Here is a 71,068-nt window from a genome sequence, read left to right as displayed (position 1 = left end):
TTCCGCTATTACAGAGGAATGAAATAGCCGTTTTTCCGACGAAGAGGATTCTTCGTAATTAGAAAGATTTGTCAGCTTCGGCAACGGCGTCGAAGGCAGATCATCAAGAAGAACAAAATCACGCTACTCCACCTTGGTCAGACCAACTGATCCCGTCATCGAAATCTCCGATCACGTTTACGACCTTCTCCACGGTCTCTCTCTCTCTCTCTCAGTCTTTGTTTGCTTGCTCAGAAAATTCTAAGTTTGTGTTTAGTTGAGGAGATAATATAGATATACACAGTAACAGACCAAAGAGTGGGAAAAAATACACGTGGATGGGCCATAAAGCTATTGGTTAGTTTTTAAGTTAAAATGTTTTGGATTTAAAAAAAAATTTAATTAAATTAAATGAGTTTCGGGTAGGGTATAGATATCCATGGATAATATACCCAGGTAAAATTCGGGTATGGATATTAATGGGTATTGATATTTGGGCATCCATGGGCAAACTTTTTGGGTAAGGTATGGGTATACCCGATCCATACCCTACCCATGGCCATCCCTAGACACGAACACTCCAACCGTGACTTCGAGGATCACCTTGATGCTTTCCACAACAACAGGTTTGTGTTGATTGTGCAACAGCTTAGGCTAGATCACTAGTCTTTAGATTTACTTTGGTTTGATGATAAATGAAGAACTTAGTTCAAAACCATAGGCATACATATGTAGCACTCTGCAACCTCTTTGTAATCGAATAATATGTTCTCCTATGTACTCTAAGCAATATGGCAAGGAATCCAAAGCCTTAAGTGGATCTATGGGTTTGAATTAAAACCACGTCTGTCACAACTTGATTGATTGGGACTCAATCAAGATGGCTTTCGTTAGGAAAAAAAACTTCTTTCTTCTTGAGTTGTTCTTGAAATAGAAACTTGGCCTTGATCTTCAAATACATGCTTTGACACTTCAAGACTCTTAACATGAGATACAGAAGGACTCTTTGACACAATTTGCCAACGCACTAACATTTATATGCCTAACATTAAGTTTAGTATATGTAAAAAAGTTCGTTGTGAAAAAAGCAAAGCTCACCCATTTGACCATTTTATTTTTAAGTGAGTTGTACTGCTCCATACCAAAAAGTATCTTATATAAGAGTTATAATAAATGCAATTAGTGACTTTCAAAAATGTAATAAATATATATCTAAATTATTTTAATACGATTAGCAACACATAAGTTTGTAAGGTTTATATAATAAAATTATAGTATCTATGATGATAAACCTCCTGGACTCCCCCACAATTTAACCATTAAACAAGAAGTATGACCAAAATGTGTGGCAAAACCATTAAGCGAATTACCGCAATGATCACAGAGCAGAACACTCCCCTCAGTATGGCCCGAATTACCTAAAGAAATGCCATTAGTATTGGCCTTGATTTCTCTGATGGGAGTAGTAGAACAAGAAATCTAGATAGGAATTTTGAATGGTGATAAAGCAGGGCTAGTGGAAGACCCTAGATGGGAAACTTCAGGACGTGATGAAAACTAAAATTGGTAATGTGTTGGGGAAACGAGTGCTTTGGTTTGAAATTGAGATTGATACAAGCCAACTAAAGGCTCCTAGCAGTGAATAGGAATAGGAAAAGCCAAAGAAGAGTGAAATGGCTAACCCAAGACTATGAGGTGAGACTCCTATGTCCTATGACACACCACTGGAAGATTTGAAGGGTAAAGTAGTCTGCAGAAGAATGCAAAGTCACAATTTGGTGCCAAATGTTTCAAGCCTAGAAAAACTTGCAAAGGAGATTAAATATGAGTTTCGGGAGGCCATATGGCAGGTGAAGATTAGGAGTCACAATAATAGAAAATGATTCATCTTGTAGGTGAACTATTGTATTTGCATTTTGCAAAAGAGGAGTTTTTGACAGAGCCTTAAACCACCCAAGGCAGAAATACAGGTAGGAGAGCAAAAGGTAAAACAGTGAATCAAAAAGTTTCAACAACCGAATGGACCCTTAGGCAAAGAGTGCCAAAGTAAACTCGAATAAAGGGATTCGAACACAAATTGCCCTTTCATGTGAGATAGCAGTACAATGCCACTGACCATAAAGTGATTAATAATTAGCTTTGTTCTCAATTAACCAGAAAAGATGGTTAAAAGCAAGAGGTCAATCTAGTCAATTTGCTTGTACGACAACAGGAATGCGACATCCTACACTCATTAAGATGAAATATAGAATCATTAACTATCAAGGACCAACATAAACTTAGAGACAACCCATTGGGGTTGGCCAAGTGGTTGGGCATTTGGTTTCAAAGTGGCTGTTTTGGGTTTGACTATGAGTTTTCTAATTCAAATCCAGGTACCAGCACTTTGAAAAAACTTCATAAGCCAGCAATTTACCCCGTTATGGGCCCACCCGTCGCGAACAATGATTAGTCTCTGATTGAAAGTTTTGAGGAAACACTGTGGGAAACCAAAAAAATAAATAAATAAATAAACTTAGAGACATTAAAAAAAAAAAAAAAAAAAAAACATAAACTTAGACTCTCCCTCTCTCTCTCATGTGAGGAGACTCTCCCTCTCTCTCTCATGTGAGGAAGAAAATATTGTGCATGGAGGAGGTGGGTGATAAAACAATGCCTTTTTGGAGGTGTAAAGAATCTAAAGATGTCCAATTTGGAACAGGAGTAAATACTAAAACTATAGTGTTTTTTTTGTGTGTGGATTTTTTTTTCTTCTTTTTTAAATGATGGATGTTGGGGATAACATCGCAACAAATTGGGTACAATGTTTCCAAGGGTTTTGTATTTGAATTAGCACTTTTTCGTGTACAAAGTACTTGGGGGTTTAGAAGGAAAAATGTTTGAACAGCAAAATTAGCAGCATATTGTAATTATCTTTTGAAAAGAAATTTGGATATAATGTTCTAGGAAATAGTCATAGATGCTATGTTAATATAAAACTCATCACATTTTTTTTTTAAAGCTAAATGTATATAGCTCATCAAACTACCCAATAAATGATGCCGGATATTTGGTCACTCATACTTCAATTTTGGCATTTGGAATTGCATCAGAAATACAGTCTCTTCCACTTCCATATGTTTATGAGACTATTAGTAAGTAATATGATCAAGATTCTTGATTACTTCTCACTTATATAAATTAGGAACTTGCCAAAAAGCACTGCATGAATCTTAGCCGCAGGGCTGGGCTCAATAGCTGAGTCATCAAGCATTTCCATCAATCATGATCTTCTTAGAACATCTCCAGCAGTTTCTCTATATTTTTGTACTATTTAAACAGTGAACAATGACATTTACCTTTTATCTACCTACTTTTTCAAATATATCTTCCAACAGATTCTCTATCATTTTCTCTATCTCATTTAAATATTATTTTTTCATTCATTATTTATTCATTTTTTAACACACATATCCCCATACCCCATCCTTACTCCTTTCTTTGCTAATTTTTTATTTAGTTTTATTCTTTTACTAATATACAGTAGCCCATCAGACTTGATGAGCTACTGTTCATGAGCCAAAAAAAAATAAATCATGATTTAGAGAATCCACTGGAGACCATTTTTTTGGTCTCTTTCTCTACTAGAGAGATTATTTTCTTTTGCCTAAGCTATTGGAGATGCTCTTAGTTAGTGAAATTATCAATAGTGGCTTGGGGGTCACAAGCGTTAGCCGCAGGGCTAGGCTCAATAGCTGGGGTTGGCTCCACTGGCTTTCCAAGAAGCTCTTGGGAGTAGAGGCTAAGGGTGTTCGCGGTGCGGTGCGATTTTAGGCCATTTTTAGCACCACACTTTGCGGTGCGGTTTAGCTAACACCATAACTGCACCGCACCTCATTTTTATAGTCACATGTGTGGTGCGGTGTATAGTTTAGCCAAAATCATAACCACACCGCACCTTATTTTTGTGGTCACATGTACAGTGCGGTGTAAATTGAGATAGAATATCACATTCTATCATTGCTACCTTCCCAATCTGCCTTTTCCTCTCCTTCCTTCTAAGCAAAAAGCAAAGTTTATATATATATATATATATATATATATATATATATATATATATATATATATATATATATATACCCTGATTCAATATCAAACAAAAACAAAAGAAAACCCACAAAAATTAAACTTAAATATCTAACATAGGACCCATCAATAAATAAATAAATAAAATCTAACTTAAATATCTAACCTAGAAAGTTCCAAGTGACGGCAACCTAACAATCAATAAAAAAATAATATAATTAACAACTGGTGTAATGGTAGTGAATTGAACAAAGAAAAACTTTAACAATAGATTAACTTTAACAACTTGTCCTGAGTGAATAGTATAATCGGCCAATAGATTAACTTTAACAAAGAAAAACTTAAATTGAACACATGAATACCTCAATAGTAGAAGCAACTGGTGCAACAGCAGTGAGTAGTCTAGGGGGAAGTGTGGTGGCTAGGGTCTGACTTCTAAGGGCTGAGAGAGTGATAAGATTTTTATTATTATTTTGTTTTTACTAACAGAAGTTACATAACAATGAGATACGGCTAGGGACTAGGGTATTAAATTATTAATGTGTTGATCTTTTGTCCTTATTATATATATTTAATATTAAATATATTAATATATGAATATATATATATATATATATATATATATATATATATATATATATATATATATATATATATATATATATATAAAGGGTGCAGTGCGGTGTGGTTTGTGCGGTTTTCATATTATAAAACTGCAAACCGCATTGCATCATGAGATTCGATGTGGTGCAGTGCATTGTTACTTGCGATGCGGTGCGATTATGCCATTTTGCGAGCGGTTTTGGTGCGGTTTTTGTGGTATGTAAGGTTTGTGTGGTTTGGTGAACATCCCTAGTTGGGGCAACTCTCCAATATCCTTCAAATAAAAGGTGTAGAAAAGTTTGAATGGGAACACAATTTGGTGCGGCTTAACCTGCCCATACACCCCCTCAAAGATCCTTGACCCACCAGTCACAGCCAAAAACGTGTCTTCATAGGTCAAATATGGTCCTTGCACTGATATGTGACCATAGTCCCCGAAGTAAAAGCTGTATATTGCCACCACCGCGCACCCTTAGCGTGATAGTCATTCCATAAGTATAGATGTTTGTAGGGTGTAAGGGGCAAGAGCTGAGATTCAAGTTTCCAAAAAGGAGTTTTATATACACATACACTTAGATTATGCTAAAGTAAAATTTTTATTTAATGGTGCAAACACAATAATAGAAATAACATAAAGAAAAATTAAATAATACTTCTGAATATTATTAATTTATAGAGAGAAAAAATACACAACATTATTTGGACTGAGATGCAGTGGGTAAATGACTCTTTATTTTCCATATTAAAAAGGTCATTTACTCACTAATGAATAAGGAAATTATTTTGAATGTATCTAGTCCACAAATTGCTACAATACATATTAGTCCATTATTCACCACAATTAAAAATAATAAAATAGTCTCTCTTTTTTTCCGTGTATGATTTGAACATTCCACTAATTCCTTATCTAGCTTCTATATTAACTCCCATAACATTGTATTTATGTGGTAATATAAATCCATTTTAATTAATTAATATTAAAATGTTCCAACACTATCTTTTCAATGTATGATTTGAACATTCCACTAATTCCTTATCTAGCTTCTATATTAACTCCCATAACATTGTATTTATGTGGTAATATTAATCCATTTTAATTAATTAATATTAAAATGTTCCAACACTATCTTATATTTAAAAAAATTATTAAAAAAAAAAAAACTTTGTTTTCTGTTTTGATTTCAATCAAAATGCATATGCCCGCTGTTATTCCCAACCGTTTCTGCAGGTCTCCAGTGTGTGAATATATATATTTTAGAACTTATTAGTACTTAAAATATAGTATAAAAGTATGCTTATGGGATAAATGGATGAGAAAAGAACATACTTTGTTGCTAAAAGGGACAAGATGTCCAAGAGAATTGACAGATTTCCGGCTTAATCTGAGATAGGCAGGGCTTCCACGATCACGTTCATTGATCTCAGACACATTTGGCTACAAAATCAAACAAAAGGGTCACTAAAAAAGAACTTGATGATGAACAAACAAAAAAGCCCTCTAATTGGTGGTACAATTAAAATATGTGAGAATATCAAAACATGTGAAAGATATATATATACTGGGTCTTTCAGAGCTTGAGCAAGCCTTTCTTTTACTTGGACAAGTATATATAAGATAAGTAGTGGAAAGAAAGTTGAGGATATTGGTGGAGGACCAAGGTTTTGTGATAGGCGAGTTTATATATAGAGGGAGACAATGTGGCTTGGGTATACGTGTGTTTTGTGAGTTGGTGCTACAATTGATGCAGAGGATAGATCATGTTTTGGCGTATAAGAATGGTCATAGAGCCTTCTTCATTGATTTTTCAGTTCAAAAAATAAAATAAAAAGTCTTCTTCATTGTAAACGTGAAAAATAGGATATTTTCTTGGTCATAAAGAACAAGAAAAATAAGCACGTACGTTGTTTGAACTTTGAAATTTGGAAGGGGTATGAAAAACGTTGAACTTTGTTTTGGACACAACTGCTATTGGTATTTACTACTACTATTTTGCAGTCCACTAGTAATTTGGGTTAATGATTTGGGATTAAGGGCCTGATTGATTTTGGTGGATTTGTGCAACCTCTAGAGTGTAAAATATATCTAATTGTTTAAAATACAAAAAAAATAAATAAATAAATAAAATATATAATAAAAAAAAAAAAGAAGATAAGAGTCGATTGTGTATCCAATCCTATCTAATCATAAATCTTGTCAAGTAAGATGTTATTGCCTATTGAGTATTGATTGTGTAAAACACGTCTAAATTAATTACTAAGAGTAAGATGGATGAGATTTTGGGATTATGATTTTGATCCTATTTTAGATTAAAAAAATTATAAAAAGCAAACAAACAAAAAATTGATCTCATTAGAAAATTTCTTAAGCTAAAGAAAATGCAATTATATTTGTTACTTGCCGCATCTCTCATGTGGAGAAATTGTCTATCACGTACTCAACCACTTCAGCAAATTGTGACAAATGGTGTGATTCTAAAAAAACTAATGTTGTAAATTCAGAAAAACTTAATAATTTAAGTGTCATTTGGAATATATTTAATTTAATTTAATTTAAGCGTCCATTTGCTTGTTGTAATTTAAATTTTGTAGTTTATTTGACTTATTTTACAATGTAAAATGTATTTTAACAAGAGGGAGGTTGAATAAGTTGTATCAAAAGAAAAGTAAATAAACCACATTTTTAAACCATGCCAAACACAAACTAAACTCTGAAAATTTTTTAGTTTTAAATAAGTTAATAGTACATAAACCACATTTTAAAGTTTTAAACCAAACCAAATACAAAATAAACATGTAGGATCGGATACCCATATATGTGAAAATGAGAGGATGGTTGTATACCATTTTTTACGTTATTAGAGACAACAATTTCAATTTATTTTTTTTCACCTTGTTGAAATAGTAAATTGTTATTGTTGCAACATTGCTTTCACTTGGACATGTACCTAAAAAATTTCTTTATAGTATATTAATTATAACATATCAATTGCGGGAAAAAAAAATTCTATTATTCAACTTTTTTTGGGTTTTGTTATTGAGCATCTAAAGACAATTATTGAGTTAGAATTCCTAATGTAGTCAAACCATTTTTTTCTAGGCATTCGAGCTATACTTTAAAAATTGAAAAAAAAAAATTTAATTTATCATTAACTTTTGTTAATTATGTTGCTTCCCAATATAAGTAAGATCCATTTTATTCTCCTTAACAAATACCTTAAGGCATCCACTCAATGGAAAATCACCAACTGCTCGTTACTTGACTCACTCATGTTGTTTAGGTCCTTGTATTGGTATACAATTAAACCACACAAAAGTTTGAAATGCAATATATAGATTTGAGGCCATAGTAGTAACCAATACTGTAAAACAAAACAATACATCACAAATTATTTATCCTACTTGTTTTCTTCAAAGTCATTGTGTTTACAAATCATCATAACGGCATAAAAAAAAAAACTCATGCACTTTGGTTCTTCTCCGTACAAGAAGCTAACTTTGGTTCTGGCAATGAAAAACCCCTGGCCTTGAGAACAAAACGTAGAATGGGTTTCCAATAGGACACAAAAAAGAAAAATGGATCGAGGACTCGATTAGGCTCCACAGGCTTATCGCCCAAAAGCTCTTCTGGCAACTCCTTGATTCCCCTCAAGTAAAATGTGTAGAAAATCTTGAAAGGGTACACAATTTGCTCCAACTTCACTTGCCCATACACACCTTCGAAGATCCCAGACCCACCAACCACAGCTAGATACGTGTCTTCATAGGTCAAATACGCTCCCCTCACAGCCATGTGACCATAGTCTCCAAAGTTAAAGCTGTACATTGCCTCATACCGATCACCTTTCTTTTCTGGTTTGTTTTCGATTAAAACTGTTAGTCCTTGTGTGACTCCCACCTGTTTTTTCAGGTCTCCTGTAAACAACTGTGTCACAAAAAACACCAAGCGTTAATTCAATGTAATAAAAAGTTATAATTGAACTCAATGATTAAAGAACTATTGGAGAAAATTACTTTGTTAGTGAAGGGGACGAGGTCACCAAGAGAGAAGACTTCCTTTTTGCTCAATCTAAGTATGGCTGGGCTTCCTCGATCAAGTTCGTTGATCTCATAAATATACAGTTTTTGAACATTGGCTGCAAAAACAAAACATAAAAACCAATGGGTCATACTACTACTAAACCACAAAAAAAAAAGAGTATAATTTTTGGGACAAAAAGTTGTCTGCAAGGGAACAAAAGTGAAATGATTAGTGGGTTTTTGAAGACTCTGATAGGTTGGCTTGGCTTTTGCCTTTTTGGGCTGTGACAAAAGTAACATTATTACACGCAACAATTTTGACAAAATTAGCTGCTAAGCATACGCATTACACCAATATAAATATGTTGCTCTAACATATTCAATTCCTCAAATCATTGCTTTACTAAGTTATTTTACTTCTATGGGTGGTTAATAATTTTTCCCCTTTTACTATGCAAAATTAAGATCTTTTCTCCATGGCAATTTTCCCCTTTTACTATGCAAAATTAAGATCTTTTTTCCATGGCAAGGAAAATTAGAATTGAATTTACAAGTGATTATATTAAACAGAAAACCGAACTATACAAATTACAAAGATACAAAGCCATAAATAAAAAATAAAGGGAGGACTCCCAAGTTGGCTGTAAAAGCAGATGGAAAAACTAAAACATAGACATAGGATCCAACCCAAAAAGTGTAATTTTGAGGTGTAAAAATTGGTGGGTGAGTGAGTAAATGTGAGAAGTACTTACTGGGCCTTGCGGAGTCTGATGGGTCAGCCTGGCTTTTGCAAGAGAATGATCTTTTGGGTAGTGAAAAGCTGGGGCTTTGCGGTGTGGTTGAGTGGAATTTAAGGGTCTGACTGAGAGATGGGTTTGAAAGCTTGAAGGAAAGCTGTGTGTTGTTTGCTGGTGAAGAAGTGGGGTGTGATCTTGGGTTGACTAGGTTTATAGGAGGAGAGATGGGTTTCAAAGCATAGCTTGAGAAAGCCATTGGAGAGAGAGAGTTTAGAGAGTTTTGCCTTTTGTTGGGAGTGTTTGGCTTGAAAGAAAGAGAAATTAGTGAAAGGCAGGTGCGAGTGCTGTTTCCTGTTTATATATAGGAAAGCAAATTGGCACTTGACTTGGTAGACCAGTGAGAATTTTAATCATGTGGTTTTATTATTTGTACGGCAGGACGGTGCATTATCAAAGATATGAATTTATGGCTAGTCAATGAATTATGTTTCCATGTGATTTCCACATGGAAAATTAGAAAGTTCTATACGAAGGACTTTCTTTTTCTTGTAACACCGGTTTGGGATTTGGACGGAAAATATTTGTAATACGAAATTAATTTTTGGGACAGCTTTACACGTCGTCTACTAGTACATAGGATAGGATAGGATAGGATAGGATAGTCGCTGCTTTTGTGGGTTAGTTGGGGCTGATTACAATTAATAAAAGGATGATTTTGACAGCCTCATGAGTCATGAGATGGACAATGAGTTGTAATGTTGATGGCAAAACAATATTTAATATTGATCGCAAAGCATTTATTTTTATTCTAAGTTGTAATGATGATGCAATACTTATCATTATGAACACACAACGGAAATAGGATGCAAAATCATAATGTTTATCTGCTTAATTCAGAAAAAGTAAATAAATGTTGATCTGCTTATATTGTCAAAGGATTTTGCTTTCCTTTCTAAAATATAGGCCAAAATAGGCAAATGCCTCTTTCAAACAAAAAATTTAATATTTTGTCCTCTTTTTCAAACTAACTAGGAAAATGTTCCTGTTTTGAAACTCGATTTTATAAAAATCGATTTTCAATTTAAAACTTAATTATTGGACAATCGAGTTATAGCAAGCTAAAAATTTTAAAAAAAAAATTGGAACTCGAGTTCCATGTAAAGTACTCGAGTACTTCACATGGTACTCAAGTTCCCAAAAAAAAAAAAATTCTAAATCCACGTTCATTATAACTCAATGTTCCAAAATTTGAGTTTTACATTTGGAACTCGATTTTTAGAAAATCGAGTTTCAAAAACAGGGCATTTTCCTAATTAGTTTGGGAAATATGGCAAAATGTTGAATTTTTTGTGTGAAAGAGGTAAATGCCCTTTTTGGCCCTAAAATATAAATATAGCAAAGACAATTATGAAGGAGGAGGTCCTAAAAGAAAAACAATAAAATAAATAAAGATAATCTCAAAAAATAATTTATGTAATATGTGCTTATGGAAAAAAAAAAAACTCAAATAAACATTTGGTTTCTCTTCCAACATAATTAACTAGTTACATATAAAACTTTTCTTCAAACCACTTTTTAAAAGAGTTCTTGTAACTCTTTAGAAATGACGGTTTAAATATATGAACATTTACATATACTTTTAATCACATTATCATTTAATAAGCATATAGCACATTCAAATGACTTAATAGGTCGTTTGATCAAAATACACTTGGATAATTATTTGTGTCGTCCATGTAATGGGTTGGAGGGGATCGGGAAAATGTTTACTTATAATTAAGTCATTTGTATAATTAAGTAATTTTTTCCAATGTGATTTATTGAAATCCACACAACTTAGTTCCCTAATCATCTTTAGAGATAGAAATTTGTAAACAATCACATGTTGTCATATCACTAATTATAGGTTGTATATTCGAAATGGCTAATTATATAAGTAACTAAATACCAAATATCTATCAACAAATAAGTAAAGAGAAATAGTGTCCAAGTTCCAATGTCCAAATTCCAAATCCATAATAAGTTAGCAACTAAAATACGAAATCGAAAGAAATATGAAAGGAAAAAGTACACAAATCCCTCTATGCTTTATCCATAAAACACAAATCCAGCCAGAAATTTTGAGTATAACATTTAATTCTTAATTGGCATTTTTTTTTTTTTATATATGTAAACTATTAATTGTGTTATATTTAATCCCCATAGGTTTTTGAGTAAAACATTAAAAAAATTAATAATAAAAAAAAAAACTCATTGTAGTTTTGTTTAATTTAAAATTATATAACTGCCTTTTCACATAAAAAGACAATATTGTAGGGAGATTTTGTGTTGTATACTCAAAATCCACAAGGGAACTAAGTATGATACATTTAATGGTTTATACATAAAACAATACCACAAGATAATCAAATGTTACATTCAAAATTTCAAGAGAGTTTCATATTTAATGGAGAAACTATGTAGCTTTTTGTACTATTCTTGTAAAACTTGATAAAACATTTTTGTTGCGGTGAAAGAAGGCTTGAAACATAGTCATCACCTAACTAGCATAATTATAGTACCACAACCTATTTCACACATTTTGTCACAATTATCCTATATGACATACTGTGATTGGTTGCTTATAACTTTCACATAGACTTATCATTTTTTTCTCCAACCTCCCACATAAAAGAGTTGTGACTAAGTTTATATAATAAGTTGTGGTCCTATAATTTTTGCCTAATTAAATCTCACATAGTCCTTTTTTTAAAGATTAATCTCCCTTAATACTAGTTCAATAAATCCTTAGCAAAGTATAATGGACAATCTCTCTTGTCAATGTTTTGCAATTAAATAAATTGATTCACAGTCTTTCTTTTTTTTTTCGAAAATACTAATTCAATGTCTAAACTCTAGAGTACCATCAAAGGATATAAACAATTAGGTTAGGTTTTGTAATCTTTTTTGTTTTTTTTTTTTATGTTTTCTAAAACATGTTTTTAAGAATTAAAATAAAATAACTTTCTTATGTTTTCAACGTCAAAAAGTATCTTCTTTTTTTAAGTGAAACTATAATGGCATACCAATTTCATAATGAAATTGATTTTTTAAAGTGAAATTTCACAATGAAACTGCTTTTAAATTTTTTTTTATTTAGTAAAATTCGCGAATTTTAAAAATATGATTATTTTGCAAAAATCCTCTCAATTCAAGTGTCCAATTTCTAATTTTGATAAATAAATATAAATATAACATTATGAATTAAACAAAAAAATTTAACACGCAGGTGTTAACTTAGAGAATTCACATTAAACCTCTCAAATGCTAAAAATCCTATTTTTTAGCATTTTTGAGATAAAATCACCGCTCCATTAAAACTTCTAAATCTTAAAATTTTAAGATTCAAGCTATAGTGCAATCTCATATTTGAGACCGCACTGTGGCTACAATTATAAAAAAAAAATTATATTTTATTCACTCAACTGCTCTATCTTTCTCTTTCCTCTCTCGCTTCTTTCTTCTCTCTTCTCTCTGTGCTGCATCGATGTGCTCCGCCCATGATTGTGCTGCGGCAATTGTGGGATGTCGATGGCTGTGGTCCGGTGATTGTGGTCATGGATTGTGGGTCTGATGGTTGTCGTCCAGTGGCGACGATGGAGGCTTCTTCTTTTTCTTTTTTTTTTTTTTTTTTTTCCTGCTTAGTTCTTCTTGGGTCCAATTAGGCTCCAATCGTGCGGGTCCAATTTGGTTTTGGGATTTTGGGTCTTGATTTGGTTGGGGTGGGTCTTGATTTGATTTATAGGTGCGAAGAAGGACGTCAAGTCGCACCATGGAAGAAGATGACGACGGGGTGGGAAGTGGTGTTTGTGTCTTGTGGGTTTTGGATCGGCGTGATGGTCTGCTGCTGGTGGCGATGGTGGAGGTTTCTTTTTTTCTGCTATGGTTGGTGGTGGTGAGTGGATGTGGTGGTTGTGGGTGGATGTGGAGGTTTCTTTCTGCTGTGATTTTTTTTTTTCTTTTTTTGTTAGTGGTGGTTGTGGTATGGGTGGTGGGTTTGTGATGGTTGTTGGCTGCTAGGTGAGGTGGCTATTAGCTGTTGGGTGTGGTGGCTGTTGGGTTTTGTTATACCAGTGGTGGTGGTGGTGGTGAGTGGATGTGGTATGTAGCACTGGCGGTGTTGTGAGAAAGAGAGAGATAGAAGAGAGAGACAGAGGAGAGAGGAAAAATAAAAAATTATTGAAAAATAATAAAGAAACAATATTTAAATGAAATGGTAAAAAAAATAGAAGTTTTGATATAAGTTGTATTGTAAAGTGGTGTGTTATATGTTATAAAATTGAGTTTTGAGATGGTCAATGCTAAATTTTTTAGAATTTTTTATGAGAATGCTCTTAACATGTCCATATTTTGAAGCTAGCAAAGTACTTTTGACAAATTTAGCAAAAATAAAAAATTGTAATATACTATTTTGATCTTTAAAGTCTAAACTTGACTGAATATTTGTTTTTTGTCCTTAAATTTTAAAAAGTTGTTTTTTCCCTCCCTAAACTGTGTAAACCAAAATTATATTATAAATAAATAAATAAAAGTTTCTTTTGACAACTTCTCATTTTCTTTTGTTGGCAGAGATGTCAATGTTTCATCTCATCTCTCTCAAGTCTCGGCTTATTAGTGAGCATTGGACAACCTTTTTTTTTTTTTTTTTTTAAAGGAGAATGGCTTGGATTGAAACCAGAAAAACAAATAGAGCAGTTCAACACAGCAGTGCAGAAACAGAGCATTACAAATATCAGATTGAAGAAGAGGGACAACAAAAGGAGGCAAAACTCCTTTCCATAGATGTTGGGATCCTGATCTTCTAGCGTGCTGGGCGAGCTCATGTGCTACTGTGTTAAAATTTCTGTTCACATGATTAAAAGAGCAAGATTCAAATGAAGCACTTGCCTGGATAATCTCCTAAATGAGGTGCCCGAAGCTGCTGCCAGTGGTGTTTTCTTGAATGGCTTGAATGGCATTGGAGGAGTCTGATTCAACAATAATCCGAGGCAGCTGGGGTTCTTGAGCTAAAAGCACACCCTGCTCCAAAGCCATGATCTCCGTAAGTTCAGCAAAAAAGCAAGCTTGGAGAGGTTTGCATAGGACAGCCACAACCTGACCATTATGGTCTCTAATGACAGCACCTATGCAAGAGAAATTTTCCAGCTCAGAAGATCCCCATCAACGTTTATTTTGTGGATTCCAAGGGGAGGAGGAGCCCAGCTGGTCGGGTGGGTTCTAATTTGGTTAAAATCCCATGTAGCAGCACAAGCAAAGTCCTCAGCATTAGCCTTAGCCGATTTCCACACCTGATCAGGGGAAAGTCCACTGCCTTCATGCACAAACCTGTTTTTGTTGGACCATATAGCCCATGCAATAGTAAAGAAAAGCTCTAAATCTTGGAGAGTTGCATGGGAAAGAATAAAAAAGACAGAGTCCAAGAAAGATTTTCTAATACCATGGATGCGCATTGGATTCTCAGGCCAAAGGTTCCAAACCGAAGAAGAAAATGCACAATACAAGAGGGCATGATCTAAGCATTCTACTTCATTTTTACACACAGGGCAGATATCATATTGAGATATCCCCCTGCTATTTATAACCTCCATTGTAGGCAGACCCTTAATGCATGCTCTCCAAGCAAAAATCTTAATTTTTGCTAGGATATTAAGGTGCCATAATTTCCTCCAAACCGGCTTGCAGGGGTCTCCATTTGAGCTTTCCTCTCTTGAGTTTGTTTCCTGAAGATTAAGGGCTATATGATAGGCACTTTTTACAGTAAAAACCCCTCGACTATGTCCAGTCCAGATTATTTTATCCTCAGGGAGGTTGTGGCTTTAAGGTATCTTCAGTATTGTATCTGGTTCAAAAGGGAGAAATGTAGCTCTTATTATGTTCACCCTCCACCACCTAGTCATAGGGTCAATGAGAGAAGAGACCATTGGGTATTGGGGGACATTATTTGGGGGGGGGGGGAAATGACATTGTAGGTCGATGGGGTTGGCATCCATTTGTCATCCCATATATGGATTAGTTTTCCATTCTCCACTCTCCACCTAGTTCCCAATCGAATAACTTCAAGAATACTATAAATACTTCTCCAAGAGTATGATGGAGAATTCCCAAGTTTTGCATTTAAAATATCACCCATAGGGAAATATCTCGATTTGAGAACTTTTGCCACTGGAGAGTTTGGATTTTGGAGGATTGGCCATAGTTGCTTTGCAAGCAATGCCTTATTAAAGGCTTACAAATTCCTGAAACCCATACCACCACAAGCTTTTTGCTTACATATTGTTTTCCAACTAATCCAACACATCTTTGTTTCTTGCTTCCTTTGACCCCACTAGAAGTTCCTCATCATACTTTCAATTTCGTCACATAAACTTTGGGGAAGGAGGAAGCAACCCATAGTGTAAGTTGGAATTGCTTGAGCTACCGCTTTAATAAGAAAGTTTTTCCCACCCATAGATAGGAGTTTTCTCTTCCACCCGGCAAGCTTCTACCCAATTCTCTCCTTTAAAATGGCAAATACTTGCCTCTTCGATCTCCCAATGAAGGATGTGAGGCCCAGATACCTTGAGTGTCTAGTATCTTGCATTGGGCCTAGAGTAGCCAAAATCTCATCATTGGTTTCTTGTGTTGTATTTGGGCTAAAGAAAATTGAGGACTTGTCGGTATTAATTTTTTGGCTTGAGGCTTCCTCATACTTTTGGAGAATATGCTTTAGCTCCTGGCTTTCACGAACACTAGCTTTGCAGAAAAAAATATTGTCATCCGCAAAGAGAAGGTGGGTGACTCTTGGGCAGCCTCTACAAATAGAGATACCTGTCAATAGTTGGTTTCTGATTGCCATGTGTATAAATGCAGAAAGCCCCTCAGTACAAATAAGGAAGAGAGTAGGGGAGAGGGGGTCCCCTTGTTGAAGCTCTCATGTAGGAATGATGTTCCCATAAGCGGCCCCATTTATGATGACTGAATATGAGACCAATGAAATGCACCTCATAACAAGGTTTATCCACTTTTGACTGAAACCCAATTTTTCCATAACCCCCTGTATGAAGCACCATTCAACCCTGTCAAAAGCCTTGCTCATATCAAGCTTGGCAGCCATATAGCCTTCTCCCCCTGCATTTTTGTGATTTTAAAAATGCATTAACTCAAGCGCCACGAGAACATTGTCAGTAATTAATTTGTCAAGAATGAAAGCGCTTTGGTTCTCTGAGATGATGTGAGGGAGGATAGCCTTAAATCTATTAGCAATAGTTTTTTATATGAGCTTATAAACTACATTGCACAGGCTAATGGGTCAGAAGTCAGCCATTTTTTGGGGATTACTTACTTTGGGGATAAGGGCAATGTTTGTTTTATTAAGGCATGCCATAGACATATTATTGTTAAGAACATTTAAAATCATATTGGTGATGCTACATTCCACAATGTTCCAATATTTTTGATAAAAAATAGCAGACATACCATTGGGGCCGGGCACTTTAGTGGGGCGAATCTGTTTGAGAGCAATGGCAACCTCCTCTAGTGAAATTTCTGTTTTAAGCTTTGGACAGCCTTTTGGGAATTGGACAGAGCCAGTGTTCATCTCTTTAGTAGCCCAAGCTTTGGAAATAGGCGGCCTTGGGCCCATTACTTATTATCTTTTACTGGCTCTATTTTGATAGTTCCATTATTCAGCAAAGAAGAGAAAAATGGTGCCACCTCGGGCTGTTCTGTTGGAGCTAAAGCCTAAACCGACACTTTTTGGTTTTTTCGTCTAACAAGTCGAAAATTCAAATTCCTCTTAAATGTTAAATTAAAAAAAGAAAAGAAAAAAAAGTAGTATTTCCATTGTCACATTTTTTTGTGTATTTCGATGTCAAAAATTCAAATTTTTATCTTAAAAGAGCAATTTCATAAAGTCATGTAAAAATTTATGTTTATTTCATAATAAAATTTAACTTTTTTTTTCTATTTTATACAATCATTTTATAAAAAAACTCATATTAAATTATCTATTCTAAAAATTATTTTAATAGAATATTCATTATTTACTTGCCATAACAACTTTTTAAAAATACTCTCACACACACATTAGTTGAAAAAGTGAATTGAGATATGAATTAAATATTTCTTTACATCAGGACTAATTTTTGTCTTAGGAGAATTAGGTAACCACTTAAAGCCTCCAAAAATATAGCCATATATAAGAGAAAAATGTGTTAAAGAAAAAAAATTGGGAAAGTAGAAAGGAGGCCAATGAATTTTCAAAATGTTAAAAACAAAGAAGATAAACTCTTTGTGACCTAGAACTAGAATCTCTCTCTCTCTCAACAAAAAATAATAATAAAACATAAAATCCAATTTTATTTTTGATAATATCATTGGATTTTTTTTTCTTAATCTTTTCCTATGATCCAAAAAAAAAAATAATTGTGTAAATTTTCACAAAGAATTGTAGCTGTGGAAAAAATAGCATATATAATTTTAGACAAACTAATATAATTTTTTAAATTGGTTGACCAAAAATTTTCATTTATGCCATTTTACCATGTAACTAAAAATAAAAAGAGGTTGTTGGAGGGACAAATGTGTTGCACCTCATCCAACACTAACACCTAACAAAACCCAAAAAAAAAAAAAAAAAAAAAAAACAATAAACACCTCAGGCCGATTTTAACGTACGTGTAGAGTGTTCAAATCGCAGGATACTAAAAAAAAAGAGACTGCTGGAAGACAACGCAGAATGACGTGTCTAAATCAGACTAAAAATGAAATGACGTGTCCCACCAAAACACCGTTTGTCCCGTGTACTTTTACTTGATTGGGTGAAGACGATTTACAAGTTGGTTTTCGTGCCATCAAATCCCGAGGCCGGTGATGTCAACACTGACCCTTTTCTTTAAACGTGGACAAATCTACACCGTTGGTACGTAGTAGCTAGGGACAACTGTGTCCACTAGTATAATATGTCCAGGGTTAGAGAATATATGAGGGTATTAATATGTGCTTCTGCAAACAAATATAATGATGTGTTTGTGGACCGTACCTGAGGCCTAATCACTAGTCATGGACTTCAGACTTTGGACTATTAACTCACCTTAATCATGCTTTTTTAAAAATTTGATTGATGCTTGTATGCACGTTGTTTTACACCGTTCAGTTTCAGTCTTGACAGTCTCTCAAGTGGTGGTTGGCAGCTCTTGCTTTGTCTCAATTATATTATTCTAGTACCCTTAATCATGTCTTCCATTTTCTATAGTTTATTTTTGGGTAAGATGGAAGACTGATTCTCTAAGAACATTTACATTTTATATCTTTAGATTATTTTATTTTGGCATTTTAAAAACTATTTTATCTATTATATTATACTATTTTATAATACTCTCAACATTTCAATTTTTATTTTACAATACAACACATTAAAATAATATAAATTATACAATAAAATAATAAACAAATTATTTATCCCTCTCCTTTCTCTCATTTCTATCCCTGCCTCTCTTTCTCTCTCTCTCAACAACCAAACAACCCAATCACCACATCATAACCATGCCCACCACGCCACCATTTTACTCTCTCTTCCTTTTCCTCTCTTTCTCCCTCTACCCCTAGCACTGGCCACAACAAGTTAAAAAAAAAAAAAAACATTGCCACCATGCCACCCAATAACACACTGCCACCGCACATATTCTAGCACCACCCACCGGACCATCAAATCAAAACCAAAACCACATTAAAAAAAAATGCCATTAATTCAAACCTAGAAGAACCCACACCTAGCACCCAAACCCAGAAGAACCCATGCCACCGAGAAACCCACCAATCCAAACCCACGCCATCACCTGACCCATGATACACCAATCAACCTATCCAAACCCATCACCTGACCCACAACTCCAAACCCACCACTTGACCCACAACCCACACAGCTCATTGATCCAAATACAACCCACCATGATCTCCGATCTCTACTGATCCACTCCGATCCAAAATGCAAAATTCACGCTGCTCGCCATGCTGTGACCACGAACCCAACACAACTCTGAAGAGAGATGCGAGATGAGAGAAAGAGTGAGGATTAGTGAGGGAGGAGCTCTGTGTGAGAGAGAGAGAGTAAATGAGAAACAGAATAAGACAGTAAGAGAAACAGAATAAGAGAGTAAGAGAAAGCAAAAAGTGGAAAAGAATAAAACATAATTTTTTGGTTTTACAATTGAGCTACAATCCAATTCTAAATTTAGAATCGCATTGTAGTACAATTGCAAATTTTTTTTCCAATTCCAAGATTTTACAAGACCGAGTAATGGGCCATTTTTGTACCTTGATGCTAAAATGTATCAACATATGGCATATAGGATATCGAATGTGAATGCTCTAAGTTTCTTCAGATTTCATTTTAGTCCTCTAACTTTGCTTTCGTTTACTTAAGTCCTTTAACTTTCAAGTTTATTCAATTAAGATTTTTCCATTAACTTTTGTTTTTATGTTGTGGTTAATTTTTCAATTTTATAAATTTTTTTTCAAATTTTTTACATTAAAAAAATTCAATTAATGATTGAAATATATTTTCCAGATTTTTTTTTTCAAAAAATTTTAACAAAAGTTAACGGAAATGCCTTAATTAAATAAATCTAAAACTTAGAGGACTGAAATGAATGAAAATAAAGTTAGATGATTGAATTGAAATCTAAAGAAAGTTAGAGGGTCAGTTTTACATTTTAACATTTATTTTTTTTAGAAAAAGTGTGGGACCATAAAAATTTTCACAACTTTTTTTTTAAGTAAACAGTAATACTTATTAGAACACGTAAGAAATTTTGTTCACAACTTATTGTCATAATTGTAACGTGGTAGAGTGTGATTAGTGAAGAAAAAAATGGTGGGTCTATCTATAAGTTATAGTTTTTATTTTTTTTAAGAGTAATATATGGTATCTACTCCTGATAATAGCTATTTATTATCAGACTAAGATACCAATCGGTTTTTGGTATCTCTTATATAAATTATAGTTAACAACTTACAATCTACCACATCATAATTGTAACAAAAAAAATTATGGAATAATCAGTGGTTATAGAACTACTCTATTTTTTAAGTAAAGATTGGAGAGTTGTTTTCTTTTCTTTTTGGTTTAATTACTTCGTCTTATTAACTATAATGTAGATGTAAAATTCATTTTTTTTAATTACATTGATAGTTGGGGGCAGTAGAGGGTTTAAACTTTAAATCCTAGATATATATGTTACAAACACAAAAATATTCAAACCGGTTGATTTACAAAATTCTCAGCAATTGCAATATTCTTTTAATATCAAAATCCAGTAAATATCAATCTTTAACAATAAGTAATAAATATTCAAAAATAAAACTATTAATAATAAACATTTTGCTCCAATACAATAAAAATTTATTGAAAATATTATTTTTGTCTTTATATTTTAGTAGCAATCAATTTTGTCTGAATCCATATTATTTTCAACTTAGAGCTTATTTGGCATCAGTTTCAGCTTTCAATTTTTATATATAGCTTTGTAAAACCTCATTTTTTTTCCCCCATATTTTCTCACTTTTTAAAATTTTTTCAAGGTACAAAAATAATTTAGCACACTTTAAAAAAAAAAAAAAGTTGTTCCCAATTTGACACTTAGGGTGAATTGTGTACTAATGATACAAAGTTAAGCGTTTATTACTATTAGTTAAAAGAGAAAACATCGCAAAGTTTTGAAGTTTAGGAAAGGCAATTAAACCTTCTTTTTGTTTCGTAAAGTAAAAAAAAAAAAAACACGCACAGTAGGTTATACACTAAACTCTTCACTGGAAAATATAACGAAGGCAGAAAAAAGTTCAAAAAAAAAAATTATATTGTACTGTTAAATTATTAGTAATTAGACGAATAAAAAATTAGCATACTAATCCTAGTCCTGTCATATTATATGGAAGTTGTTCTAGACCGTTCATTTCTGCAACTTGTTGGCAGTTGTTGCTCTGATTGATTATATTTTTTTAGTACCCTCATCAATCATGTCTTTCATTTTTAATATTTTGATCTTTGGGTAGAAACTAAACAACTATTTTTTTTTTTTCTGATTCTCAAAAAAAAAAAATTATGTTCTTGCCAAAAATAAATCTTGACCTATTTATTTCTTTTATTGGCAATTGATAGATTTTGCACCCACATAGTAGTCTGGATTTTTTCCTTGATAGATTTTAGTATATAGTCATTGATTACCTTAAATTAAATAAATTTCCGGAATTGAGCAACCTTAATTCTTTAAATTGATTTTTATTTCTGTAAAATTTTTAAAAATATAATGTATCCCTGTGACCTTGTCTAGGCCAAACTTTATTTTTTATATTAACATTTATTTCTTTAATTTGGTGTTGACATGGGACCCCTTTTAAAAAAAAAAATGAGGGGGCCAAGGGACACTACTATTAATCTATTATTATGGGTTACAATTTTTTTTAGGCTGAATTAAAAGGACAAGGAGAATCGGTAAGGTAACTGTGGGGTATAGCAATTTAATAAGATAGTAATGTCACATGTTATGTCTGCGGCCGAGGAGTCCAGTATAGTTCCGAGGAGACCATCTCCTCGAACAGTGAGGCCAGGGTGGGGAGTTTTGGTCACATCAATGGCACATCATTAGAGGAGGCCACATTGTGAGGGAAGAACTCCAGGGAGGGGGCCAAGCCTATCGTGTTTGCAGGGATGGAAGCTACCACCACATTAATTGCATCCCACCAAACCCTTTGGCCGCATTTTTGTGAAGAAGACCCCTGAGCAGTGCTGTCTTGGTTGCCGCAACTCATAGAAGACTTGGGAATGTGTCTGATGGGACAAGCACTCAAGTAGTGGCATGCATGATCAACAAATTGAGGACCAAGATTAGTGGAGAGAGACTATATAATGTAAGGGATCCTCCAAGCAAGGGGGATCTAGAAAATTCTGAAAGAAAACACTGTAGTAACCTAGAACAGAAATTGTGACCAGGTCTGAAGAAATATATTCAAGAACTACTCTCCTCAAACTTTGCCGAGGAGTGACTTTCTTCGCATACAATTTATTTTTTTTACTTTCCTACTATCCTTAATCCACTTTGCTCGTTGGTCCTTCTACTGAGGCCCAGCCTGTAAGCCCATCCTATACAAATTCATTGTGTTGGACTCTCTGGAGTTTAACTTTGTTGCTTTTTGAGCTTAGGATCCAAAGACCTGCCCTTACAGTATCCATAGTAGCAATTTTAACTGTTGAGTAATAAGCAATGCTTGATTGATTTAGGATCCGTTTGGATAGAACTTATTGCTGAAAATTGAAAACTAAAAACTGAAAACACTGTAACAAAATAATTTTTAAATGTGTGAATAGTATTGTGGGTCCCATTTTTTATTTTTTTTTTCTGAATAAAGTGTTTGTGGGTCCCACGAATAGTACATGAACAATATTAAACATTAATATATAATGCCATTTGTCAATTAAAAGCTGAAAATCCTTAAAAAAAAAAAAAAAAAGGTGAAAAGGAGCTTAAAAGGGTTTAAAAGTCAACATATGCGGTTACTGTTTATTTTACTGTAGCATGAACAGTAGCATTTGTCCCTGACGATTGCAGCAGCGGAGAGAGAAGAAAAAAAAAAAAAAAAAAGGAAGAAAACGTGAAAACGCTAAACACAGCAAATTTAATCCGTCTCCAAATGAACACTTAGTGACTTAGGGGCACATGCAATCTCTCATAGAATTGAGGGTTTTTTATTTTTATTTTTTTTACTGAGTCATATTATTGAGTTATAATTTGACTTCAACCCCATTTAGATAACTAGTATTTTCGGCCCTAGAAGAGATTTTGTGGATTTCATTTCGGTCTAGCTGGATCAGCCGTAAAATATCAGTAAGAAAAATGGAAAGACAAATCCCCTTGTTCCACTTCAAGCTAAATTCTAGTTCATTATGGATCATTTCAACCAATTCTTGTCGTTCATTTTGGTCAAATTTTGGTTTGCATCTCTTTAAAAAAAAAAAAGTGTTTTTATGTGATTCATATTTTTTTTAGAATAATATTATTATTTCATTGATTGAAAATAAAATATGAAAATTATATATTTATAATTGACTGGTATTGTAATATATCTCTCCAAAAGATAAGTCGAATTAATATCAATTTACAACTTCAAAAAAAAGAAAAAAAGAAAAAAGAAAAACCAATCTATAACTAATGATTATTGGCTGCTATTGGTGTGTATTGATGATGGTTTGAATATATGCAGACATTGGTGTTGAGTCAAAGTATCCAGCTAAACAAATTAATAAGCACGTGCTTTTTCATTCTTCTAAGTTCTAACTTCTAATATCCCACCATGACTTGTAATGAAAAGTAAACTTAAAGAAAGAATATTCATTAAAAAGTCATGAAATTAGAATCTTCTACGAAGATGATACTAAAATTCTTGAGAAAAAAACAAAAAGAAGAAAAATTAGAAAAGGAATCTGCGTTCTGGGAAAAGGAACTATCATCTACGTCTGCATAAATGTAAAAGCAAGAAGAAAGGTTGGATTACGATCTCTCCCAAGTCCCAACGAATGTTCGACAGTCCAAGTATTATATCAGTCTCACAAATGATACCAAAACCACCACAAAGAATACACTTCGCCGAAATTCCTGAATCCTGATTGACAATTCTCTGTTACACGTTGTATACTTGTATACATAATTTGATCATTTCATTCATTAAGGGTCCGTTTAGAGGAGTGGAAAAGTAGGAGGATGAAAAATATTTAGTTTTCCTTCTTATGTGTTCAGTTGAAGGGGTGAAAAAATGAAAGGATGGAAAATTCTTTTGTTTGGTTGGGGAGAAAAAGGGAATGATGGAAAATGTAATTTATATAAATTGACTATTATACACTTATTACATAATATGTAAGAAATAGATTTATTTGTACTTATTATATGATATAAAATTTATCACATCATATATATAAATTTATATTTATATTTATACTATTATAGATCAGGTCACATTGAAAAAAAGAAAAAGAAAAAGAAGAGAACGTTGAAAAAAAAAAAGAAAAAAGAAGAGAATGTTGAAAAACAAAATCCTAGGTCATGTCACGTTGAAAAAAAATTAAGTGGGAAGAGGGCATTTTTGTAAAAGTGCTACTATAGCACTTTTCTCCCCAAATTTTTCTCCTGATTTGGGAGGAAAAAAAAAAGTGTGCCCGGAGAGAAAACTTTTTCCTGGGTTTTCTCTCTTTCCTATTTTCCTTTTCCAACCGAACAGTGGAAAACAACATTTTTCACCTTATTTTCCTTTCTCTATTTTCCATCCTCCCTATTTTCACCTCAAACGGACGGACCCTACAGAAATGGAAACAAAATGTGAAAGTATATTGACAAATTTGTGGCAAATTTTCACATGAATTTGGCTTTTTGCTTATTAGTGATGAAGCATGGGTACGTTTCCAGATTTGGATTCGGATGTGGGTACGAGACTCGGCAATTTTTGAGAAAAAAAGGTGCGAGTGAGGCGGGGTGCAGTGATTAAAAAATTATTATTTATATTTTCTATATATTTTTACTATTAAAATATTCTTAAAAATTACTATGGCCTGTTAATAGTATTTTTACTATTATTATAAAAAATAGTAGTATTTTTACTATGGCATGTTAAAAGCAAAAAGTACAGTCAAAGCCCATGAACAATCACACTTTGTTGTTTCCCTTTGCCTTCACGTGATTCTGATTTTTGCATAGTCCTACAGCGGCAATGCTTCATTTTCAACCCTTTAAACTTTTCTTCATCTCATTCTCACTGATCTTCACCTTAGTAATTTCTTCTTCTCATTCACAACCAAACAATGTGCAAGTGCTTTTATTTTTTATTCACAACCAAACGATTTTGCCCTTTTTTGGCTGTTTCGGTCAGTTTCGGCTGCCGGCTGATACGATCCAATATGGCAGAAACGCCTGATTCTGGCCGAATCGGCTCAGTTCGGCGCGAATCGAAGCTGAGTTGGCGTGAATCTAAAATAAAAAAAACTCAGACGCGGCACCAACGTGTGAGTAGCAGCGTCGCTTGCACGTTGGACGCGGGTGCGGCGCCCATCTTGCAGCGTCCGTGCATCATAGCTTGTTAGGACAAAGCTCATGTCTAGTGTAAAATATTTCTTTTTTGGCTGTTTTTGGAAGAGATTATTGATAAGCATCCTTATTCCTTAGCTTCATTTTTGAAGAAGCTAATTCCCTAACTCAAACTCGCAACTTATCGCTTCAAGTGGAAGATGTTATGTCATTTTTCATCGCTTTGGCACACGTTGAATTTTGATTGAATTGAGTTCCAACTTCCAAACCCGTGTTTAAGTTGGGAAACTCAATTCTACTACTTGCACCACACGAAAAGGGAAGAAGGCTAGCACAGCCACAGGCCGCACAGCGCCTTGGAATCATGCCTAAATAAGCAAACCTACAAAAGGGAAGGAAGAGAATATCCAATTGTATGTTTTCAATTAAAAAAGTTGATTATTTTGGAGCGAGGTGATAAGCGAAAGTGACTACTTGTTTGTGTTTTCAAACAAAAAGAAAAGTAATTTTGGCATTTATTGAATGTGTTGCACAGAAAGTTTTTGTGCAGGCGTTAATGAAAATTTGAAACTAAAGTTGGTTTTCTCTTCTTCCCAAAATTGGGACATTTTTTTTAGCTTTTATGGAAGCGTTACTTAGAAGTACTACCAAGGGCCTCTAGCTTAAGAGAAAGACCTATAGCAAAGTTTTTAGTTTTTATTTTGAAGTACTACCAAGTGTTACTTAGAAGTACACCTCAAATCTATTAGCAAAGTTTTTAATTAAATCCAAGCTAGATGAGAAAAATCATGTTTTTTTCAAAAGAAAAGCAGCTAATAAGGTATATGGTAAGTTTATACTATAATGCATAAAGTTCAAACAAGACGAGTGATGAGGAGAATTGGGATTTGAATCCTTCTTTCCTTTTTTCATTATTTTTATTATTATTTGTAAAAATTCCCCCTAGTTGTTCTAACAATAAAATTGTCAAAAAAGAAAAAGAAGAAGAAGAAGAAGAGGGAGATAATAGTCTAGTGATAATGGTATCATCTATGATGCCAATGTGGCTAAGGAGAATTGGAGCATAATGTATACCATTATGATGATATTAGGATATAAGTAGGGAGATTGTAATACTCGAGATTGTCTAGATGTGGATTGGCATTGGCATTAGGTTGGATATGAGTATGTGTTGTGCGGTTGTGTGATAAGTTCTACATCAAGTATTTACTAGACCGACTTAAGCTATATAAGTGATCATGAGAAACCCTAATATAATTTGACCATCTCTTTTAGGGCATATCATAGAAGTGGCTAATGCTTGACAAAAACATAGATAGAACGACTTATAGAATCAATTAAATTTAGTACATCCCCTTCCAAAATCACATTATAGAAGCTTTAATCCTTCATTTTCTAGATTAGTACCTCATAAATGATAAACTAGGGTCCATCAATGCCATATGATTAGAAATAAAGGGTTTCAACAAACGTGTTTTGTATGAATATGAAGAAACACGATTTATGAGAGGGTCTAGGTATGCATTACATATAAGCCAAATAGCTTATTCAAAATTAGCATAAGATTGATTCTTGTAGGGAAAAACGATGATGGTTATTAATTTTGAAGTTGAACCAATGTCTTGAACGGTTTTTTTTTTTTTTGGGATTAAAGAAAAACCATAATTCAAATTTCCTTAATTGATAATGATTTGGTTCACTTTTAGAAAACGCAATATAATTCAACTGGTTTGGTAAATTTACACCGTCATGTTACAATGTTAGTTCACTACAAAACTAACTAATCCAAATCAAAGAAATCCATAAGTAATTAGCTCCCAACACTTTCATTATATTACATTTCATAAAAAAACAAAAGGGGATTCTCAATTCCTTACGGTTTTAAAATGTAAACACATAGACATCAGAGATGAACAAAGTGTCCAAGCATTGCATAGTATCTGGTGTCTTAGTCATGGATTTTTGTGCAATCTTTGGAGCAAGGAAATCGTATGAGTTGTGCATGGTGCAAAACGATGTTGCCTACAGTTGTTTTTGCCCCCAAGAAATTAATACTTAAACAAAGATTGTTTCTTTTGAATACCAACTTTGACTAATCGGTGCAAAGAGCAAACGTGGAGAATTCCTATACTGCCACCTACCAACTCAATCGCTGTTCATATATATATGGTAGAAAATTCCATTCTTTAAGTTACAGATTTTGTCATGGTATCTAAGAATAAATGGATCTTTGTTTATTTACCATAATTAATATTTTTTCTCTGAAATTTTTTGGTGATTCATTATATGTTTTGCTTGAAATGAAAAAGGAAAAATATATACTCACATACAACATTCTGGTTCATGATTATGAAAATAGTATGGTTGAGGTTTATTTATTTATTTGCATCAAGCTGCAGGGTTATTTGTTCTATGAATCTTTTTTAAATTGAACTTTTAAACATATTTGTAAGAGGCCACTTGTTTGGCTTTTAAATAGTGATATAAATTGAAGTGTACATTAAGTATTTAACCTACCAACTCGCAAGTCGTAACAATCTTATAATATAAATTACTGTAGTATTTTTGTAAAATTTTCCTGTGTTGATGATATCTTGATGGATGGGTTGGAAGTTGGATACTAAATTTTATTTGAAACTCCGTTTGCGCAAGATTTATATATATTGTCATAATTTTTAACTAGTAGTATGATCCAACTTTTTCGTTAATAGTTTAAAAATATATGAACTTTTTAAATTTTGATCTTTTTGAGACTTGACTTAAATTTGTTAATTTGACTTTTATAAGTAACATTTTTGTTTTGTATAATTCAATAGTCACAATAATGGAAAAAAAATGAAATAGGGTTAATATTGTCTACTCATATTGTTAAAAAAAAAAAAGGTGTTTATTACAATTTATTTATCCCTTTTAAGTTTCAAACAATGAATCGTTAAAGAAAGGTTTAAATAAGAAAAATTGAGGAAAAAAAAAAAAACTGATAAAAAAATTAGCATTTCAAACTAAATAAAAGGGCTGATAGCGATGAAATTGCAGAGACAAGATGACCATTTGAGAGGGTTTGGATACACGTCTGCGTCTGCGTCTAAACCTTTCCGCGTTTTTTTTTTTAAAGACCAGCACTTAGTGTACTGTTCATGGGACATGAACAGTGTACTAAGGCATATGAATAGTAAAAAAAAGAGTAAACAATAATTTTTTACACATTTAAAAATTATTTTACTACAATATTTTTAGTTTTCAATTTTTAGCAATAAGTTCTATCCAAACAGACTATACAGTGAAGTGTGGTTTACATGTTCCTCGTGCCAAAAACAGAATGTCAATGTAGCCGCCACGGTGTTCAGTACAGACCCTACCATTAACTGAAATATCTCTTTCTTTCTTTCTTTTGAGCTTTGTAAAGACAATTTTGATCCTATTTATTATAGTGTGTCTCTTTTAATTTATTTTGCCCTTTCATCCAGTGAAGATCCCAAGGACAAGCATGATTGACAAAGCTTACTAAAATTAAAAAAAAAAAAAAAAAAAAAACAGTGTCACCCAGGTAATAAAACGTGTACTTTTTTTTTTTTTTTTTTTAATGTAGAATAGCTAACCAAACTAGTCAAACATATAAGTTAACAATAATTCTCTTTTTATGTGATTTTTTATGTGGCGACAACTTCACCTAAAATTTAGCTTGGGTGAAGTAGGTAGGAATTTTTGCTATTTTTGTTTTTGTTTTTGTTCTTGTTTTTAAAAAGTAGGGTAGTTGTGCTAATTATGGTTACTATTCATAATTGGAATCATATGTGATAAGATCCAAAATTTATGCTAATTTAGATACTTTCTTCTTATAGAAAAATATTAATTTAGATACTTAGATACTTGTTGGGTTTCATAAGATGAAACTCTCCCTCTCTCAAAAAAGAAAAAAGAAAAAGAAAAGAAACTTCTATATGGTACCATATAGAAGATGAGATTTTGAATACACTCTTTTGAATAATATGGGATAATTACATTTTTTTTTTTTACATAAAAACATTTGCATGCAAAGAGGTTTACAATATTATTATTAGACTTTGACGTGAATGTGAATTTAATTATTTGATTCCATTTAAACAATTAACTTCTTGGACATTAGATTTGTATCTAATCAAACATCCTGTTAGTATTTTCTATTAAAGTTTAGTGGATTTAATTGCGTGTCATTCTCATAATTTTTGTTACATCGTCAAAATTTTTGAAATGTAATTATTATGATATGCACATCATATGATTAAATTTGGTAGACTTTTAGAAAGTTTCATTTATCACAAAGCTAATATTCGATGGGTTAATTTTTCAAATCAAAAGTCTAATGAACAAATTTTCACTCATACTAAAGTACAGAAAGTAACATTCATAGTTCCTCTTAAATATTGTGTGCATAATCCTAATAAATCGTGGATCACCTGCCAAACCGCACGGTCAATTAAAAATAAAAAATGTATATAATTTTTTAAAAAAGTATAAAAAAATGATAATTCAATAGGAAAATAAATTATATGAAAAATTCACACTAAAATATATATAACCACTTTTTTTTTTAGAGAGAAAAAGATATAACCACATTATGGTATACTTAATGCAATATTAATTTATCATTTAGTGGGGGTTTCAATTAGCTCAACTGGTAAAGTCTTTGATTGTTGTATAAGAGATCTGGGGTTCAATTCGCGCTTACATAAAAAACTAATTGGTGTCTTAGTCTGATAATAAAGAGTAATTATCAAAAGCAGACGCCATAAGTTGAAACTCTCTTTAAAAAAAATGCAATATTAATTTTTGAGCATTTTTTATAAATGTAAGTATAAAGAGCTCAACATATATTTTTTTAACAAGATATTGTAATGAGGATGTCCTACAACCCTACAGTATATAAATATACTGAGTCAATAGTCAACAAATACTTAGATATAAGCCATAAAAGAGTATTGAATTTCACTTATTAAGAAAATATATAATCAAAAGATTCAATTATTAAAAAAAAAAAAAGCGTATATAAAGAATGTCAACACAATCCTATTGTATCTATGAAATAAATTATTATGATAAAATTTAGATATAAAAAAAAACTGAAATAAAAATAGTCTAAGTAATTTTGAATTTTGAATTTTATTTTTTTCATTAGAACTTTATATAAATTAAGAGATATATTATGAAAATAATCGTAAATAAATCATGAATGATACATTAAGTCATAAAGTAATATTAGGGATTTATTGTGAAATGTTGTTATTGTTGTTTAAAAAAAAAAAAAACTTATTGTAAGTTGCCAATAGGCAATAGTTGACTCATGTCTCATGCACATTTTAATATTTCCAATAAAGATATTTAAAGTTTGAATCTTTATTTCTCATTGTAATTATCGAATTGTATATATATAAAAAAATTATTGTAACTCACAGAGTAATGTTACAAATATGAAAATAAAATATTTTTATATATTGGACCAACACACACACATTTGATTTGATGACTAAAATTAGAGGTTTTGAGTAGTAATAAAAATGTTAATGTTTCACCACCACACACCCTTAGTGCGATGGTCACTCTACAAGTATAAGTGCTAGTGGAGTGTGAGAGGCAATGGCCAGGGTTCAAGTCTCCAGGAGGGAATTTCACACACATATACACTTAAATTAGGTTAAAGTAGAATTCTATCTTATATAAAAAAAAATGTTAATGTTTCAAATAATTGTTGATGTTGTGTTTGGTGATGGCGGTTTTCATATACAATATGACAATTTAAAGGGTAGAGATCATTAATTGGGATTGTGGTTATGGTAGAGACGGATGCCATGATTGCACAAGGAATGAATATGAGAACATCTTATGATTGGAACAATTATGATAACTATTTAAGCACAAAAGAATGAGAGATTGATATATTGAATTTTGTTTTTTAGAGAAAGAGATTATTTTTAAATTTTATAGGGTTTTTTTTTTTTGGTAAACTTTAAAATTTTATAGTTGTTATGTACGTAGAGAGAGTTGTTTGTTTGATGTATTAAAATTTAATATTATTGAATTCTCTAAGACTAAATTGAAATAATCAATAAATAAAACAAAAATTTTACTTAATTTATGACGTAAATTACATTTTAAGAAAAAAAATACATTTTTTCCTACTTTTTATTTTATATACAAGATAAGAAAAAAAAACAGAGATATTTTTTTATTGGAAAATATAAAAAGAAAGTTTTTTTAAAATTAAAATCAGGAAAAAAGAAAAGAAAAGAAAAAGAAATGCATCTTTGAAAGAGTTCACATTCCACAATTTTGCATCTCACGTGTTTGCTTTCACCGCCACCAATCCCACAAGTCACATGGCTACTCAATGTTAAAGTGAAACAAATAAATGTAGTGGCATTTAAAAAGTGCAAAATATCTAATTGGTGTTTAGGTAATCCAACTCATGGTCATATTGGACTTTCCACTCTTTTCACTTTTGCACACTTGTCCTTCATTTCAGGATACTTTTTTTCTTTTCTTGACTGGTTCCCATCTCTGTTTTCATAGTCTGTTCATTCACTGGATCAAAGTTTCAATTCCGGAAAATGCTTAAAGACACAAAAAAGAATTCATAACTTTTTTCACAATTTATCATTTATCACTTAATAAATGGTCGAAATGTAAACTAACCAATATATTTTTACTTTTTACAACCGAGACGAATTATGGCGAAAATGATAAATTTTTTTCTCTCTCTATCATAGCTCTTCAATTCCACGTCGGTCTGATGAAAAATGAGAAAATTTATCTTGTTATTAACAGATTACTAGATTTTAAACCACCTTTATTACCATAAAAAAGAAAATAAACCAACTTCTTTCTGACACTTGTACTTTGCCCCTTCCAATGAACCTGTAAGCTGTAACATAGAAAGAGGAAAAACAAAAATTGTCCAAAAATTTCGACTCCATAAATTTTTTTTAAAATTTGAAATTTCTGATTTTTATTGTGGTTTTGTATTTTTCTTATTCAAATCCCTTGAGGGTTTGGTTTCTCCATTACTATAAAAAGATATTTGTCTCTCACCGTCTCTACTGTCTATCCCAATACCTCTCTCACTGTGAAAAAAAATATTCATTTCCTAGCCACCTTATCTCTCGCTCTCTTATCTGTGTCTCTCTTCATGTTCTCCTCTTGAAAAAAAACCAAGTCTTGGGTTTTTCTTGAAGGGACCTAAAGAGAGACATGGAGGCTGTTCTAAAGGCCAAAGGGCTTCTCTCTCTACCACCAAACCCCAAAGCCAGGGTTTTTCAATCATCACAGGGCTTAAAGCATAGATTTTTCACACCCAAGCCAAAACCCTTTGGTGGGTTTTCTCTATCTTCAAATGGGTTACAAAAATTCAGTGGGTTTGACTCAAAAACTCGTGGGTTTTCCCATAAAGGTGGGAACTTGTTTGTCTGCAGAGCTGAGGCTGCTGCTGCAGCTGATGGGCAGCCACTATTTACTGGTGAGGTAGAAATTGAGAAGCCAAAGATATTGGGTGTTGAGGTTACAACCTTGAAGAAGATTCTACCACTTGGGTTGATGTTCTTTTGTATCCTTTTCAACTACACAATCCTCAGAGATACAAAGGATGTTTTGGTTGTGACAGCCAAAGGGAGTAGTGCTGAGATTATACCATTTCTGAAAACTTGGGTGAACTTGCCTATGGCTATTGGGTTCATGTTGTTGTACAACCAATTGGCTAATGTGTTGTCTAAGAAGGCCCTCTTCTATACTGTTATTCTTCCTTTCATTGCCTTCTTTGGGGCATTTGGGTTTTTCCTCTATCCTCTCAGCAATTTTATTCACCCTGAGGCCTTGGCTGATAAGCTTCTCAACATACTTGGCCCGAGGTTCCTTGGTCCTCTTGCTATTATGAGGATCTGGTCCTTCTGTTTGTTCTATGTCATGGCTGAACTTTGGGGGAGTGTGGTGATTTCAGTTCTGTTTTGGGGTTTTGCCAATCAGGTAATTCAATTTTCACAAGTATATGTAATAAATATTCTGTATGCTTTTTTTTTTTTTAATATATATAAATTATTTTCTTTTAGATTCTGGTATTGATTTTGATGTGAGAACGATGCCTTTTGATATAGTATATGATTTATTATATATAAAATTGAAGGTATCTTGTGTTAGAGCTTGCTAATTATTTCCTTCCTGCAGGCTGCTCAAACAATAAAGCATAACTCCCTATAGTTTGTACTTGGCAAGATGGATACTTCATATTAGTTACCTCTTTGATTAGGGTATTAAATTGTCTTTTCCCATTTACTCCTATGGGGGAAGGTCTAGGCTTTGGTGAATATCAGTATCTTTACATGGGTGTGTTTCAGATAAAAATCCTTGTAGAATACTAGTGCTTTCCTCATGAGATGGCTTTTTCTTGGAATATGAAATTGAAGGCCTTATCCAATAGTATATTCAGTGATTACTGGATGTGTGATTTATCTGACTAGTTTTTTATTTTTTAAATTCCATGAACTTTTTTTAGAAAAATTTTTATATAGGCACTGGACAGGTAATTTTTTGCTACTATAGAGATGGTTAATTTCCTGAGATTTAAAGGATGCTTGAAGGTTGGAATGATATTCCTAGGTTGTGTACAGTAGGATATCATATGTTACATGAATTTTATGTTTGCTTGATATGATAGATATGTTGATGATATTATCTCACCGGCAATTCTGTACCTAGTTCATGCCTTTCTGAATGATACTATAATTTGGGCAATTGTGAATAGTTCTTGTTTCTGCCTTTAACTTTGGACCTCAAACCGTTGGCTTCCAAGGCATGTCTTGCTGTCTGCATCAGTGTGGAAGTTTGATTTTGCTCTGAAGCAAAGGGCCCTGCCTTGGTGAGGTTCCACGCCATAAAAAAAGAAAAAAGGAGGAATAAGCTTTGGTATACTTTCTTGATGGTCACATAGTTCCTACCCTACTACTCTTGTTAGGGTAGTAATTTATGTATAATGCTGCTGCTCTCCCGTGCAACTCTTGCTTATGGAATGATTTTGTTAGTTTTACCTTGTGCATTATATCTAAACCCTCTTTTCTTAGAAGGATTGCAGACCTTTTACTTCATTAAAAAAATTAAAAACATTTTTTTCACTGACAGTACAAAAATTAATATGTTCTTAATTATACAAATAACAAGTATTTCCTACTCCCACTATATATTCCTTATCCAATATTATTAAGTGGTGGTTTTTTTCAATGAGCTCTAGCTCAAATGGCACTTCCTTCTTCCATAATAATGGGATGGATGGTGAGGTCTTGGGTGGCTGTGGACTTACCAATTAAAAAAATGGTGGTTTCAAATACATGATTAATTAGTTGATGAACATTGAAAACAATGGTGGTTGACTCTAATTTTCAAAAATACTCTTACAGTTGGTGATAAAGAGGCTACTGACAGGAATTTGTTCTGTTTACGAGTGCAAATTGTGTATTTCTTGGACAAACTGAAGTGTAAAAGGGAACAAGTAGAAAATTTCCTAGCAGTTTTCCTTTGAAAGTGGCTGTCACCATTTCTCATAATGTAAGCATTGCTCAAATATTTTTTTGATGAATTTGAGCATTATAGTATTAATATAATACTTTGAGGTATACCCCAAGGGGTCGCACAATCTGCTGGGAATCATGCCTCATGAAGTGGAGGTCTCTAGTTGAGTCTCTCATTTCCCCTCCTCCCTTTTGGTCCAAAGCTTAATTTATTTTTAAAAAAGGGTACTTTGAGAAGATCATGGTTGAGTTTGGACAGTATAAGTGAAGTTTGAATTGAAAGTCGAGTTGCCACTCTCTCTGTCTCTGTCTCTGATGAATTGAAATAAAAATACATCCAGCAAAAGGTTGTAACAGGAAGAAAATAATTCAATCTTACAACTACATTCAAATTCTAAAAAATATTTTTATATTCACTTTATTTTCTAGTGCTTTAAGAAGTCATTTTAATTAGTTCTTTGAGAATATCAAATGAATTCAATAACATTGTATACATTTTTCTTTATATTACTTATAATGGTCTCTACCTTCCTTCCGTCAATCTCTAATCTATTGCTGGTTTTTTTGTGCAGATAACTACAGTTGATGAAGCAAAAAGATTTTATCCCCTGTTTGGTCTTGGGGCAAATGTTGCTCTTATATTCTCTGGTCGTACAGTGAAGTATTTCTCCAATTTGAGGAAAAATTTGGGTCCTGGTGTTGATGGTTGGGCTGTTTCTCTCAAAGGAATGATGAGCATTGTGGTGTTGATGGGGTTTGCAATCTGTTTCCTGTACTGGTGGGTGAATACTTATGTTCCTCTTCCAACCCGTAGCAAGAAGAAGAAGGTAATGTGCTGCTAGGAAACTTAAAATATATTTTTAAAATTTTTTATATTTCCGAGTTACATGTTGATCTTTTAGTCAACATGCGGGTCTGTTTGTTGGCACTAATAGCTGGAAGTAATTTTATGTCCCAAAAAGTGTCAAGTTTGTGCTTTCGCAAAATGTGATTTTTATAAAATAGATGGGCCAAAAATTTATTTTGCAATGGGTTCTCACTCTCAGATTATGAGGGTATGCCCTTATCTTAAACTCAGTTTTTGAAGCCCAAAAACTGCAAATGACCAAGTACATGTGTGTTTGTTTGATGTCAAACGTTCATATTGTGCTGATTTTCTGTTTATTTCTTTACTGTTGCTTAACATGGCACTCTTTCTTTACTATGGAACTAAATAGCCAGAAAGCTACTAAAATATGATGTGTTCCATTACGTCAATGTTGTTAATTGTTAAACTTTCTGGGTATGTTAAACATAATGCTGATAGACTACAGTACATGTGCATGTGTAGACTAGATAGATCCCCCATAGTTAATATGGTTATCTATATGTTGATAGGTATTTTTTACTTGTTGCAGGAGAAGCCCAAAATGGGGACAATGGAGAGCTTAAAATTCTTGGTTTCTTCAAGATACATTAGGGATCTTGCCACTTTGGTGGTTGCATATGGTATTAGCATCAACCTTGTTGAGGTTACATGGAAATCTAAGCTCAAAGCTCAGGTAAACTAACAATGGATTGTCCTGATCGTCTCCCAATTAGCTTTTTAGTTAGTATCTTTCTTACTCTCTAAATTGTGCAGTTTCCAAGCCCAAATGAGTACTCTTCCTTTATGGGTGACTTCTCAACTGCCACTGGAATAGCTACTTTTACGATGATGCTGCTCAGCCAATATATATTTGACAAATATGGATGGGGAGTCGCTGCCAAGATCACACCCACAGTCCTGCTTCTGACAGGAGTTGGTTTCTTTTCTTTGATTTTATTTGGGGGTCCACTTGCACCAGGTCTTGCGTCGATCGGGATGACTCCTCTTCTTGCAGCTGTATATGTGGGTGCCATGCAAAATATCTTCAGTAAGAGTGCCAAGTATAGCTTATTTGATCCTTGCAAAGAGATGGCTTATATTCCTTTGGACGAGGAAACCAAGGTTTGTACACTTTACTTGATAGTCAGGGTTCTTAACATTGACCTAAATTGATTTCAGTGATGTTAAGCAAATCTTGAAATAAAAACTCTTAATTAACTTAGGTTCTACGAGTAAGAAAAGGGAAAAATTGTGTGAATCTTTAAAATGTCATCAAATTGGGGAGATGTCAACATTTCTGAAAATTCATCAGAGTATATATTTTTCCAATTTTTGATTAATCATTGTTAGAAGTTATTCCAACTTCAATTTGCCAATATTCATCTTCTGAGGCTTACTTTGTTCACTTTGCCTATATATTACTTCCTATAGGTTAAAGGGAAGGCAGCAATTGATGTCGTTTGCAACCCATTGGGGAAGTCTGGCGGTGCTCTGATTCAGCAGTTTATGATCTTGACCTTCGGGTCACTTGCGAATTCAACTCCTTACCTTGGAGGGATACTTTTGGTGATCGTTCTTGCTTGGTTAGGAGCAGCCAAGTCTTTGGACACCCAGTTTACTGCATTACGACAAGAGGAAGAGCTTGAGAAGGAGATGGAAAGAGCGGCCGTCAAGATCCCAGTGGTGGCTGAAAATGCAACTGGGAATGGTTCTCTTGCAAGTGGCTCAGCACTGAGCCCTACGACCGATGACTCCACAAGCAGTTCATCTGAAACCTCAGCCCCCCAAAATATTTAAAAATTTCTCTTCCCTTGGGTTGCTGATCAGGAGAATAAGTGGAGCAGATGACATGCAGCATTAGGTGAATTATTGGTTATAGAATTTTACAGTACTTAAAAAATAAGCGCCATTGAATGTTTTTTAAGTCGAGTTTTCCACATTTAATGAGCTTACAAGCTGTTTAGTTTCAAGTTTCTCTGCCTTGTAGAATTTCTTTGTTGAATTATATTGATGAGCGTTAGTACTTTCCTTTATTTGGGATTCGTTTGGATGTAGCTAAAATTGAAAACTGAAAATTGAAAAATACTGTAGCAAAATAATTTTTTAATAGGTAAAAATAGTGTTCACGCGTAAAATTATTTTTCATGGGCTTAAAATCATTGTTCATGGCCAATGAACAGTACACAATGCGCGTCCCATTGAAGGAAAAAAAATAAGGGAAGGGGCTGAAACGCAGACGCTGGGCGTTTCAGCCCCTCCCTAACGCACTCTTAGTATTGTTATGAAAATTTCTTGCTGTAAATGTATCATCAATGATAGCTTGCATTGAGATTACTTTTATTCAGTCTGAGGCTGGTTTTATAGGTACTGTGCTGAAGTTTTCAGCTTGTATGCTCGTCGTATTTTCTTGATTAGGAATCTGGCAAGATTAATTTTGGATTCATTTCTTGCATTGGTCTAGTTCTGGCACTATTGACAAGCAAAGTTGGGAAGAAACATAGTTTGTACCCAACTGCTTTGGCAAATTCAGTCTTGTCCGGAACTAGATCTGGGTCTCCCCTTGTGGGCTTTGGGTGCCAAAGTGGGTTGCGCATAGTTTTTAAGTTTTGTTTGGGTTTTGGACTAATGAGTGCCACTTTTTTCGTGCATTGGCTTAAGATTAGAGCACAACCTTAAATTGTCAAAATTAATAAGACAGCCCAATATAAAGAACTCAAATATACGGATGCATATTTTTCCAATTGTAACAACTTTTTTTAAAAAATAATTTTTTATTTTATTATAAATTTTTGCTAAATGTCCAATTGTTAGTTAAAATTTGAGATGGTATAAAATTTGAAGTTGCATTTCTTTTTTTAAACTATAATATAAAAAACCTAAGTACAAACTTCTAGATAGTGATTGATTTCTGATTATTTGGATATTTTGGGAATTATGATTTGATTGGGTCTCTTAGGCCCTGTTTGGTTGATTTTTTTTCATCATTCTTTACTCAATTTTTGTCACTCATCACTCTTTACTCATCATTCAAAATATCCCAATTTCGTATACCCACCGTTTGGCACACATCACTCAACTTGTCATCACTCAAATTTTTCATCTTTTTGTGGGCCTCATACCTGTAACTTGGTCAGAGCAAAACTGTTAGCCTACCCACCACAAACCCATCGGAAACCCACAACCAGTACAAACCCCTAAACAACCACCGAATCAACCCAACACACCAAATCACACCACCATAATTACACCCACTGAAATCAAACACACGGCTCACGCTCACCAAAAACCCACACCACAATCAAAACCACGGCCCATGCCCATCAAAAACCCACACCACAATCGAACCCACAGCCCACGCCCATTGGAAACCCACACCACAATCAAACCCACGGCTTACACCCATCGGAAACCCACAACTTGAAACCTGATCTGAAACCCACAACCATGACCCAAACCCATAGACGAGACCCACCCCCATTGAAACAAACCTATACACGAGACCCACCACCAAAACGCCGACCACCGATTCAACTCCACCACCGAAACGCCACACATCAATACCCAACTCCACCATTGAAACGCCACCATAGACAAGAAGAGATAGATTAGAGAAAAACAATGAGAATAAAGAGAAAAGTAAAGGAAACGAAGAAGAGAGAAATAGAGAGTAAAGGAAAAAAGACCCGGAGCTGCGTAGGGATGGGATGGGATGGGACGGGACACTGGTAGTGGGACTTGTTTGTGCTGGAAAATTACCAAATTGTCACTGATATCCCATAACTCATATCTTGAAAACAAGCTCAAGCAGTTTTCAAAATTGGTAACTCAATTCTTTAAAAACTCAGTTTTGTTAACTGAGTTAACACACCCAAAAATTAGCCAAACAAACATTGTACATGTGGGGCCTACGATTTTTGGGATATGAGTTAACAAAACTCAGTTTTGTTAACTAAGTTTTGCAAAATCTAAACAATGCCTTATGCTTTATACTGAGTCTCAACCTATACCCATCCACCCACATATTTATTTATTTATTTTATCGTATGAACCATGAAGTGTAACCGACGAGTGGAACAGTGAACCTTGTACCCTTTCGCATGTTGGAAGGCAATTTAGTCGGGAGAGAATGTAAGATCAGCACAATTTATTCAGCTTCAAACGCTATTAAAACTTCATAAGTTCTCTCTCCTGCCACAAAAGTCCGCAAGGCTCTGATATTTTACTTCTTTACTATTTTTTTGTCGTCAGACAAGACAAGGAAATTTTGTTTAAGTATTGTATAGAAATTGACTATAGGTTCAGCCATTATAATTAAATGGGCCAACTGTAGCTCACGATTTAGACACCACTTTGCATATGTGTCTTCCTCCTTCAGATAATTTTGATATGTGCCTTGTTGTGCTATATATGCTGATGAGCCCATTACATCAGTGGCAATAGCTGGCATTGAATGAGGCTGATTAAAGCATCTTCATAAAAAAGAACGAGGCTAAGGCATATATTCATCAGGACCCTTGGGCTGTGGGCCAAAATCACAGTGGACCCTTGTTCACTCAGAGCTGCAGTTGTTTGGTACAATACCAACAAAACTGTGATTCACATGTTGGTTGTAGCCAGCAAAGATTCATACAATTCGGCATGTCCATGCGCCATCCCTCTCCTTCCCATCACTCGTACATTTCTTTACAATGATCATTGAACTTGACTGCCTTTAATAAGTTTCTTAACCACGAGAGATGCTACATTTTCACAAATTTTTTAAAATAATACATTGTGATCGGAATAAGAGGAATACGAAGGAAAAGGAATAAGAGGTAAAATTGACCACTCAATTTGATTTTTCTCATAATGATTTTGAGAAAGAGACTGATTTTTTCTTTTTTCTGGGAAAGGGAAACTGCGTTGCATAGTTAGATAATGGCTTTGTGAAGGCTTTGCTTTGCACCCCCAAACAAAAGATCATCCAATATAGTTTTTCAGGCTTGAAAAATCTAGAGGAAAAGAGAGAAGAGGACAAACTTTATTAAAAGCAAAACAGTGAAATACTCTTATTCTTTGGCATGGAGAACAAAATTAATTATAACACCACCTAAGACTGAAAGTGACCTCGAACAGAAAATTCTCCCTCACATCATCTATCCTCACAAGCTCCAACACTCCAACGGTAAGAAAAATCTACAAGAATCTCAGCATAAAAAAGTAGAGAACCTCTATATGCACTGTGCCATTGCTTTACTCTCATATTTGCATACATATAACACATGAACTCCCCAAAAAAGCCACCCCTAAATTTAGTACATCAAGGATACCCCTCACTTGCAACTCCTCCAAAAACTTGTGCACCAAAAATGAAGAAGCAATCCTTACAAGAATCCATCAATTTCCCTGGAAAACCATCCCAATTCGCTGCTGAATGCTGGTTTGATGATGCATGTATCCTTGACATGGACTACTTTGTGAAAACCCTTTCAGGCATTAAGGCCAAGGGTGTTCATCCTGACCTAATTGGTTCCATAATCACTCACTATGCTTCCAAATGGCTACCGGACCTATCTGGCGGTGACTTTAATGTTGACGCGGCAGAGAAGAGCCTAACAAGCGGTAAAGAATCCCCAGAAAGCATCACTGCTTCATGGATGAAGAAGAGGTTCTTTGTGGAAACCCTAGTGGGAGTTCTCCCTCCTGACAAGGATTCCATCCCATGCAACTTCCTCCTTCGCCTCCTTCGGACTGCCAACATGGTTAATGTTGAGCCTACCTATCGAAATGAGCTTGAGAAACGTATATCATGGCAACTTGACCAAGCTTCTTTGAAGGAGATAATGATACCATCGTTTAGTCACACTTGTGGGACTTTGCTAGATGTTGAGCTTGTTATTAGGTTGGTGAAGAGGTTTGTGAGTTTGGATGAGGCTGCTAAAAGTGGTGCTGCATTGATTAAGGTAGCTAAGCTTGTGGATTGTTATCTTGCTGAGGCAGCTGTGGATTCCAATTTGAGCATGTCGGAATTTGTTGCACTTGCTGGAGCTCTCCCTAGCCATGCTCGTGCCACAGATGATGGATTATACCGAGCCATTGATACTTATCTCAAAGTAAGTTACATTTTTATGTTAATTAGCCTAGATGATCACTAGGACATAAAGATTTGAGTTTAATTTATAGCCTAAATCATTTGTGCACCAAAAATGAAGAAGCAATCTTTCAGATTATCTCTAGTAGGTTCAGAAAGAAACAATCTAGGCTGGCTTAGGATAGGTTCATTTTTAGCTTTTATCCCAAGTTTGAATATTGACCATATGTTTTAGTGTATTACCCTAGATTTTAGTAATAAGTAAATGACTAATTTTTACCCCAAAAAAGAGAGTAAAACTCAAGAAAGAGTGTGACATATAGGACATTCATACATAGGGCTAAAACCTTATCTGGGATATTTAAAAGTGTTGTTACCAACATAAGATTCTTCTTCTGAAGCCTAGAAAGGTTAGGTGGCCTGGGTCTTTCAGGGGTACGTAGGAAGTAAATTGACATCAATGCCATTCATCTTCATTACAATAAGCTAGATTACCCCCCTCAAATTTGGCTTTTCTATTGTCCTCTTACGAGCATCAGAGCATGTGAAAGTTGGTGTCTAAAGGTTAAATTTGGAATGAAAAGAGAGGTCGTACACTCGTACGTACTTCAACGTAAGGGTAACTAACAACCAATTGTTTAGGAGATGCTCACAACATCTCTATTCCCAACTTAGGATACAATTTGCCTCTGGCTTAAAGGGAATTGATTCCCTTCCAAATGTAACCCATGCCATGCATGTGCAAACCTTCTCTACACTGCTCAAATAACTTTTCGATATGGATGATATGATATGGTCCAAGATCAATATAAAGAAACGAAAAAAGAAATAGAAAATGAAACTTAATTATTCTTCAAATACATAAATCATTTCGAGAAAATACCTGAAATAAATGTTTCTGATCTCATAAAAGATTAGGGAACATAATATATTGTTTCTTGTTAGAATGTTCAGTCCATGAATTAACATTGTTACTCCTTGAATACGATTAGCTTGGTTTGCATTGAATTGTTAGTACTCATTTTTTGTTTGTCTTCACACATTATGGCTAACAGCAGGTTTTTGAGAGGGAAGAAATTTGATTGTGTTGATTTTTAAGGAATCTTCATATATTTTCCCTGTTTGTATTATTTGTGGGAACCCCAATTTATTCAACCAAAGTTTGATGGCTACCCAAAGTTGGGGGTGCCCTTTAACTCGAGCAAGGGGGTCATGTTAAGAATTCATAAAAGTGGACAAACAAACAGTTAACCACATTAATTGTTACCAAACTCAACATACATTCAACTATTTTAATGCCTCACTAGTTTGCAAGCTAATGTTACCAAACTCAACATATATTTCCCTATTTGTAAGTTTTATAGAAATGAATGAAATGATTATGTGTGAATGCTTATTTCATTTTATTCCTTTATATTAATTCCTTCTAGAAAAGGACAGCTCAATCCATTTTTCCTCATTAATTGTGGAGAAATTATGTTGTGAATCTCATTTCATTAAATCATAAATAAAATGTAATGAACATGAAATAAAAAAATATAAATTTATTTCTATTCCTTTCTTTCATATATAAACTCTCAAAAAAACAAGAAAAAATACTTTATTCCATTCCATCTAATTCCTTTATAATCTATTCATTTCATTTCATTTTTTGAATGAACTCCCACGCGTAGTAGAAGAATTCATGCCCATACATTGTGGAAATTACATTTGCATCTTGGCAGGCACATCCCAGCACATCAAAGCAAGAAAGAAAGAATCTCTGCAGACTAATTGACAGTCGAAAACTCTCACCAGAGGCATCTCTCCACGCAGCCCAAAACGAACGCTTGCCCGTCCGAGCTGTAATCCAAGTGATCTTCTCCGAGCAAAGCAAGCTTAGTCGCGGCCAAATGGATTGGAGTGGCTCTTTCAGTAGCACTAGGAGTCCAAATCCGGGGCTTGAAGCCCCGGCTCGATGCCATTCCAAGCGTGAAATGATGTCTCAGCAAATGGAGATAAGGAAGTTGAAGGACGATGTTCTTAGGCTTCAATGCCATTGCAACTCCATGCAAGCACAACTAGAGAGGCTTATGGGAAAGAAGAAGGGAATTTTCAAGTGGAAGATGTTTGGAATGCCTTCAATCAAGAGTGTGAGTCTGGTTGAGACAATTGAGGAGGGTCATGAGGAGGAGGTTGGGTTTGGGAGGCAAACACCTTTGGACATGAAAACCAAGCTCGTGAAAAGTAGGAATCATTCCAAGTGGAGGAAATCCATGTCTTGAAAATGAAGGAAGCTTGGGAGTTGACTAGTTTAATTATGTTGCATGTTTATTTTCTTACTTTTTGGCCATAATGAGACTGGAAAATAAAATTGATCTCTGTAATATGAGAAGGTCTAGGTAAAAACTTTGTCATAGATGTGCTCGATGCTAAGTGTAACGCTCACCATCAATTACTTCAATTAATTATGACAAATGGTGAAGCCTTAGAAGAATTATTTTAAAATTGATCTATGGAATATTTTGGATGCTATTAAATCAAAAAACTAATGCCAAGTCAATGCTCACTACCAAGTTGATGTCAATGAAGTTCCTATCTGCTGTGGGTTTAGTGCTGGATGAGATTAGAAATAAGGTTACTTTCTTTAATGAATTACACTACTCTCATGTAAAGAGAGAGGGTAATATTGTTGCTCATAAGTTAGCTCGTCATGCTATTTGTATTTCAGATTTTTCAGTATGGATGGAGGACATTCTACCACTTTTAGTCCCAGATGTATTGGCTGACATAGTTGGTTTTACTTAATAAAATTATAATACGTTCTTCCTCAAAAAAAAAAAAAAAAAGTTGATGTTAATGACTTATATATAGTTCTACCATTATAAAGAAGCTAGTGAAATTATCTTTATATTGTATTTTATTTATTTATTTATTTATTTTTGTCTTTCTCTTTATTTATTTTTTTGGCTTAGGAAGAGAGTAAAATTATCTTGATTCTAAGCCAAGGTGACTCTTGTACATCCAAGAAGACATTAAATTTGAGAATGACATAAAAGAGAATTTTATATTCTTTGGCATAATAAAAATCAACATAGGGCAGTGAGAGAAAGTTGGACAAATTCCTTAAAAAAAAAAAGAAAAAAAAAAGAGAGTTGGACAAAGTCATAGATCTAAACAATTTTGGTGAACTGTTTGGCCCTTTTCTGTAGAAAGTTCATGGTGGCTATTTTGAGTTTTTGAGCAAAGGCTGCGGCCCAGTAGTGCTTGGAGGCTTCTTAGTTGGTCTCAAATTAGGATCATGGAGGTCCATAATAGCAAGCAAAAGTGGAAAATTATAATAATAATAAAAATGTTTGCTCCAATGAAATGCATGTATACATTTTTGTTTTTGGTAAGAGAATCGATTTTTTTTCTTAGAGTAAATAAAGGGATTTAAATTTGTAGAATTAAACCTTATATAAGGAAGTAGTATATTACTAATTCTTATAAACCTTCAAATCAACTTATTTGACGATTCAAAATACTATCCATGTTTATTAAATCACACAATTCATTACATCATTTAAATAAATTTTATGAAATAATATGATTATTAAGTAGGTTATGTGACTAAAAGCACACATATAATCTTTGAAATTATTATGTAGTTGGTTAAAATAAAATTATGTCCACTACTATTTATCTTTGTTAGGTCATCCTTTTTCCTTACTTAAAAAAAGAAGAAGGGAGATTAGAAAAAAATTAATTAATTTCATAAAGTTCTGTAAGCTTTATATATATATATATATATATATATATATATATATATATATATATATATATATATATATATATATATATATATATATGATGAAGCATGAAAATCAGTAGGCTGAAATACTTCAACCTACGGTAATGGCTGTGAATCCTGAGAAAAAAGAAAGAACTATCAAATGTGACTGGTGTGACCCGGCCAAGAACTCTCCGACGATTAAGCCAGTTTTCTCTTTAGGACACAAATAAAGAAAATAGTGAATGGTTTAGACTTACCCTAGGTGAATAGGATTTACTTTTTTTATAGAGAGTTAGACGTGAGTCTACTTGTTTAAATCCACCATCATCGTTGGTGATGTTGGTGGTTGATAAAGAAAATGGACTATATGGAGCGTTGCACGTGGAATTCCTTTCACGTAAATTCCACGTATTATGCAACGTGTCGTATTTTGCTTATGTGAGTCTAATAGAGGATTTTCCACAAAACTCACCAAGTATAATTTGGTTGTCTATGTCCTTGTCGTCTGTAGATCTTCTTGTCTATAGAGAACTCTCTTCGCCATATAACCCAGTAATCGACGGACGAGTATTATTGGATGAGTTGATATAATTTTGGTTGTGCTTTGGACGAAGACACAAGAACAAGTAATACTTGTGTTGATCTCCATCAATATACACACAAAGAGTTTGAAATTTCATTAAACAACATTGATTATTGATTAAAAAAAAGAAAAAAGAAAAAGAAAAATAGTTATTGTTTATATAAGCAAATAGGTGATGCTCATTACGGAGTACACGCTCTTCTATAGCAATAATTATCATTTGTTTTTGTTACATATAGGTAATTTCTCATAGTTGATGGACCCCACATACTGGGGAGGCCCACATTTTATAAGACTCGTTGCATATATATAAAAAACAAGAGATACCATCTCCTTTTATAGGTGATACTTACCATAGAATAAGTCCTTATATAATACATGGAGAGAGTGTGTCCATGTTTTTCTATAATATATATATATATATATATATACCACAATATTTTGGCTTTCGTTGACCTTTTCATATTGTGTAACATTAACATCACATCAGCTTTGGATACTTCACAATTTTACACATCATTATTATAATATATACTCCATTAGTATTTTTGCACATGATATTTTTAATTGGGTTTTGAAATTCTTTTTCTAGATCTAAACATTTTAGTATAATTGCACATTATATTTTATTTAAATAGTAGTACACATATTTCCATATAACACAATCAGACTGATAGAATATATAATTTCATATAAAAATATAATTAAAATAATTTTTTTATTAATATTTATCATAGTTATCAAATTTCATAAAAATAAATAAAACATAAAAGTCTTTGTTTAATAGAAAAAAAAACCCAATTAGTTTGTTATTATGTATACACTTATGTTAGTGCAGGCCATGAGAATGTATTTAAAAAATAATAAATACTTAATTATGAGTTGTAATATATATTTTTCATAAATTAAAAATATATCGAGATTTGCGTGCATAAATTTATTATGGTTATGTATTTTAATTTTGTTTTTTTTTGTTTTAAATTTTATTTGTGTATAGTTTGACTTAAATTTTTTTTTTAAATAAAAAAAACTATAATCGAGTAAAACAATAAATTGCACCATGGAATAAAATTTCTCGAGAGAAAGCAAAAAGAGAAACATGGATGCCAAATTAGTCCGACAGTCATTTGGATAAGACGACAATTATAATGGGTTAGAACGAAGCTCAACAGTAATGGGACCAAAACCTGAAAAAAGACAAAAGCAGTTTCCAGAGATTAGCTTTGATTACCGTTAACTTAAACCTCACCCAAAACCTCTGAAAAACCATGCTCTCATTGCTCTGGCTCTGCTTCTACACCTCCAAAAACCAAAAATGGCTGCGTTTGCTAGAACCTCTCCAATTTCTCTCCACCCAGACCATCCCAATCACCAAACTCCACAAACCCACAAGCCCAAAGCTCTCAGTTTCTCTCATAACCTCCATACCCACCACCTCTCCTTCAAAAAAACACAAGAACTTTCACTCTTAGTCATCAACACTTCCTCATCCTCATCTTCTATCACCACCCACAACCCAAACTCAGATATATGTGAGCTATGTCTTGTTGGGAACTTAGAAAAAGCTCTAAAGCACTTAGAGTCAATGCAAGAGCTTCAAATTTTTGTAGAGGAAGATGCTTTTGTTGCTCTGCTTAGGCTATGCGAGTGGAAGAGAGCATATGATGAGGGGACTATAGTGTACTCTTATGTGTCCAATTCAACCTCACGGTTGAGTGTTAGGCTCGGTAATGCTTTGTTGAGTATGTTTGTGAGGTTTGGTGATCTGGGTAATGCTTGGTATGTGTTTGGGAAGATGGAGGAGAGGGATGTGTTTTCTTGGAATGTGTTGGTGGGTGGGTATGCAAAAGCAGGGTTTTTTGACGAGGCATTGGATTTGTATCATAGGATGTTGTGGGTTGGTATTAAGCCTGATGTGTATACTTTTCCTTGTGTTTTGAGGACTTGTGGTGGTGTACCGGACTTGGTTAGGGGAAGGGAGGTTCATGTGCATGTGTTAAGATTTGGGTTTGAGTCAGATGTGGATGTAGTGAATGCGCTGATTACCATGTATGTGAAATGTGGTGATGTTCAAAGTGCACGGTTAGTGTTTGATAGAATGCCAAGGAGAGATAGGATATCATGGAATGCGATGATTTCGGGGTATTTTGAGAATGGAGAGTGTTTAGAAGGATTAAGATTGTTTTTCTCTATGCGTGAACTTTCTGTTAATCCAGACTTGATGACCATGACTAGTGTGATCTCTGCTTGTGAGCTTCTTGGTGATGAGAGATTAGGGGGGCAAGTTCATGGATATGTGATCAGAACAGAGTTTGGGGCTGAAGTTTCAGTGTATAATTCTTTAATTCAGATGTACTCAAGTGTTGGGTACTGGGATGAAGCAGAGAAAGTTTTTTCTAGAATGGAACATAAAGATGTGGTGTCATGGACGGCCATGATTTCAGCTTATGAGAATAACATGCTGCCTGCTAAAGCTTTGGAAACTTACAAATTGATGGAGCTAGAGGGGGTCCTTCCTGATGAGATCACTCTATCCAGTGTTCTGTCTGCTTGTGCATGTTTAGGCCGTTTGGATATGGGTGTTAAACTTCATGAGCTTGCCAACAGGACAGGGCACATCTCATACGTTTTAGTTGCTAACACGCTGATTGACATGTATTCCAAGTGTAAATGCATTGACAAAGCTTTAGATGTTTTCCACTCTATTCCTGAAAAGAACGTGATATCTTGGACTTCAATCATACTTGGGCTTCGGATCAACAATAGGAGCTTCGAGGCTTTGATCTTCTTTCGGCAAATGAAACTCAGTTTAAAGCCAAATTCTGTTACATTAATATCTGTTTTATCTGCATGTGCTAGAATAGGAGCTTTGATGTGTGGAAAGGAGATTCATGCCCATGCATTAAGGACTGGAGTAGGGTTGGACGGTTTTTTACCAAATGCACTTTTGAACATGTATGTGAGGTGTGGAAGAATGAGACCTGCGTGGAATCAATTTAACATGTGCAAACAAGATGTAGCAGCATGGAATATTCTGCTGACGGGTTATGCAGAGCGGGGGCAAGGAGCACATGCTGTAGAACTATTCCAGAGAATGGTGGGGTCAAATGTAAATCCAGATGATATTACATTTATTTCACTGTTGTGTGCTTGCAGTAGATCTGGTATGGTGACAGAAGGTTTGGAGTATTTTCACAGTATGCAACATAAATACTGTATCACCCCTAACCGAAAGCATTATGCATGTGTTGTTGATTTGCTTGGCCGTGCTGGAAAATTGGAGGATGCTCATGAATTTATACTGAAGATGCCTATAGAACCTGATCCAGCAATATGGGGAGCCTTGTTAAATGCATGCAGGATCCTCCATCAAGTTGAGCTTGGGGAACTTGCTGCACGTCATATCTTTGAAAAGGATACAACGAGTGTTGGGTATTATATTCTACTTTGTAATCTCTATGCTGACAGTGGAAAATGGGATGAAGTTGCAAAAGTCAGGAAGACAATGAGACAGAGAGGGCTAATTGTGGATCCTGGCTGCAGTTGGGTAGAAATAAAGGGAAAAGTTCATGCTTTCCTTAGTGGTGATAATTTCCACCCTCAAATAATGGAAATAAAAGCAGTTCTAGAGGGATTTTATGAGAAAATGAAGGCAGCTGGTTTCAATGGGCCTGAAAAGAGTTCTATGGATGAAGTCGAAGCTTCAAAAGCTGAGATTTTTTGCGGACACAGTGAGAGACTGGCCATTGCATATGCGCTCATTAACACCGCCCCAGGGATGCCTATATGGGTGACAAAGAATCTATTCATGTGCCAAAGTTGTCACAATACTGTAAAATTTATCACTAAGGTTGTACACAGGGAGATTTCTGTTAGGGATACTCAACAGTTCCACCATTTCAAGGATGGCCTCTGTTCGTGTGGGGATGTAGGTTACTGGGGAAAGTCTGATATTTAATACTGCTGGAATAATTCCTAAATTTTTTGTTGACTTGTGATAAGTAAAGGAATGACAAGTTTGTATATGCATTCAACAATGTTTAATGGGTTTATGGATTATGGAATGGCACTTTAGAACCAGAATGTAACCTGGCAAAGAACTGACCATGATAATTGCATGCAGAAAAGCTTGAAACTTGATCATTTTCAAGTATGATGGTGGACTTAGAGAGAGAAGAATATGCTTTTCCAGGATGGGAAAAGACATCAGAATCACCTCCTACTCAAGGCATTGTTTTCTTTATGAGGGTTGTTGTATACTGTGGTTTTATTTCCTCTGGATTGGATTTATCTAATTTACCAGTAAATGGTCCCCAAAAATCCATCCGGGGGTTCTCCTGTACAGTGTATGCTTTTGTAAATATTAATGTATGTGGTAGAATATTGAGATAATTCTTTCTCCCAAATTTTGTCATCTGGGTAAGATTCATGTCATTGTATATTCGTATGAAAGTTAGGCTATAAAATATTGAAACTTTTCTTTGCTGTTTTACTAAAATGAATAGATTTTCCACACCTTCATGCATCTTCCTTGTAATGCAAACATGACACATGGTTATTTGGATGTTTTCCTTCACGATGTTCAAAACCTGTTGTTTTCCATATAGACAAGACAGATGACCTTCACTCCAGGGAGGAAATCATCTATTGAATGGAGACTACACCTGAGGAGAAGATACAGCACATTGAAACAAAGGAATTGGTGGATCTCTCCTACCAGACAGATCAATGACACCGAGCTTGGGATACATAAGCAGGAGAGTTGATTTGACTGGATAGACCAGATTGATGAGATTTATTTGAAGTGAAAGTGCTGTGTGTGTGTGTGTGTGTGTGTGTATATAGACCTGATACTTTATTCAACTCCTCTTAATAAGTCCTTTTTTATAGGCTATTCAAGGTCTATTGGCTTTCTTGAGTATGCAGTACTTCAACTTCTAACCCTTGCTTATGCAATAAGAAAGATCATCGATAGAAAGGCTGCATTATGCACCCATCATAGCACCTTCTTTTTTAAATTCCTCATCACCTACCTTATTATTGGCTTGAATTATTTCCATTTTTAATGTAGCTGATATACAAGAGCACTAGCCAAAGCTGGGAAGTAGATACTGTAATCAACAGAGTATTATGTTTTAATTGGGGTATTAGCCCTTCTGTGATTTGTTATATGTCATGCTAAGTAGTGATGCATCTGTATAGGGCAGGGAACTCTTTTTTAAAGAGGGGTCCTATTGTATAAAAGGGGAATTACTCTCTAAGAATTGTAATATGTCATGTTAGGCTGTGTTGCAGCTGTATTAAGTAGACTGTGCTGCTTTTTTGGGTCTGTATGATGCAGAGTCCTGTATTCTCTTATCTGTTGAGATTAAGCCTATTTGGGCTTTTGTGTAAAAGTTATTTATTAATTATTATTATTATTATTATTTTGTGTTGCGAATTTGCAACAAAATTTCTTACTGGTTCATTAATAAAAATGTACAAAAGCACGAGTAGATTATAACTTTTCATTGTTGTTTGGGTAAAACCTTTGGATTCCATTCCACCTACATTACGTATGATTTATTTATGCAATTTTCTTCGCTAAGTCATTCTAAACCTGATGTTTCCACCTATTATTTATGATCTCTTTTAAGTATGATGTCATTCTTCTTAGCATGGATAATTTTGTTTCTTTTTATTTTATTGAGGCTACGAGGAAAGAACATTTGGGGCAAATCTAACAGCTAGGAATTTGCAATACACAAAATCCAAAATTTTCTTTTACATATCCATATATGCTATAAACCTGTTTTATGCTTTTGAAAAGTTTACACAGTACTTGACCAGAATAGAGAGGGAACAACAAGCTGTCGTTTATCACATATATCTTACAAAACCATTGTTATGCACATTAAAAACAATCGAATACCTAAGTTTCACACAATTATTCAGAGCTTAAGGAGCGACTGCTAGCACACTCTTTTAAAAAAATCAAGAAAAAGAAAAAGAACAAACAAAAAGACATTACATATTCATAGGGCAAAGAGAGTTTCATATTTTCACTGCCTTCTTGATTGACTTAATGGATGACATGATGAAACTGTTCCCACCAACCTGGTCGCCATCAAATTCATCATCACCATTTACCATAGGCTTCTTGCCTATGCAGTCCACTCCCTTTCTCATACCCAAGATCAAAGATGGAGAAGATGGGATTCGCCGGAAGGTCCTGGCACTCTCACACCTGACAAGCTTTCTTTCCTTTCCATTATGGTCCTTTCTTTCCCTCCCTTCAAAACTACAACTTCCAAATACTTCACCTATACCACTCACTTCACTCATATTCCTCTCTTCTTTCTGTGTTTTTCTGGCTTCTATCTCAATGATTTCTTCTACCCTTTTCACACCACCCTTCTCTGCAGCAATTTGCTTCTTCTCCTCATGAACCTCTTCTTCATGTTCTGGACTCCTGGAAATCTTTACCTCCTGTGGGTATTTCAGATTCAGATTTCTGATTATTTCATCAGTCCCACTCTTTTCATTTTCATTTGCATTTTGAGTGTCCAAGTCTTCTTGCGTATTTTCTAAAAGCATTTGGAGCCATTTCTCTATATTCCCTTTGCCACGCTGCTTCCTGCTTTCTTCATCTTCCTCTATTTCTGGTTCTCGAGGAACCGTGAATTGAATGTTAAGTTTCTGAAGTTTATCCTCAAGTGGGGTTTCATCCTCCAATGCAATAATGGACCTGTTATGTTTCTCAGGATTCTCCTCGGTCTCTTGTGCCTGAATTTCTTCATGCTTTTGTTCTTCACCAGAAGATAAACCAGCTTGAGATGCCCTCTGTTCCTCCTCTAGAAACACTCTCAGCTCTTTGTGTAAAGGTGTCCTTGGCTTGATTCCTGGTAGATAAAGAACAGTTTTACTGTCCCTCTCCTCTAATAAGGTATCATCCATTCTTGATCTCTTCCTTGCGTGCTCCCACTCAGGCCTAATCTGCTTCTCAATCTCGTCTCTTTGTTTATATTTCTTGTGAAGCTCTTTCTCTGACGCATCACAAATTGCTTTCTGAGCTTCAAGTCTTGCCATGAGTGCAGTACTTGCAGCCTGGTTCAGTCTCAACTGTTCCTTATATATGACACTCCTACAATAAATATTTCAGAAACTTATCATCAGTTAACTATCTATAAGAATTTGAAAGCAAATAATTTTCATACAAATAATCTTACTGGTGCATTGCATCTCTGATCATCTTCTCTAGCATAGTCCTATATGAATGCTGTGCCTCTGCTAGTCGCCTGCACTTTTCTGCCCTTCTCCTACGTTTTATAAGCACCGATTCTAGATCTTGAATAGTGAGCCTTTCCTCCTCATTCTTTTCCTTCAGTTCATTTACTTCATCATCTAGTTTCTGTATTTCTGTCTGCATCTTTACAGTTTCTTCTCTTTGTTTCAGGGAATCTCTAGCCATGACAATTGCTTGGTAGGGGTTCGAAACAAAGTCCAGATTCTCATTTTCTTTCAGGACATTAGGCTTTATTTTCCTTGAAGCTAACATAATCAAATTAACATGGATTTGTTAGGTACGGAATATGCTTTTCATGTACAAATAAAAGTCACTAATTTGACATTCTTTTACTTACAAATTGCAGGAGACAGTAGCCTTAGCGGCCTATTGTAATCCAATGATTTCAAAGCCGATGATGTGTCATAAGATTCTCTTCTGGATACAACAACTGCAGCGGGAGCAAGGCCAACTTGCTCTTTGGAGTCCATAAAATGTTGTGGAAACGAATGTGAATCCACTGTCTGGGAAGCATTCAATTCTTCATTTTCACCTTCAAAGAACAAAAATGAGAATGCTCTGTGCCTAACAAATTAAAAACAAGAAACATCATTAACCATCTTTATTATTTTGAATAGAAAGGCATAAAAAGGAAGATAATGAAACAGACCCACCTGAAATCTGAGTTTCTAGAGGCAAAAAAGGACAAGAACTGATTGACAGAGATACCCAGTTGAAATTCCCACCATGGGACTAAAAATTCCAGCTTATTATGCTTCTTCTTGCAGACTTGCCACTGCAATATTCTCAGATTGCTTGGAACAGTTATCCCTCCCCCTGCATTCCAGCAATAATTCCAATGAATTTGAGCGTGCGTGTGTGTGTGTGTGTGAGAGAGAGAGAGAGAGAGAGAGAGAGAGAGAGAAATCAATTATATACTTGAGCAAGGAAACCAATGATCAATATCCCAAGCAAGAGGAGAAGCCGAATCAGCATGATAGTAGAGAACATTGCCATATGGATCGACTCGAATGACAGCAGGATCAAAGCCAGCATTCCTAAAATTGAAGAAAAATAATAAATATCAGAGGACCCAAGATTGATTTTTTTGCAAATTTGTTCACATCTGAGAGTTATGGAGTAAAATTTAAAGTGGTTACCCAAGGTGGTTGAGCTGCTTCCACAAGAGACTGACAAAAATCTTGGGCTTAACAGTTGGTTTAGCTTTTGGATCGATGATTGGGAACATCTGATCTAAATTCCTTACTCTCGAATCCTAAAAACCCCAGAAAGATATATCACAAAGAACTGCATAAACTAAGATTTGAGGGGAAAAAAAATACAGAGTTTCATGCAAAACCCAAAATTCATTCAACATTCTATACCCTGATACTATTCGTTGAACAATTCTGATCCAAAATTCTTTAATTCATGCGAAACCCATACTTGATTTAACATTACATACCTCAAAAGTTTGAATTTTTAGTGAAACTTGTGAATTATAATTATCTCATATCCAGATCTAAAAAACTGATAAATTACTCTCACATTTTGTTGTGACAACCATAGGGAACCTAAAATCCCCGTTAAATTCTCTGTATTTTTACATATAATTATTAAAAAAATTTATCATTATGAACTCTATTGGCTTGCTTATGCTGACTTTTCCCTACTTTTCTGGAAACCAAGATGCAAACATTATAAAACCCAGAATTCAGTTTCCTTTACTATTATTTCTCATTTTTCCTATGTTTTCTAGGCAACCAACCAGAGGGCTATAAAGGTACAGTTTTGTTTACCTCATCTTCCTCCAGACTGTAAGGTGTGAAAGTGAAAGGAGGGCCATGGCTGTAGGGACTAACACGGCGGTCACGGCAGAGTTTGGCGTAGGATTTCGGGTACCCCACGCTGTCATTGACAGCCATATCTTCTTCTGTGAATGCACACTCAAAAGCCATTGTTATTGTTTCTTGCTCGGTGATTGAGATTTTTCCTTCTCCTTCTTCTGTGGAGTGTGTGTGTGTGTTTATTTTTTTTGGCTGAGGTTTGCAGCATGAGTAAGAAGTAACGGTCGAATTTGGATTTTAAATGCTAGTCATTTCAAATTTTAGGTGCCACGTTGGCAAAACGGTGGAAGTGGGTGCAACGGCTAGATAGGGTGGGCCATCACGATTCAATCAATCATCTTAATAAATTGTCTCATCTCCACTTTAAATTTTTTGGACGAACATATGCTCTAAACTTTTTCTTTAGATATAAGGTATAAAAAGAAAAAAGAAAGATAAGGTGTACATATAGGTTCCTCAAAAAAAAAAAAAAAATATATATATATATATATATATAAAATAAGAGTAAAAACTAAGAAATTAAAATTAGGGCTTTTAAATTTTAATAATTATCATTCCTACTTTGGTACGAATATCAATTTACTACTTGGTCTTTGGATTTTTTTATTTTATTTTATTTTTATTTGGGAAATTAAAAGCACAAAATTTAGCACCTTAGCACACCAAATATATATATATATATATATATATATATATAAATTCTATTGGGTGTGCTAAACTTAAAAATGCATTGTAGCTCAATGCTTTTCTTCTTCTCATACGTCATTTATGTCCCTTTTGCAATTGATTTTTTTTTTCTCTTTTTCTTTTATAATGTCAGGTTTGCTGATATGTGGCTAAGTTTTTATTTATTTACTAATAAATGGCCAATCTTATTTAAGTTATTTTAGTGGGTGATGAGATGTGAAGGGTATTGTCAAATATTATGTTAAAATATATAAAATAGTTTCTTGGTGTGTTAAAATATTATTTTTTAGAACATCCAATTTAAATGTTTCATTTTCTTTTTAAGTAGTAACAGACTAATTAATTACATGATGTGTACATATATGGTTTCTACCAATTCACCATTGATTTTCAAATGCAATTATTATCATGTAAACGTCATGTGACCAATTCCGTTACTTTAACTAAAAATCTTTACAGAAATTTTGATTTCTCACAAACCTAGAGCTTATGGGTTAATATAAAAAATAATAGTTTCTTTACATTCTTAATTTACACATTTTTCTCTTAAAATTACTTCTATCAATATTATTTTAGGTTTTTGGCTAGTTCTTTTTTATTTTTTTGTTCCCTTGTCTTGAACTAAATTACCTTTTCCTATTGGTGTCTTAGTTAATCTCTATTTTGTCATAATTATGCTAATTTCATTCTTAAACCATAATGCCTCACCATTTACTTAAAATGAATAGGAAGGGTTTTTCTTTCTAAATCTTTTTTTGCCTTTTCTTTCCCCAATCTTTAACCAAACCAGTAAAATCCAACCAAATGCACCAATATGTGAAAGCATAGTGCACCCATATCCTTGAATCAGATTTTTTTGTACCTTAATAATTTTTTTTTTGATAGGTGTACCTTAATAATGTTGAATTGCTATTACACTTTTTATTTATGAGATGACTCTTATGTCTTACATACTGGCAGAGAATCAATGGAAGCTTTTCTAACAAATAAAGCCAAATTAATGATTGGCTTGGATCCTTTAAATCAAGCCTCCCAGGGCCCTATTTTTTCCATTAGTGATTAGACCGTTCTATATTCAAAGTTCAAACCAGTTTTTTCTTGCTGTATTTACTGGTAGTAGTACTACTACATAGTATTTAAGGCTATAAAAGTGAGGGGTCGAGGTTGTTCCTTGTTTGACTGCATTATAGACCTTTTCCAATTTGAAAAACAAAAGAAGCAATAGTAATATCTGATATCATTGAATAGTTTGAACAAGGAATTAACGAACACATAAAGCTACTTAAAAGTCCCTTTTAGCACTAAAGCATACCTCGAACAATTCATCATTTGGGTCCTCCATGGGATCCCAAAACACAAAATTTGCTATAATTACTGTGAGACTTTTGAGCTCTCTTAGGCTGGGTTTTCAATTGAGCTTTATTAGATTATTGTTGGGTACTTCATGGGGCAACCACAATTGGGTTTGCTTAGATTGGGTGTGCTTCATGCTCAGAGTGGGATACACTAATTTTTTCAGAGGATCAAATCAATGTCACCTCTGTCAAAAGTAGAAAGTGCCCTTAATGGGAGGTCCAAAATTATGAATGACCTTGTCATTTATCAGTGTGGTGCTTCTTATATCATACGAATGAAGTATCATGGATGTTGGATCTGTGGGATAAGACTTAAGGGATTCCTCTATTCATTGTAAGTTGTAACTAGCAGATATCCTGTGCAATGCGAGGTGTATTTTGATAAATTTTGTAAGACATTATTTATGACCTATTAATTTCATGAATACTACTATTTTTAATCACAATTAATCTATGAAGTTTTCTAGTAAAACTAAATTCAAAATAAATACATTGGGGAAAAAAAATTCATCTAATTCATGCAACCAACAAATGTCACCAGTGGATCTAGCTTAAAACAGTTTAGAATTTACATATTCCTCTTTCAACTATCAAATTATATAACTTCAATCTATACTCTTTTCTCTTCCACAATGCTTTCTCTGGAGACGGTGGTAAGTAGAATCTAGTTATCTTCTTCGGAGTGATATTTTCTTCCCTCTGCTAACAACGTTAGCAGTAGGGTTTTGTGGGGTCTTTTTTTCAAGGAATCTGGGAAACACTCTCTCTCCCTCTTTCTCTCCCTCTCTCTCTCCTTCTACCATAGTTGACATGGAAGATATTCTAAGCGAATGGAAAAAGCTGTCTCTGACCAATGAAGAAGAGACCAAATTAAGCTTGAAAAAATAAAAAAATTTAAAAAGCAAGGAGTTTGTGTTAGCAGCAAAATTCCTGACAAAGCGTGCCATTAATGTGGAAGCTGTTGGACGAACCTTCAAACCCCTGTGGAGGGCTCGCAATGAGTTCAAAATCAGGGAGGTGGGTGACCACGTCCTACTATTTATATTTGAATTAGAATTTGACGCTGAAAGAGTTCTAGCGCAACAGCCATGGTCCTTTGATAAACACTTCGTCCTATTCCAGCGTTATGACTATAAGACTCCGGCCAAAAATTTGCGCTTTACAAAGACCAAATTTTGGGTGCAAATACATGGTCTACCGAGACAGCCATAGAATTGGGCGAATCCCTTGGAAATGTATCAGAAACGAAAAATCCAAGAGAGTTAGTAGGGAATGATTTTGTCCGTGCAAGGGTGGACGTGGATATTTCAAAGCCCTTGTGTCGAGGTCGCAAAATTGATATAGGAGACGATGAGGAACGCTGGGTGTCCTTCAAATACGAAAAACTACCCAACTTCTGCTATTGGTGCGGTCTAGTATCGCATGAGGAGAAGGACTGTGAAAAATGGCTTATGGGTAGAGGTTCTGGATTAGAGGAAGTTCAGGGGTATGGTGCATGGTTAAGAGCAACACCGTTCAATCCAAGGAAAACCGCATTTATGACGGTTCCAGGAATGGGCGACGGCCTTGGAGGTCCGAGAGATGACATTGCTCAACCAGCTAAAATCGGGAAGAAGCTGACGGCGGAAACGCAAAGAGACGGCCAGCATCAATCCAACAGCGAGCCTATGCCGAGTGCTGACGTTCAAAATTTTCCAAGGATGGAAACAGAGGAAAATTTGGACGTTACTGAGCAAATTTCATGCGAGAATCCACCTCAAAATCTGCAGGTAATAAATCACTCTCCTATTATAACTCCCTCAGTCAACCCAGAAGATTTTGAATCCCACATTGAAGAGATTGACACAGCCCTTAAAAAATTTGAATCCCATGATTATAGCACATCAGATATGACAGCTGGAATTGCAATATATGCGGCCCATAATGAAGTGAATTTAGGGACTACAATGGACAGGTTGGAAAGTGATAGAACTGAAAATATGGCCCACGTGGATAATCAGACTTTAATCATGTTACCCGCTACTATTGAACACAGGAAATGGAAGAAATTGGCACATAACATATCTAAGACAGACACAGACACTCAATCAGCTATAGCAGCAAAACGAGGAAGGGAGGATGATGAGGAAATCCAACTCGTGTTACCTTACAAAAAATATCAGGTTTCAAGAGTGGATGGGCAGGACACTTCAATGGCGGAGGCTGTTCAACAGCCCCGCCAGTCGCCATGAGTATCATTGTATGGAACTGCAGTGGGCTTAGGAACCTGCGGACAGGGAAGGAGCTTGAAGTGATGGTTCAAGCTAAAGATCCCTCCGTCGTGTTTTTAGTCGAGACATGAGCGGATGAAGCTAGGCTACAAGAGATCAAACATAAGATAGAATTTGATAATTTATTTTTCGTGGAAAGAAATAATAGAGGGGGTGGTCTGGCTTTGTATTGGAAAAATTCTATTGAAGTGCATGTTGACACCTTTTCAAAGAACCATATAGATTCAATTATCAATAAGGGAAAGGATGATGCGTGGCGTTTCACAGGCTTCTACGATGAGCCAGTAACCCATAAACGCTATGAGTCATGGAATAAACTCCGCCAACTCCAGAAAAAATTTAATCTCCCTTAGCTATATGCCGGAGACTTTAATGAAATTATTGGGTGTTCAGAGAAACTTGGGGGTAGCAACAGAAGTCAAGCACAAATGCAGTTATTTAGGGATGTGGTGGATGAATGTGGTTTTATTGATCTCGATTTTTCAGGCAATCGGTTTACTTGGCAGAAGCACTTCTCCACAAGTCATTCAATATGGGAGAGGCTTGATAGAGCTTTTGCAACTAATGACTGGCTTTTGAGATTTGCAGGTACAAAAATTCATCATCTTTCAGCAGATTCTTCTGATCATTGCCCACTATGGATCAACACAGTGGGACTCGATTTCCACAACGCACCTAAACTTTTCAGATTCGAAGAAATGTGGCTATCAGACCGGGGATGTTCTGATATTGTTGAGGTGATTTGGGATGCTAGAGGAAGTGATAATCCAACATTTAGAACGGTGCACAGGATCGAAAAATGTGGAAAGGAGTTGCTGAAATGGAATAGAGACCACTTCGGTAATATCCAAGCATCGTTGAAACAGAGAAGAAAAGACTTGGTACAAGCTGAAAAGGACGCCATGCGGACTGGTCAAAATTTTCGGCTGATGGAGTTGAAAAAAGAAATTGAAAGTCTAGTAGACAAGGAGCAACGAATGTGGCTTCAAAGGTCCAAAGTTTTATGGGCTTCACAGGGAGACCAAAACTCCAAATTCTTCCACAGTAGGGCCACTCAACGCAAAAGAAAAAATATAATTCAAAGGCTATGGGCTCATACAGGCCAATGGAGTACATGCAAGGAGGAAGTAGCCGACATCCTAGTGTCCTATTATCAGGGGCTGTTCACATTGGCAATGGAAACACAGTGGGAGGAAGCAACCAATTCAATCCAAAAAGTACTCAGTGTTGACATGAACCACCAACTTTCACTTGACTTCATAGCTTTGGAGGTGCAAAAGGCAATCAAGGAAATGACCCCATTAAAAGCCCCTGGACCTGATGGCATGCCACCGCTGTTCTACCAGCACTTTTGGAGTACCCTTGGTAATGATGTTTCACAAACTGTATTGCACTTTCTAAATTCTGCAACTCTCCCTGAAAATCTTAATCATACTTTTATTTCCCTAATCCCAAAAAATAAGTCCCCTGAGTATGCTTCAGATTTTAGACCCATAAGCCTTTGTAATGTGCTTTATAAAATCTTCTCCAAAGTCTTGGCAAATAGACTCAAAATTTTTTTACCAAATATTATTACTGAACATCAGAGTGCCTTTACTAAAAGTAGGCTTATTTCGGATAATATTTTGGTTGCTTTTGAGTCTGTCCATAGTATGCAGAAACATAGTGGTAAGGAGAATTACATGGCAATTAAATTAGACATGAGTAAAGCCTATGATAGGGTGGAGTGGCCTTACCTTGAATCTGTTATGAGAAGGTTGGGTTTCACTGAAAAATGGATTAAACTGTTGATGTTGTGTGTTAGAACAGACACCTATTCCATACTTGTGAATGGAGAACCTAAAGGGATGATCAAACCTTCCAGAGGTATCCGTCAAGGGGACCCACTATCACCATTCCTATTTTTGTTGTGTACTGAAGGTCTACATGGCCTCATTAATAAGGCAGCAACTCAAGGAGAAATCAAGGGTTATTCTCTCTGTAGAAATGGCCCTAGACTAACCCATCTCCTTTTTGCAGACGATAGCTTGCTGTTTTGCAGGGCCACAATTCAAGAATGTCAACAGATTATGCACATCCTTGATACATATGGAAAATGCTCTGGTCAACAAATCAACAAAAGCAAAACCACCATCTTCTTCAGTAAATCCACTCTTGATGAAATCAAGAATCACATCAAAAACACACTGGAGGTACCTGAGATCGTCCATTATGAGAAGTATTTGGGATTACCATCATTAATTGGAAGACACAAGAAGGCCAGCTTTAATTTCATAAAGGAGAGGGTGTGGAAAAAACTTCAGGGATGGAAGGAGAAACTTTTGTCACAGGCAGGGAGGGAAATTCTTATCAAGGCAGTGGTCCAAGCAATACCGACTTACACAATGAGCTGCTTCAAGCTCCCTCTGGGACTTTGTGTAGATATAGAGAGTCTCACTAGGAAATTTTGGTGGGGGCAAAAAGGAGATAGAAGGAAAGTACATTGGGTGAAATGAGATACTCTTTGTAAACCCAAATCCGAGGGGGGCATAGGTTTCAAGGACTTAGCAAATTTCAATGATGCACTCTTGGCAAAGCAAGCATGGAGATTATTACACAATAAAAACTCCTTATTCTATAGAGTTTTCAAAGCGAGGTTCTTTCCCCATTGTCCCATTTTGGAAGCCCCATACTCTAACACCAGTTCCTATGCATGGAGGAGTATATTAAACGGACGGGATTTATTACTAAAGGGTGTACGATGGAGAGTTGGTTGCGGAGAGAAGATAAGTGTGTGGAATGATGCATGGTTGCCCTCCCTATCTCAGCCTCGGATCAGCTCACAAGTTGTACAAGGCTTTGAAGACATGAGGGTATCAGACCTCATTGATCAAATCACGCATAAGTGGGATAGAAATCTGTTGCAAGGGTTATTTATTCCAAATGAGGCAAAGCTTATTGCAAGTATTCCTATCTGTTTGAACAAGGTGGAGGACGAAGTGGTCTGGCCGTTTACTCCCTCTGGTTGTTACACTGTGAAGTCAGGTTCAAACCTCTTATCCACAACGCAGTGTAGAACCCAACAAACAAGCCATACTCCCAACAATAATGGGTTGTGGAAAATGATTTGGGGCCTCTCTGTCCCAAGTAAGGTACGCAACTTCATTTGGAGGGCTTGCCAGAATGCCATTCCTACCAAAAACAATCTACGAAGGAGACACATTCTGACTGAAGATACATGTGAATTATGCAAGGTGGAGGCGGAAGACACATACCATGCGCTATAGGGATGTAATCAGCTTGCACAGATATGGGATTCTATTCCTTCCCTCGACTTCAGGCAAGCAAAAAGCTTCCAATCAATCCGTAAAGTGCTTACTTTCACACATGAGGAGCAGAAGAATATAGAGTTAATGGCTATGGTCATGTGGACCATTTGGCACCGTCGAAACCAGGTTCGAACCTTATCCAAAGATTACCCGCTGTCACACATACTTCATGCCGCATCAGAAGCTCTAGCCACTTTCCACCAAGCTATTTCTGACGCCTCAAAACAAATCCATCAAAGTCACCCAATCTCGGTCAGGTGGTCTCCTCCTCCAGTAGGAAGGATCAAGGTGAATTTCGATGGTGCGTTATTCAAAGATATAGGGAAAGCTGGAATAGGAGTTATTATCCGCGACAGTAATGGGCAAGCATTAGCATCAATGTCCGAACAAGCTAGCCTTCCTTTCTCCCCAGATATTGCCGAAGCAATGGCTGCAGCTAGGGCAGTGTCCTTCGCACAAGAACTCGGCTACACTTCTTTCATCTTGGAAGGTGATTCAGCAAACATAATAGCCACCCTGAGTTCAGAAGAGACGTCACTATCCACCTATGGTCACATTCTCAGTTCAGCAAAGGCCACACTAGGGGCAGATAGTTGTATTTCTTTCTCCCATGTTCGTCGCTCTGGCAATTGTGTAGCACACAACCTAGCTAAACATGCTAGACATGTTAGAGGTTTTTCGGTGTGGACGGAGGATGTTCCTCCACATTTGATTCCTATAATTCTAGCCGACCAAGGCTAATTTTATTAATAAAGTTTCGTTGTCTTCCTTCTCAAAAAAAAAAATGTCACCAGTGGGTTCCAGTTAGCTCAACTAGTAAAGTCTCTGATGGTTGTATAAGAGATTTGAGGTTCAATCGTCGCCTGCACCAAAAATTGATTGGTGTCTTGGTCTGATGATCAAGAACTATCATCAGGAGCGGACGCAATAAGTTGAAACTCTTTCTAAAAAATAAATAAATGTCACCAGATCACAATTCACATTATCACTTACAAACCTGTTGATTCCTCGGTGTTTTTCTGCATTGAAGTTAGTCTTATGCAGAAAATTAAAAAGTTTTCTTAATTCCTACATTTCTCATGACATTTTAGATCCATTAAACCACTGCACACCCTTGATGCAATTGTCACTCCATAAGTATAAGTGTTTGTGGGATGTGGGGTAAAGGTCGAGGTTCAAGTCACCAAGAGGGAGCTTCACACACCTAATTTTATTAATATATTGGAATAAATGCATCTGTCATTACTTAATAATTTGACATAAATGCTAAATTTAGATGAGGTGAAAGCCTAAATGAAAAAAAAAAAATCATACAATATGCTACTTGGCAGAATCTCATACTTTTTCATATGAGGTTTGCTTTTATACATACTAGTTGTTAACCCGTGCTTTAAACGATTTTTATTTTATTTATAAATTTGTAATCTTTATATATTAAGAAGATTCAGAATGTTAGTTATGGTTTCAAAAAATGTCAAAAATACTTATCTAATTAGATAATCTTTATTCTTAAAAATAAAAAAAATAAGGTTAAAATTGTAATTCAACAAAAGTCAAAATATATCTCACACATGTGTGATACTTTTTATGCCTAAAAACTAGCATACACTAAACCTGACAGTTTACTCTATTTCAAATCCTAAATTTTAGTTTCTTACAAAAAAAATTTTAGTGTAACCTCACTAACAATAGATAAATTCAAATTGAAAATTTACATTAAACTCAAAAAAGCCTCATAGCATGTGCAAAGCGCGCGTGATAAGGCTAGTTATTTATTATTAGCCCTTAAATAACTACTACAATTTTTAAGCAATCATTTGCATTTATCTTGGTCATTTATTATAGCATCATTTTTATTAGTGGCATTTGCAAAAAACGCCACTATAGGTACCTTATAGTGGTGTTTTCTAAAAATATTGCTATAGGCATATCTACAACCGTGTTGGGGTCAATAGTGGCGTTTTTCAAACACTGGTCTATAGCAGCGTTTTAATAACGCCACTATAGGTCTTGGTCTTACAAGGGTCTATAGTGGTGTTTGTAAAACGCTGCTATAGCCCAGTAAAAAAAAAAAACCTTAAAAAAAAATCCAACACCAAAAAAAAAAAAAAATAGGGGACCTATAGCGGCGTTTGCAAATGCCACTATAGGTCCTAGTACAACAAGGGCCTATAGTGGCATTTGTAAAGCGCTGCTATAGCCCAGCACAGAAAAAAATTAAAAAAGGAGTCCAACACAAAAAAAAAAAAAAAAAAAATTAAAACAAGTGACGTATAGTAGCATTTGTAAAATGTTGTTATAGCCTTGCACAAAAAAAGGGTAAAAAATAGTCCAGGACCCAAAAAAATTAAAACAAGTGACCTATAGTGGCGTTTGTAAAATGCTGCTATAGCCCAGCACAAAAAAAATTAAAATGGGTGACCTATATTAACGTTTGCAAACACCACTATAGGTCCTGGTCTTACAAGGACCTATAGTGGTGTTTGTAAAATGCTGCTATAGCTAGCACAAAAAAATAAAAATAAAATAAAACCACATTAAAAAAGAGTCTAGCACAAAATAATAATAATAGTAAAATAGTTAAAAAGAAAATCAGCCAATTCCCACACTATTCCACTTACCTCGACTATCTCCATTTAAAATTATACCCCACCTACCCCAATTACTTTCACTCAAAATTCAAAACCCACCTACCTCCACTGCCTTATTAATCCCCACACTTTCTCTGCTAGCTTCTTTAGTATTTTTTCCCCCCTTATCTCCACTCCTCCGTCTTTCTTCTTTTCTCTTTCTTTTTTTCTTTCTTTCACTACACAGTTGGATTTATTCTTCTCTTCCTCTCCGTTTTGATTTTATTTCCCTTGTTTTATTTGTGGTGGTGTTAATGTTAGTGGGTTTTGGATTTGAAGATGGTGTTGCAACTAGTTGATTTTGTTCAAATTTGTAAATAGTGCCACTGTTATAGATTTGCGATTGAAGAAGGAGTGCTATTGGGTTTGATGCCATTGGTTGTATAGTTGCAAGTACGCATTTTTTTTTATAAATTTTTTTAATGATTTTTTTGGTCTATTTATTTTTTGTATAATAGTTTTGGTCTATTTCTTGTTTGCTCTCAACTTTGCTTTGTGGGTCTTTGAATGTGTTGGAGTGGAGTTGCTTTTTTTTAATTTTTTTTATGTGAAGATGTGGTGTTTGATTTTGAATTTTTTTAGGTGGGTTTGTTTTATTTATGTTTTTGTTCTGTATCTTTTAATTTAATTGAAATTGTAATTTTAATTTAATTACAATTAAAAAAACTTTAATTTTTGGTAATAAAATATTTTTTCGTTGGTGGTTTTTAGCTATATACAAAATAAAAAATAAATAAATTAGGCCTTTAGCATTGTTTTAGAAACGCCACTATAGGGTATGGACCTATAGTAGCGTTTATAAAAACGTTGCTATAGCATTTTTTTAAAAAAAGGACCTATAGCAGCGTTTTATGAACGACACTATAGGTCTATAGTTGCGGTACAATAGTGGCGTTTGTAAACGCCACTATAGCAAACGTTGCTATAGCCCAGATGGGGCCTATAGTGACGTTTTTTGGACCTATAACGCCGCTATAGGTCTAATTTTTTGTAGTGGGTCATATTTGGATAGTTTTTCTTTTTTTGTTTTCTTGATGGAACATGGAGCAGTGGGACGTTAAATTGTTTTGTGATAAACGATTGGCAAGTTGCTATCTAGTGGGGAGCTAATAACCGGTAGTTTTTTAAAAAATGGTTTTAACCTTTTTTTTTTAAAGGATAAATGAATTAAATTAGGGGAATTTTTGTAAATGAAAATGCAATAATTTACTTTCTGAATCCTCTTAATATATAAAGGTAAAAGATTATAATAAATATTCATGACCTTATCTATAATACTATTTAAGGAGTTTCTCCTATTTGAGATGAACTTTTTGATAAATAAAAAAAAAAATCCCTAAATTCAACGTTTAAACTAAGACAAAAGATCGAGTAAAAAATACAACTCTAATGCGGTAATGCCCACATAAAACTACTCATTTTCAAAATGCTAAATTTTAGCCTATTTTATCTCCACCCTTTATGTGTAATGTTATGTCTACAACATGTTCACAACATTTTTACAACAAATTCTAAGTATCAGTTTTTTACTGATTGTTATTTGTGAATAAAAAAGTAATTTAAGTGGTGGCTTCACATAAGAGTTTGTAACCTCTTATTGTCTATAATTTGTTGTGAAAATGTTATGGACGTAGCACTTCTCTTTTAATATTAAAATTTACGTTTTTTTATAATTTCTAAAACAAATGGCTGCTAGCTTTTAGCACCAAAAGTTTTGGTTACCTACTTTAAAAATATATTTTTGAAAATATTTTTATAAATAGTTAGAAAAATATTTAAATGCATTAACAATTATACTTGACACATTTTTTCCTCTAAAGATTAACACATGCTATCTCTATTTAAAATTATCTCACATGTATTTTTTTTCCCCAGTTTCTTTGCACATGCTTTTATGCTACCTCAACTTTTTGCTCACTTCATCACCATCTCCAATTTTATAAAGGTTTGTTTCCTTTGATATTATTGAAATTATTAATTTATATATTTTTGTTTCCATAATTTTTTACTAATCTCACACTTTTTTTCTCTTTCTCAAGCCTTTTTTCTAGTTTCTTTCCAAAGTTCCTTTGATCTCCAGAATTTTTTCTTCACTTCATCACCATCTTTCTTTTCAAAGAGGTTATTTTCTTCGATATTGTTGAAATTATTATTTGCACATTGTGTATTTTTCTTTTCATAATTTTTTATTCTAATACTTTATTTCTTTAATCTCTTCTTCTTTATCTCTTTATCAAGTATGTTTTCCACTTTCTTTCCACAACTCCTTCGAAATTCTTAAATTTATCTCACTTCATCGATATCTCCCTTTTAATATTGTGGAAATCATTATTACTTTGTAGATGAGCAAGGTGAGAAGCATCAATTAGATGGAGCAACAAATGAGATGAATGAGATATTGGAGGGATTTTTTTGGTTGTACAATATTGGAAAAAAACAACTTTGCTTGTACAATGTACAAATATATGTATAATGAAGAATTGTACGAGGATTTAAATTTGTTTGAACAATATACACCAATAGATTTGACATACTTTATCAGTAGCCACAATCACCTAATGAATGAATACTCTTTTTTTATTTTTTATTTTTGTGATTTGTGCCTCATCACTGTAACCTCTATGCTATATTTAGCTTTATTCATTAATAAATTTACGTTTTCAAAGGTAGTATGACAATGGGAAGTTTGAGGTTGAATTTAAATGAAATTACATGTGTATTTTTTATTGAGTAAACAGTAATATTTATTAGAAAATACACGAAAATAGTAATATTAGTGTTCTAAATCGGGTTTATAATACATTATATAACCAAAGTACATTTGTATTGGCTAAACTAATTTTAATTCAAATATAAATATATCTAAATGTCATTTATTTGAACTAAAATCAGGGAAACATAGGACTTTGATAGTAAAGTAAAATAAATATCTAAAGATTTGTTTACAAAATTTAAGATAGTGCCTTATTTATATCCCCAATTTTTTATCAATAATTTTGTAAGAAAAGATTGTGCCAAATTTTTATTGGCATAACTTAATAGAAATAGTTGATTATATGGTGTAAAAATGTCATTTTTCTTAATTCTTTTTTCAAAATAAATAATAATTAAATACCATTTAAATCAAAAGAGAAGATAATGTATAAATTATTAACAATAAGGACAACATTGTGGAAGCGTAGTGAAAAAGATTGTTGGAAATTCTTTATTCCCACAACATTTTTTTTTTTGTTAATGGATATTCCCACAACAATTTTAAGTGTTGTGCTTCATGATTTTTAACCATTGGAATTTTGAATAAAGTCTATCTTCAATTTTTTTCATTATTAAATCATTAAATATACTCACCAAATGTTCTGTAATAATAACTTTCCTTTTTTTTTCTTAGATATGGTAAAATTTGAATTTATGTTATTGGTTTTTTTTATGAAGTCATTTTTTTTACGAATTTTTGGCCAAAAAAGACTTATCACAAAAATTTAGAAGCTAGTATATTAACTTTGCTATATAAAAAGAAAAAAGAAAAGAAAAAACAAAAACAGAAAGATGGTGAAACTACATCGAACAACGAGTGATGGCAGCTTAGAGGACTGTGTCTTGAGCTTGGTTTGAATAATGCTATTTTTGAAGGTGATTTGAGATTGTTATGAATGCCCTCAACCATGTGATCTCTCTCTCTCTGGACATTTAATTAAAGACACTATGTCTATAGTTGGTTCATTAGTGAGTCATTCCTTCTCTTAGGTGGCAAGTCAATGTTGTAGCCTATGCTTTAGCTAAGAGAGCTACACTTTCTTTTCCTATTTTAGTATAAATGGAGTTTGTTTTTCTAGATATTTTAAATTCTGTCGTTGATTTATCTAGAAGTTGAATAAAAGTATTTGATGTATATTCTCAAAGAAAAAAATTGAACAACGAGTGTGAGAGAGGGAGAGTTGACTTGATACAAGATTCATTACTTTTCAAACAACCTTTCCACTTTTACTATTTCCATTTATTTGATGTGCAAAGTTCAAAGTTCAAACACCTGGACCCTCTTCATTTGTGCATACGAATCTCCCGTATCAATACTTATAAGATAGTATAGTCGCTTCAAATTTTGGCATTAAACTTCAAGAGTTATTCAAGAAACATTGCGGTAAAGGTAGAAACAAAGGCTTGCAAGAGAATTCTTTTAAATGATTGGCATTGGCGCTCTAGAGTTACACACTACTCATAATATGTTGTTGTTAGAAGAAACGTTGCAATTCAAGAGTTGGCTTTTGAGGAAAAGGTAATTAACATGCCATAAAATCAAATACTTACAATGGATTCATTCAACCGAATTGTTTCCAATTCATATTCTTCTCTTTATCATTACTGTAGTTTAGGGGGTGGGGGAATCAAAGGCAAATATAAGAAGTTAGAAAAAGACAATCAATAGCAAAGGTAAAATTGTCGTTAAATATTACATTATCTATCTGTTGGGAATATTACCTTGAACTGTTTAAGAAGTTAGAAAAAGACAATCAATAGCAAATGTCAAATTGCCTTTAAATATAACATTATCTATTTGTTGGGAATATCATCTTGAACTGTTTATATTTGAATAACACAAATCTATATATTTAAAAGCTAAATCGTAGCATTTATTGTTATTAAGTTCCAATTGAGTCATGTCAACAAGCACATCATCTACTATGTTCAACACTTTCTCTCTCATTTTAACTATTTTTTTCCTTTATTAATTTCTCACCTTATAATTACACTTCCTCCACCATTTTTCCCCAAACTTTTACTTTTTATTTACCCACTACTTTTTACCTTAATGTTTCAATTCTTCCATCCCTTCATCTTCATTTTATATCAACTCTCCTTCTCCCATTTTATTTACTACAAAATTTTGTTATTCACTCTTGCATTCAATCTATATTTTTACCACACAAAAATGTGGACTCTCTCTCTCTCTCTCTCTCTCTCTCTCTATATATATATATATATATATATATGTATGTATGTATGTATGTATGTATGTATGTATGTATATGTAGGAGGGCAAGAGTTTGGCCCACATTGGGTCCAAGCTGAGAGAAGTTAAGTTTAGGTTTGACTCAAACTTGACAAACATCAAGCAAAAACATAGGTCTACATGTCCTCGACTAGTGTATTCGAACAAATCCCACTATCCTTGAGGAGGGAAGGTAGTGCCTTGGGGGAATCCACCTACCGAACACAGGATTCGTTGTCAAACACAAGCTATTAGAAAAACATTTCAATGGCAGGGCTGTGGGTTCCTTCCGTGATGCACATTTAGATAAGCAAGAATAGTAACCTAGGCTCAAGAAGTTACCCAAACCCTATGAGTAGAGAAACCCTCATATATACATGATATTCTCTAGTCATGACAGACCCGTTAAAGTGAGCATATAAAAATGAGCCAAGGGGTAAAGGGAGGGGGGAT

At 34.3% G+C, this 71,068-nt stretch overlaps 8 protein-coding genes across 8 annotated transcripts; 4 read left to right on the top strand and 4 right to left on the bottom strand.

The window, feature by feature from the left end:
- Window positions 1-3,645: 3,645 nt before the first annotated feature.
- Window positions 3,646-7,051, bottom strand: LOC142634965 (allene oxide cyclase, chloroplastic-like). The gene is made up of 5 exons (XM_075809191.1): window positions 7,043-7,051; window positions 5,971-6,082; window positions 5,812-5,886; window positions 4,911-5,121; window positions 3,646-3,760 (listed from the first exon to the last, which is right to left on the bottom strand). The coding sequence occupies exons 1-5, from the start codon at window positions 7,049-7,051 to the stop codon at window positions 3,646-3,648; spliced, it is 522 nt and encodes a 173-aa protein (XP_075665306.1).
- A 975-nt stretch (window positions 7,052-8,026) lies between these two features.
- LOC142633565 (allene oxide cyclase, chloroplastic-like) lies at window positions 8,027-9,836 on the bottom strand. Its single transcript, XM_075807810.1, has 3 exons — window positions 9,417-9,836; window positions 8,659-8,780; window positions 8,027-8,569 (listed from the first exon to the last, which is right to left on the bottom strand). Exons 1-3 carry the CDS (start codon window positions 9,655-9,657, stop codon window positions 8,105-8,107), a joined length of 828 nt encoding a protein of 275 aa, XP_075663925.1. The 5' UTR covers window positions 9,658-9,836; the 3' UTR covers window positions 8,027-8,104.
- Window positions 9,837-14,339: 4,503 nt separating this feature from the next.
- On the bottom strand, window positions 14,340-15,028 carry LOC142634964 (uncharacterized). The gene is made up of 2 exons (XM_075809190.1): window positions 14,689-15,028; window positions 14,340-14,563 (listed from the first exon to the last, which is right to left on the bottom strand). The coding sequence occupies exons 1-2, from the start codon at window positions 15,026-15,028 to the stop codon at window positions 14,340-14,342; spliced, it is 564 nt and encodes a 187-aa protein (XP_075665305.1).
- A 17,303-nt stretch (window positions 15,029-32,331) lies between these two features.
- On the top strand, window positions 32,332-37,995 carry LOC142634010 (plastidic ATP/ADP-transporter-like). The gene is made up of 5 exons (XM_075808273.1): window positions 32,332-33,478; window positions 35,586-35,840; window positions 36,411-36,554; window positions 36,635-36,982; window positions 37,292-37,995. Exons 1-5 carry the CDS (start codon window positions 32,711-32,713, stop codon window positions 37,655-37,657), a joined length of 1,881 nt encoding a protein of 626 aa, XP_075664388.1. The 5' UTR covers window positions 32,332-32,710; the 3' UTR covers window positions 37,658-37,995.
- Window positions 37,996-41,003: 3,008 nt separating this feature from the next.
- On the top strand, window positions 41,004-44,364 carry LOC142634072 (root phototropism protein 3-like). Its single transcript, XM_075808348.1, has 2 exons — window positions 41,004-41,952; window positions 43,655-44,364. Exons 1-2 carry the CDS (start codon window positions 41,122-41,124, stop codon window positions 44,192-44,194), a joined length of 1,371 nt encoding a protein of 456 aa, XP_075664463.1. The 5' UTR covers window positions 41,004-41,121; the 3' UTR covers window positions 44,195-44,364.
- A 2,985-nt stretch (window positions 44,365-47,349) lies between these two features.
- Window positions 47,350-50,659, top strand: LOC142634087 (pentatricopeptide repeat-containing protein At1g15510, chloroplastic). Its single transcript, XM_075808361.1, has one exon. It carries the CDS (start codon window positions 47,583-47,585, stop codon window positions 50,223-50,225), a length of 2,643 nt encoding a protein of 880 aa, XP_075664476.1. The 5' UTR covers window positions 47,350-47,582; the 3' UTR covers window positions 50,226-50,659.
- A 1,441-nt stretch (window positions 50,660-52,100) lies between these two features.
- LOC142633787 (uncharacterized) lies at window positions 52,101-55,584 on the bottom strand. The gene is made up of 7 exons (XM_075808036.1): window positions 55,331-55,584; window positions 54,692-54,807; window positions 54,471-54,589; window positions 54,206-54,368; window positions 53,890-54,116; window positions 53,476-53,797; window positions 52,101-53,390 (listed from the first exon to the last, which is right to left on the bottom strand). Exons 1-7 carry the CDS (start codon window positions 55,487-55,489, stop codon window positions 52,301-52,303), a joined length of 2,196 nt encoding a protein of 731 aa, XP_075664151.1. The 5' UTR covers window positions 55,490-55,584; the 3' UTR covers window positions 52,101-52,300.
- A 6,952-nt stretch (window positions 55,585-62,536) lies between these two features.
- Window positions 62,537-63,739, top strand: LOC142634963 (uncharacterized). The gene is made up of 2 exons (XM_075809189.1): window positions 62,537-62,821; window positions 62,978-63,739. Exons 1-2 carry the CDS (start codon window positions 62,537-62,539, stop codon window positions 63,737-63,739), a joined length of 1,047 nt encoding a protein of 348 aa, XP_075665304.1.
- Window positions 63,740-71,068: the final 7,329 nt, after the last annotated feature.

The sequence above is a fragment of the Castanea sativa genome, chromosome 5, assembly GCF_040712315.1.
Source record: "Castanea sativa cultivar Marrone di Chiusa Pesio chromosome 5, ASM4071231v1".
Classification (NCBI taxonomy): domain Eukaryota; kingdom Viridiplantae; phylum Streptophyta; class Magnoliopsida; order Fagales; family Fagaceae; genus Castanea; species Castanea sativa.
The sequence above is the reverse complement of the archived record's forward strand: the minus strand, read 5'-3'. Positions and strand labels throughout refer to the sequence as shown.

Bases quoted from the DNA above. Each gene is read 5' to 3' on its own strand.
- LOC142634964 (XM_075809190.1), bottom strand. From the start codon at position 15,028: ATGGAGGTTATAAATAGCAGGGGGATATCTCAATATGATATCTGCCCT. The intron at 14,564-14,688 runs GTGCTGCTACAT...TCTCTTGCATAG, and splicing joins TAATGCTGAGGACTTTGCTT to GTGCTGTCATTAGAGACCAT.
- LOC142634963 (XM_075809189.1), top strand. From the start codon at position 62,537: ATGAGGGTATCAGACCTCATTGATCAAATCACGCATAAGTGGGATAGA. The intron at 62,822-62,977 runs GTACGCAACTTC...CAGCTTGCACAG, and splicing joins GCCTCTCTGTCCCAAGTAAG to ATATGGGATTCTATTCCTTC.
- LOC142634087 (XM_075808361.1), top strand. From the start codon at position 47,583: ATGGCTGCGTTTGCTAGAACCTCTCCAATTTCTCTCCACCCAGACCAT.
- LOC142634072 (XM_075808348.1), top strand. From the start codon at position 41,122: ATGAACTCCCCAAAAAAGCCACCCCTAAATTTAGTACATCAAGGATAC. The intron at 41,953-43,654 runs GTAAGTTACATT...GCATCTTGGCAG, and splicing joins CCATTGATACTTATCTCAAA to GCACATCCCAGCACATCAAA.
- LOC142633787 (XM_075808036.1), bottom strand. From the start codon at position 55,489: ATGGCTTTTGAGTGTGCATTCACAGAAGAAGATATGGCTGTCAATGAC. The intron at 53,798-53,889 runs GTAAGTAAAAGA...TGATTATGTTAG, and splicing joins GCTACTGTCTCCTGCAATTT to CTTCAAGGAAAATAAAGCCT. The intron at 53,391-53,475 runs GTAAGATTATTT...TATTTATTGTAG, and splicing joins ATCAGAGATGCAATGCACCA to GAGTGTCATATATAAGGAAC.
- LOC142634965 (XM_075809191.1), bottom strand. The intron at 5,122-5,811 runs AAGTTTTTTTTT...GACTATCACGCT, and splicing joins TGAAATCAAAACAGAAAACA to AAGGGTGCGCGGTGGTGGCA. The intron at 3,761-4,910 runs GTTGCCCCAACT...GAACACCCTTAG, and splicing joins TATTTGAAGGATATTGGAGA to CCTCTACTCCCAAGAGCTTC.
- LOC142634010 (XM_075808273.1), top strand. From the start codon at position 32,711: ATGGAGGCTGTTCTAAAGGCCAAAGGGCTTCTCTCTCTACCACCAAAC. The intron at 33,479-35,585 runs GTAATTCAATTT...TTTTTTGTGCAG, and splicing joins TTTGGGGTTTTGCCAATCAG to ATAACTACAGTTGATGAAGC. The intron at 35,841-36,410 runs GTAATGTGCTGC...TACTTGTTGCAG, and splicing joins CCCGTAGCAAGAAGAAGAAG to GAGAAGCCCAAAATGGGGAC.
- LOC142633565 (XM_075807810.1), bottom strand. From the start codon at position 9,657: ATGGCTTTCTCAAGCTATGCTTTGAAACCCATCTCTCCTCCTATAAAC. The intron at 8,781-9,416 runs GTAAGTACTTCT...TTGTTTTTGCAG, and splicing joins ATCAGACTCCGCAAGGCCCA to CCAATGTTCAAAAACTGTAT. The intron at 8,570-8,658 runs GTAATTTTCTCC...TTTGTGACACAG, and splicing joins TCGTCCCCTTCACTAACAAA to TTGTTTACAGGAGACCTGAA.